Source organism: Siniperca chuatsi, linkage group LG20 (assembly GCF_020085105.1).
Source record: "Siniperca chuatsi isolate FFG_IHB_CAS linkage group LG20, ASM2008510v1, whole genome shotgun sequence".
In the NCBI taxonomy this organism is placed as follows: domain Eukaryota; kingdom Metazoa; phylum Chordata; class Actinopteri; order Centrarchiformes; family Sinipercidae; genus Siniperca; species Siniperca chuatsi.
Window position 1 is genome coordinate 22646808 of NC_058061.1, and position 72089 is coordinate 22718896.

Consider the following 72089-nt stretch of genomic DNA (forward strand, 5'->3'; position numbering starts at 1 on the left):
ATTTTAGTTCATACAGTGTTGTTTGAGTGAATGTATTCAGAATTTAACTATTTGTCATGCTTTTCTTCCTTCAATAATTTTAACTAGGTTCTTTAGAGGAGAGACATTCTGATTTTCATCTGTTGTGAGCAGTTTCATGTAGGAACTATTAGTAGAAAGAAAATAGTTCCTACATGAAACTACTGGATTATCATGATTTCTGGAAAGAGACATTGTCAGAATTGCTCAGGTGACTAAAATGGTGCAGTCCTGCTTTGCTCAACTGAGACACTTAACCAAGATCAGGTTATTCCATTCCTCTGCAGACTTAGAAAAAGTAAACAAATTAAATTCATTCAATTTGAGAGGGAGGCACAATGCAAATACCACCTAGAATTTTTATAGGAATAATAATGACAGTATTAGTAACAGAGCCGATAACAACTGTAGTAGCAGTTGTTGAGCAGGAATTTGGGGGCAGCAATATATATCAGGTTTTACAGTTGTTTCTAAGTGTAACGCCACGCCAGGAGAGGGAGCCCTCTCCCGAGTATTGACTGTTTGCCGCTCCCTCTGCTTCATGAGTAATTTCCTGTTTGTGGGACATTTAAGCATGGCTTGGCTATCACGCCATTGTGAAGTATTGCTAGTTTACCTGCCTTACCGAGCATTTGATAATCATTGTCTTGCTTATCCTGTGTATGACCATTGCCTGTGTAGTTTTGTTTCTGTTTCCTGGATTACCCCTTTGATCTGTCGCCTGTATTGGACTGACTTACTGTGTATCTACCTCTGCCTGTCTCATGTTTATGCTATCAGCCTGCCAACTTGGACTTGTTTGCTGTGGACTTTATTAAACAACTGCATATGGATTCTAACGCCACCTCTGCCTCATTACACTAAGGTTCCTGTGTTTGAAGATAAATCGGTACCAGTGGAAGGCAGGACTTGATGAATTTTTTCTAATAGTTAAAATTTTATTATTAAAGAAACTCATGAACACGTTACTACTGAGGGCTATAGGAATACATGGTTCAATAGAACTATGACACTCTGTCAGCCTGACTACAGTGCTGAAAAGTTTTAGTAAGTTGCTCTAGCATTACGGGGGGCCTTTCTGTATGTTTTAAGACTATCTTGGTGGGTATTTGGTGGTGATTTTACACTATGTTTATGTGAAGACATTAAAAGCAGACACCTTTTTAATGCCATTTTAGCTTTGCGGTAGAAGTTGCTTAATTGGATTTCTTATATTGAAACAACAGTCTAATGTATGTTCCTATTTTGTGTTACAGGTGTCCTGCTGTCCATATACTCTCCTGTATCAAAGTGACTCTCTGTCTTTGGAATTTTGAAAACTTTGCTGAGTGTAAACAAGTGTAAAAGTAATACCACTGCACACATTGTATTAATTCTCTCTGATTCACACATAATTGTACCTAATCTATAAGCATTCACATTGTTTGAATCAATAAGTGTAAGTGCTTTGTTGTTTTAAACTTTTATATACTGTAATAAATCAACCATCAGCTGTAAGGAGAAACTATTCTTTGATTTTTATTTTTATATATAAACCAGAATATATTAAGATGGTTTAAGAAATTTTATTCAGGTTGTTGTCACTAACATTAAATTAATTTGTATTACAAACACAAAAAATTTACAAATACCATAGTGTTCAGTTATTGTCAGTTAAGTGCAACATTTGAGCATCAGTATAATGCTTTAAAATATGGAACAGCCTTCCTGTCCATCCAATATCTGAGATTGGACTGTCTTTCAATATTGTCAGCAAATAGAAATTTGTTAGTTGTTGACTCTTGTGCATTTAAATCTGTAAGTAATATTAGCATTGAAATAGTATGAACATATATGTTCATCCTTTCTGATGTACCTTAAACTTTTGTTATACCTTAGATATCTATAATATCTAAACAGGCATGACAAAAATAAATTAGTAGTTAGTTCAATAGTTTTGAAACGTATAAATATGAATTATTTTCTTAATTTACCATTCCTAAATGCTTTTCATCACTAAAAGCATGTATCTTCTGATCCTGCTACGTTAACAGTAATCTTTTATCATTAATATTGTGTTCAATATATTGGTTGTGTACAATAAAACATTACATTTGTTGTTTTGGAGCACAACAACAATGCCAAGGAAGGTCGTCAACATGATGCATCATGTGTACCACAGGTATCATATACTGACATTGTAAAGAGAGGACTTCACATTGATCTTTAAGATTACAATAATTGTGAAGTTTTGAAAATGAAAAATTATTTTTATATAACTTATCTTTTGCACAGAAAACCTAGGATACATGTGGGTTAATTAGCACGGAACATGCCAGTAAAGTTTTACATTGTAATTAACTAGATACATCAAGACAGCTGTGCATGCATCTCTGAGTTACTTAATTTGCATATTTAGTTTGTGTGGTCGTTGCTAATGTCTTGGTTAACGTTTGTTGTTGTGCCATTTGAACAAGTGACATAAATATTAAGGAAAGTAAGGCTATTCTTTAACAGGTTCTTCAAGACATAAAGCTGTGGGCATTTAACATGAGAAGGAAGGTAGCTAAAGGTCAAAGGTTCAGTTTGCAATCCAACTTGTACAAGTCAACAGGAAAGTAACAGTAGTAGGCTAATAATACGATCTTCAAATCTAAAAGGGGATAGTAGTGAACTGTCAATACAGCAAAATATGCTTTCATTTTTATGATGGGAGAACATTTGTTTCCCATTTGTTTTTTAGCACTCTTTCATGAGCTGCTAAATTTCTTTGATGTCAAACACACAGGAGCAGAACTCCTTAATAGAGAGAGCTGTTCGCAGCTTTGTGGACATATTTTCAAATGTAAAGCCAAAATTCTAATTTCAAGTGTGCCACAAGCTCACCAGCAGTCAGCCATAACAGCAACCCGAGGAGACGTGCAAAGGTATGATATGAGAGGTATAATTATTATAGTATAATAATATAAATTTGTTGCTCATTATTGTTACTCAATATAACTTTGAACAGGTACAAGGCAGGGACACACACCAAGATTAGTGAGGTACCGACTCTAGAGGATCGAGTACAAACTTTTAGTCACACATTCAGATATGTGCATGCTAATTTTTTTCACATGCACACAAAAGGTGATATACAACTGCAGGCTGTGAAATTATTTGTGAACATCATTTCACAAGCTCAAAATATTAATGACCATAATTTGCTTCCATAAGTATGTAGCATTCACGGTTGTCTTGTACCCTGTTATTTTTGTTCTCTAGTGTTTCTGACACATGGAGAGATGGAAGAAATGGGAGATGGAGCTAGCCCAACAGAAACCAAAACCAATAAGTAAGCAACTGAAGTGAATGCATGAATGTCTAAATATAGTAATAAGGTCATGAATATTATTAACAAAGAATATTGCAAATATGTTTTATGTTTACTTACCTCTCCATGTACAGTAATGAAGTACAATCATGTAAGCTGTGTGGGTGAAGAAGTAACATGAAATGATGCACTTTATTAGAGCTGTTCTGTTCTCCAGACACTGTCTCTAGATGGAAAATGAACTACATCATCAAGCTGATTGAATTCTACAAGTTCAAGTAAGAGTTCAATGTGTTTATGTAAGACTATATGGTAATTACACCCATCTTTAAGTGCCCTACTGATGTTCCTCAACATGGAAGCCTTGGTGTGATTACATATGAGCTATGAGCCAGATAATAACATAGCATATTGTTGTAGGAAACTGTCACAGTGATGTTGTTAGAAATTAATATGGTATGATTAACAATCAATTACCACCAAGGCCTCCCTTATAACTTATGCAGTGTTTGGTCAGGTGTATCACAGTAATGCTTTCAGGTTTGTAACTACTGAATTCTTGTGCTGTACTTTTTGTAATATATAGATGTGGGACTTGTGAGTCGTATATGGTGGATGAAACAGTAAGTAAGCAGTATGTCTGCTCACCTGCCAACCACTTTCTAACCACCTGGCAACTAGCTGCCAATCATCTTAGAAACCACCTGGTAACAGGACATAGCATTCCAATTTCTTTTGTCGACTTCCAGATGAAGTTTCGAGGAGTCTGAGAGAGTGAGGGATTGACACCTGATATATGAAGACTCGGGCAGCTGAGGAAAAGCTCACACTTTACCAGAAAATGAGAACTGTAACTGATCACCTCCATCAGCAGCATGCCTTTCTGTGCTCTGCATCAATGACACAGAGCAGCCTGCTGCTCTCCTCCAACATCTCAAACAGCTGGGAAGAAAGCTACATTGCCCTAGCCTCCAGCACCACTGTAAGGAACCTCGGAGTTGTCTTTGATCAGGATATGTCCTTTAACTCCCACATAAAACAAACTTCAAGGACTGCCTTCTCTTCACCTACGTCACATTGCAAAAATCAGGCACATCCTGTCTCAAAATGACGCAGAAAAACTAGCCCATGCATTTGTTACTTCTAGGCTGGATTATTGCAATTCCTTATTATCAGGCTGCCCAAATAAGTCCCTTAAGACTCTTCAGTTGATCCAGAATGCTGTGGCACGTGTACTGACAAGAACTAGGAAAAGAGATCATATTCTCTTTTCAGTTCAGTTAAAATGATGAAAGAATCTAAATATAAACACCCCAGTTGTCTGTCACAATGTTCTGCTCACATCACTATTAAATAATGTCTCTCACCTTTGTTTCTGAGAATGTCCCTACAAAAAAGATTGTATGGCGACAGCTCTCGTGTGTAAAGTTTTGGCTTTGAGGGCCAAGGGCTCAGAAGAAGCATTAAAAAACCTTTTGTAGTTTCCAATCCAGTTTTGAAAGAGAGAAAACAAAAATAATGAAATGGTATTACACCAAAAAAACAACTGAATTTTAACAAAAAAAACTTCCAATCTGTTCCAGTTTGTAATTTGTACCAGGAGTACAACAAAATTATGTATTTATTTGACATGTTGATTGTTAGATTTAAGGTTTACTTTAATTCTGTCCCTGTGACACAGGTTTCCAATCCAGTAGTTGATGCAGCTCTTGATATTAAGGGTGAACCAACAACTGTCATTCCCTCCTTAAAATAAAATAATAAAATATGTAATTCCTGGCCACATACTCCAAACAAATAGGGGGCAGAAATTGCAAGAATTGCATGATTTACTAATTGCAGCGATGACACGGTTCAAGATTGTGCACAGTTAGAGGTATAATAAACCTTGCAATATCCTCAAAAGTGAATGCCAATTTTTCCAAACTTCCAATCTTGCATCATCTCATAACAGTAATGCCAACTGGTTACAATATGGTGAACCAATCGACATTTTTTCAGTTGGTCTACTACTGGGTCCATACAATAATAATATAATATAATCTTCATGTGTGGCGTTGGCCTATAGTTCACGTTATAGCTTGCTTAACTCAGTTTTAGCAATGCCAGTAGGCGATTTGAGGGGGGATGCCAATCCCCTTGTTAGCAAAATGACCAAAATCCATCCCAGTAGTAACCATTTCATAGCTTCTTTAATGATAAAATTTTAATTATTAGAGACAAAATTCATCACGCCCTGCCCTCAACCGGCAACAATTTATCCTTAAATTATTATGTGCCACAGTCATTTAAAAGTAGCTCTAATTAAACTTCTTAAATAGCCCACTCTTGGTCCAGGGATTTAGCCGCCTATAGACCTTGTAGCATGATCAACCCTGATCCCGATGAACATTTTGGATCTTTATTAATGAAAAGAATTAAACTTTTCTGAAAGCTGGCTTCTAAGTCATAAACCAGGCCTGTCCAGAGAACTGATAAGCCTTCCCCAGCAACCTCCTCTTATCCCATGACCTTTACCGGACTCAGGTCACTAATGGAAGGTTGAATGACAATTTCTCGATTAACAACGGCCTGCAAAAATTCACGAAGCATGAACAGCCTAAGCCAGTCTAGTAAATTACAACACTCCCTGACACCACCTTCTTTTAAGGAACATCACATTATCTGTGGTTTTCGTCAAGTGAAAACTAGAACTTGTCAAACTTCAAGACTAAATGAATAAAGAAAATTACTTTGCCATGGAAAATATATAATATACTAAATAATATAAATATACTAATCACTGTGTTACATTAAGTAACAATATAAGAGTGTAGAACTTGATGTCATGTTGATGCCACAAGAGCAATACCATTTCAACAAGAACTGTTCTTTACGTAAAAAAATAAATGTGATGTCTTACAAAGTATAGATCACGATTTTCTGTATTAAAACTATTCTTTCAGGACATCCATAATAATTTGGGACAGTATGTGGGATACAGTTTCAGTAGTGTAAGGCGTTGCTTGCCACTCCAATGACATATTGCCAAGAATATTTTTAACATCTCTTGTTGTCTTGCCCTTAATATTAATCAATTGAACATGCCTAAGGTTACATATTCGCCTATTATGATGTTCTGAATAGCTAACGAAGCAGGAAATGTGAATATGTATCTACACAACAATTAATTTATCTGGTAATAAGAGAAAATGTAAGTGAAAGGCTGAATTCCACAGCCACAGAGTGTGTGTGTGTGTGTCTGCTGACCCCCTCCTCCTCTCTGTGGGACCCCGTGGGAGGAGAGATAGACAAAACACATTCCTGAGATACAAAGATTGCTGAAAAATGTGGACATCTAACTTGTGTTATGGGGGCAATGCTGAACCGAATCCTGAGGCCCAAGTGGCGTCAACTGACCCACGGAGGAACCAAAGGCACACAGAAAATTGGGAAAATGCTGATATCCAACAATTCTGAAAGATAGCAGACTGCTAAAAGGAGGCTGTGACATTTGAGATATAATACGACAAGGTTAGAAAAGAAGAAACTTGGACGTTACGTGGTGCAGAGAAGGAGAAATAGAGATAGACGGAGCGAAAGACTTAAGTCTTAAAGAAAGAAACTTTTAGTTAACTTAAATTGCTGATACCAGATTAAAGTTGCTACATCCAGTTGCAGCACCGGAGTCCTAACAACGTTAGGAGTTCCGCAAGGTTCTGTGCTTGGACCAATTCTATTCCCCTTATATATGCTTCCTTTAGGCAATATTATTAGGAAACACTCCATAAACCTTCATTGTTATGCAGATGATATCCAATTATATCTATCGATCAAGCCAGATGGATCGATAGATATAAACTTCAAGCATGCCTTAAGGACATATAAACCTGGTGTTAAACTGATGTTAAACTCTGACAAAGCTGATGTTGTACTTGGCCCCAAACACATATGAGACACATTATCTAAAAGATATAGTATAGTTACTCTAGATGGCATTGCCATGGCCTCTAGCACCACCATAAGGAACCTCGGAGATCTCTTTGATCAGGATTTATCCTTTAACTCCCATATGAAACAAACTTCAAGGACTGTGGTTTTTTTCCACCTAGGAAACAATGCAAAAAAACCATTCAAAAAATCATACGCATCATGTCTCAAAATGATGCAGAAAAACTAGTCCATGTGTTTGTTACTTCTAGTCTGTATTATTGTAATTTCAGGTTGTCCCACTATGTCCCTTAAGACTCTCCAGTCAATCCAGAATGCTGTGGCACGTGTACTGACAAGATCTAGGAAAAAAAAAAAAAGAGTCCTTAAGTAGGTGGCTAAGTCCAATGTGAGTGATGTTGGAGCAAACTGGGTGAGTTCAAGGATCTCCATATGTTCATCCTAGGTGGTGGTGTAGCCTATACCAATCTTTGAAAGGGGGCCAGGGCATTGCAAATGCCAGAAGCCATAACTGTACTGCAAGAAATGGTCTGGAGTTACGAATGCAGAACTTTTGGAGGAGTTTTCAGTTAACAGTACTTGACAATAGCGTTTGAGCATATCTAACTTGCTTACATATAAGTTATCAGTGCAAGTCAGGAAGAGTAACAACATTTACTTTTTGAAATTTAGTTATGTACCGAGGTGAATCACCTGATTTAGCCTCCAAGAGACAAGGAGAACTCCTGGAGCTGGTGTGGCTAGGCCATACATTTTTCCTCTTACTTGTAGTGCTATTTATCTATCTAGATTGTTTTGGAGATATCAGCCATAAAGATCTCTGCATTTCTTTTATACAATGGGAGTGTATGGCACTCAGCTTGTGGTGCTCAAAGTGCCAAAAAATATATTTGAAAAACTTAACAGCAATGTCTCTTTCCAGAGATCATGACCCATTTACTCAAAATAATCCACAGACCTTGTTGTTGGGATTCAGGTAGAGTAGGTATTCTAAGATATTTAGAAATGTGAATAAGATTTTAATCAAAATTATTAATATAGATTTATAATTACAGGGCACTACCCTGGGATCAGGGACCATTAACCAAACATGAAAAACAATCTTGAGGTAGCTGTCCACCTAAAAAGGTGGATATTTAAGGCACTATCTTACATTAAAAGGTAGAGCAGTGAAGGGTGAGATCCGAGCACTGACCATCGCAACCAGTTATTATCACAACATGTACACACAATAACCACAGGCAACTGCTCTATAAAAGATAAAATAGTGTTCATATAACCTTAGCACTGTTTCACAATCAATAACTTCGACCAACAACCACTGTCATTTAGTCTAAACACATTAAGTGTCATGTGGTAGTCCTGCAAGGGAGCAGGGAACAGAACCCAAGTGTAGGCAATGGAGGCAGACTGGTAAAATGCAATGCTTTAATAAAGAATAAAGGCTTACACAGGTTTCTGGCAGGCAGTGGTCAAAACCAGGGAATCAGGCAAACTAGGCAAACAAATCCTAGGCAAGGTCCAAGGCAACAAAGAATCAATCCAACAGAATTTGCAGGTAAAAAATGCCAGGATGCTTGACATGGGAACAAAGTACAACCAAAATGCACATGACAAGAAACAATGACCTGACAATGAACGAAAGAAAAACTCCGGACTAAATACACTGAGGTAGGGGAGACAACGAGACACAGGTGCAATCAATCAAGGCGGGGCCAACAATCTAAACTGGAGGGAAAGCAAACAAAGACAGGAAGTAAAACCATAAGACACACGAGGAGAGGAACACACTACAAAATAAAACAGGACAAAACCCCAAACCATGACAATAAGCACACAACAACAACACATGGATGATCATCACACACAAAACCAAATGGCGGGCAGACCCGCGAATCTTCAACAAAGCAATAGAGCTAAAATGGGAGGATGAGCTCTATTTGCCCTCACAATAACGTGCAACTTAGATGGCTAAGCTACCACGTTATCTAGGCCGATTGAGATGTGTGTAAGCGTGTAAATATATGTGTAAAGGTGTGTGGGTTAGTGGAGAGAGAGAAGAGAGAGGAAAGCACACAAAGTAAGGCACAAGGAATCTCAAATGCTGTGGCAAAGCATAATAGCTGTCCCTTTATCACACAGTAATCCGCCAGTAGCTCCCACATGCTTAACACAAAGAAAAATACAGCAATTCGAACTCAACAGTCCATCAGTTTTCCAAAAAGCAAAGTACAATTCACAACAATGAAACTTAGGTAAAATAACACAGTTATAAAATCTACTGTATCTCTGCCCAGACATAAGCCTCTTACTTGAGCAATAGATGCCACAGTTTGCTGTTGTTGTTGTTGAGTTTCTCTCAGGCTTGGATGCTGCTCGGAAAACAGCGGTCAACGTCGGTAGGGAGAGGGGCTTAGCGGTGATCTTGCTCTCCGTGAAGGGAACGGTCAGTCCGTGTCTCATCCTTCTGCAGGTACGGGATCGTTATGGGGAGTAAACGATCAGGAGAGAAGCAGAACAAAGCTTTTCATTAGCGACTGATGGAAAGACAGTCTTATGGATTAACACATACACACATTGGCTAACACGGCAGCAGAGGAGAGTGAATTCACTGTCTGTCCATTTAAGTATACTACAATGGAGGCAAAAGTTTCTTAAATTTCTCCAACAGAATTAACTCTTGCAGAAAATTAAAGTAATTTGCTTTGCAAGTTGTGCTCCACTTGTCAAACAGGCTTCCCTTTTCCCTTTCTCAAACTCAACGTAAGTTTGATTTGGGGCTTTTTTTAATCATCTCTGAATTTTTGTCTGTAAGCATCAGGGGTCAATTTGTAAGTAAACCGAATCATATTTTAGGCTGTCCTCCAAGGAGAGCACAGCTACAACCTCTTGGAATTTCCCATGAATTTTGCACTGCAGTAAAAAAGGGCCAGACTGGCGGGCACCCACTGCAGAGCTCAAGCAATGCATCCCACCCCTGGGACTGCCTGAGCACTGTGAGGATCACCAAGCATTTGGTTACCCACAACTTCAGTCAGGGTGCCATCCTCTAGTACAGCAGACTCTGTACTGATTATGCTGGCAACACAATTATCTTAAATTGCACCAACTTACCCATAATCAGGGCTTTAAGCTCATTTTAACTAATTGTTTAGAGTATGTGATACTAAAGTTTGCTATCTGTGCTAAATCTTGTTTGCATCAGCTGTCAATTTGATTAAGGGAGCAGTTGGCCAAAAAATGCTTGAAATCAAACAGCAGCATGTCCAATTGTGTGTGTAATTAGTTCAGCTGGCTACAAATTTTCAAAAACGACCCAATCTCCAAGCGATCAATAACTAGCTTCGGGAATCATTTAAGAGATATTCCGGGACCCCATTTATGTTATGACCCAGCTCTCTAGTGAAAAGGGAAGCAACATAAAACCAGATGGATTTGATAAATAAAAATGATTTATTGCAAGACACTTAGATTTACCAGTGACACAAAACTAAAGAGGCAAACTACAAAGGAAGAGGGCCTGCAGGTGCTGCTCAAATAAAAAAATATATATAACCAAAAGAGGACTTCTAAATGAGAGCTTTTGCAAAAACAAATGAACTCTAACCAAAAGAAACAGAATAGAAATAAAACCTCAACTAATTGACCATTTCTGTCCAAAAACCAAAACACAATCTCCTAGTGTCTCTAGACAATGTGTTTATGTGAGTGTATGTATGTATGCTGTCACTAATTAAAACTATACCTGGCCCAGTCCCCAGGTAATTAAACAAGTGCCTCAGTTTTACACATACAAAAGCCTGCACAGTAGTTGTTAGCAGCAGAATACATGCTAACCTTTCTAAGTGAAAAATTCTCATTGATCCTAGCTTGAAAGATAAGCATTTTGAAACCAATTACACAATAAAAAAAGAAAAGAGAAGACAAGTTAAAGAAAAAAGGAAAGAATGATATGCAACACACAGTAGCGTCGTTTACCATTTATCGCATGTTTATTGTCATCCTTACCACACACTGGATGTGGCATTTGTAGCGTTGCTCTTTAAGAAAAATTCAGGTATATTTCAACTTGAGTGTCAGTTCTCACAACTAGGGCCATTCTGACAAATGGGTCATGCTAATTTTGCACTCGCCACCTTCAAGCAGCAAGCAGCACAAGCCTCTGCACTTTCGGGAGACTTTCTTGTTGTCCATAAGGATTGGTAAACCAAATTATAAATCAGTATTTTTTATGCTATTGTAAAATAACTGAATAACTGATCCCCCCACAAAATTAACTCCTGGCTACATGCAGCCATGTTCAGACCAAGCATCCACGTGGGATTTGTTGGGTCTCTGTAATTAATATTATAAAGAGTACAGTCTAGATCTGCTCTATAGGAAAAGTGCAATGAGATAACTTCTGTTATGAATTGGTGCTATATAGGTGTCTTATCGACACTGATCCTCCCTGCTACTTTCCTCAAGTGCTCACATTAAGCTTAACAACCATGATAGATAAATGGGAGAAGAATTAGAGTCAGAGTTTCTGGTGTGCACTGACTTATATTCTTATGTTTAAGGGGGGGAAATCACTTTAAAAGGATTATCTGAGTAGACATTTACACACTGGCTTTAAGGTGCTCTGTGTGTCATTTTGTCATTCTCACAAAACTATCTGCTCTTACGCTGCCAAGCTATTTAGGAGCTATCATACAGGAGGACTGATCTGAGCCACCTTTAATGAAAGGAAAGAGGAAAAACACTTTGAGAGGCTGGCTGGTTTAAAGGCTTTAAGGTTAGAGTTTGAATTCTGACATTTAAGGAGAATTGATGCAAATGAAGTTCAAATGCCTTTTTTTTCTTTCTAGTATGAAATTATTTGGCTACAATGTTATAAAGAAAGCATGAAGACAAATATTCAAGTTGATATTTGGATTATTTATTTGTATATATTCATATCAAATGTTGTTCAAATTTCTACCATAGTTAAGGAATATTAAGAATTCCCAGTGGGCCTATAGGTGCTACATAACACAGGTGTGACAGATGTCCACCAAATGGTACACTATTTTATGTCAGTAAATCATGCCCAAACAGCAAGAGCTTCTTTGTAGAGCTGCCATGTTGCACTGACTTGCACAGAGATGAGCAGAAAATGGACCAACAAAATGCAGCAAAAACAAGGCTGGATTACCAACCGGGAAAAGGGGACAACTGCCCCAGTGCCCTAGACCCCCAGGGGCCCCAAAAGTCCCATGTTCACAGCATGTAAATTGATTTTTGGTCATTTGATTAATTGTAAATGTGCACTACTCATATACAATATCAGCTAAAGTGGTCTGCATTAAAGTTGTGTTTAATATAGAAAACAAGCTGATGTACAGAAAACCTGCAGGAGGTAGTGTTATTTTAGCATAGAATTACTGGTTTGTTTCTGGTATCTAATAATTAAGAATAATAATGCCATGTATGTACTGTATAGTCTGCTGTGTGCACTCTACTTAATGGGAACTTGGAAGCGACATGGTACATAAATACACAGAGGGTTATGCCGTGTTCACATCACATGGGATGGGTGGTAGAGATGGGAAAGATTCCCATATTAATGGCTTGCAAGCGTTCACGTCATCAATATGGTTGTATGATTATAGAGTTGGTGGTGTGATGATCATTGTTTGCAATCCAGGCTAAGTCATAGGCATGTGCAGTTCTTCTTATGTCCCACAATGCAATGCATAAAGAAAATGGAGGAGGTGCTCACGGCTGGAAAAAAGTAAACAAAATACAGATGGTAGTGAAACTGCAGTGGAAAACAACAAAATATAGTGTTGAATCTTTAAAGATTAAAGATTTTTTTATTTATACTCATATGCAGACTCATGGATCTATTACTCAAACTGGACTTCCTGGATTGTATTTCGTCTCATCTACCAGTAGCAAGAGCCCCACCCCAAGACAGCCTATTCATTTTTGAAGGCAGTGCTATTTTCAAACTTGTCTCCTAGAAATTCTGTTTATATGGTACTTTGGATTATGTTCACAGGGATTTTTTTTTATTTTAGTGAAGGAAACATTACATTTTGCTGCAGCGGATACAAGTTCTAAACACAACATTGACACCTTTTAAGTTGATATGGTAGCCTGGGAACCAGACCAGACCTTTTAAGTTGATATGGTAGCCTGCGAACCAGACCAATCTGCTGAGCCCCCCCCCATTCAGACAGATTTCCAACCACCTGGATCTGGTCAGGCCAATCACAATCGTTTATCTAATACGTGTCATGGTTTTGGGTTTCTGTTCGGTTATTTCCTGTTTAATTTTTAAATAGCTTCCTTCTCTCATGTCTTGTTGTTTTCACTTCCTGCCTTTTTTGTTAATAAATATCTGCACCTGCATCAGTTATCTACACCAGCTCTGCCTGCTAGTCTGCGTTTGGGTCCCATTCCATTTAATACTCCTGCCACATAGCTCTGTCCAATTAACACAAAACTTGAAACAGTTCTTTCTCATGCCTCAATGAGGCACTGTGCAAAATTTGGTGCCAATCAGCCACTATTCAATTCAATTTTATTTATATAGTGCCAATTTATAACATAAGTTATCTCATTGCACTTTTCCTATAGAGCAGATCTAGACTGTACTCGTTAGAATATTATTTACAGAGACCCAACAAATCCCACCATGAGCAAGCACCTGGAAAAACTTCCTTTTAAGAGGCAGAAACCTTGAGCAGAACCAGACTCAATGGTGGGTGGCCATCCGTCACTGCACTAGGTGGTGGTGTAGTTGCAAAATCATGAAATATGTGAACCTACTTTTCACAAGTTATAAAGGAACAACTTCCTTTAGGTTGCAGTAAAACAGGAAGTTATGTCATATCTCCACATAGGTTTGTCTGATTAACACGAAACGTGGCCCAGTACTTTCACATGCCCGACTGAGGCTATGTGCAAAATTTGGTGCCAATCAGCGATTAGGTGGTGCTTTTGTTACAAAATCATGATTTATGTGAAACCTACTTTTTTAATCTTCAGCAGTGAATGTTTCAGGCCCTAGTTAGCAAGTATGAAAGCCATAGAAATACATACATTCATGGTAGCTGTAGTATGTGGAAATTATTTGCACATTTACAATTTTTCGGATCAATTTTGATGTGAATGTGATCAATTACTGTCCCATTTTCTGTTGTTGGTGTGATTACAATTTGACTGTAACCTTGCTGTTGCATGAGGTTTTCTATGGATTTCGAAACAAGTGCATTGTCATTAAAATCACCCATTATTATTTTGCCTCCTGAAACCTGATTAAAATGGCAACTACAATAGTCAGGTTTTTTTTTACTAGGCTAATTTTGTCTGATGGCGGTCTATACAGCACTATGTAATTGTGGTTCAGAGACTGAAAATTAAACGTTATGGCTTTCAAGTCACTAAAAGGCACATGTAGAATGTTTGTTACAAATGATGTGGATTTTGTGATAGAAGCCAACACCACCAAGTTGTTCTATCTGTAAACCAGAGAAAATTGTTACTGTACAACATGTTGCTGTATGATTGAGACCTTACCTTATGGTGAAATTTCCATCCTGGCATTGCAATATTATTATGTGGTACAATATGTTGCAACTATGTTTCTGTAATACAAAGTATGTCAGCATCCAATATCCTGTGATCATGTTTTAGATCTGTTACGTACATCTAGACCTTGAATGTTGTCTAAACAGACCTTCAGAGAAAATTCAGTTTGTGTTAATGGAGCCTCAATATATGTTTCCATTTTCTGTAGATAAATGTCTATAATTTTTTTAATATATGGCAGTGGCTTTAAAATCTTCAATGACAAGATTTCCCAAGATGTCACTCGACTTAAGGCTACATATGCTTGTCAGCCGAGATAAAGGGTTTTAAATGACACCACTGCTTTGTCTAAAGTTAAGCCTTGCACTTATACTATGTATTGTGCAAGCCCAGGCTAGATTTAATGGAAATTGATGTTTAACTCCACCACTGCTTATCACTTTGTCCTTGTCAGCACCTATTGGGATTGCATTTTCAAGTCTGGAAATTTAACCTCAAGTTTTCTGCCAATCTTTTTATCATCAAATTTGACATAAATCATTTTTGGGAATTTGTCGTTTCCATCAAATTTCACAGTACAAACAGTGCCAAACACATTAACAAGACCATCTGTAATATCTATATTTTCGATAAGCATAACGCAAGCCTTGTATTTCCACAAACATGTCCAGACTTTTAAAAAAGCCTCTTGGAGCCATACCCTAAACCCAACAGGAAGGCAGCCATTTTGAATTTACTGTACAATATTAGGGCTTTTTTTTAAATTTACCATTTACAGGCTTCGTGCTAACAAACTCCTCCTAGAGAATTCATCGGCTCAACTTCAAATTTGGGCAGTCCAAATGCCTTTGGGATCAAAAGTTTTTCAAAGTTTGTGTATAAGTTAAACAGCGTGTCCGTGGCGTGGCGTTGAATTTCCATGTTGTGCCAAGAAACAGGAAGTTACTGTAACTTTAGTGTACATCGTCAAATCTGCTCCAAACTTCAAATGTTTGATAAGAGTCCCGCCCTGAAGATATCTACATGCCAAAATTCAGTCATAGTCATAGTGCCACTGTTATGACTCCACAGACGAATTCATTCATTTGGGTGTTGTTAACTGCATTCTCTTTTGTCCCACAAAAGCGAGCCATTGAAAGCAGCATTGGCCAGTCTGACTTGTGACCCGGATGTCACCAGGTCAATAAAAAAGTTAGCGATCATTTGTTCTGTCTCACTTTTTCTCCTGGAAGCCACGGTCGGCTCCTTGTCAATGTGGTCTGCTCACCAGCAGACACCCACCTGAATTCTCTCCTCCTGGCTTTGCCACGTAATCTGCTTGGAGCAGAAACACGCAGCAGAACCCCTCCTGATCCACTGCAGCGCTGTGAAGGCCTCTTAGATCTCTGCAACAAAGTTTAGCGCAAACGGAGCATGCTAACAGGAGCACGAAGCAAGTTAACTCTGTAAGGACAACCACAGGCAGAGCGACCGGCTTCCTCCGACCTCTACAAGCGGACACTGCACAGCAAAAGACGCTTCCACAGCGGAACCACAATTTTTCCCAGCTTGGCTCGTCTACAACAGACTGTTTGCCAGCTAACACCAGCACCAAAGCCACCTCTCTTTCCCTCCCAACAGGTGGTAACGTAACAACTGGGCATAGCATAGTGTAACAGTGTACTTGGCTAAGCACAGGACCGTTTAGCTAATGATGTACATGTACTGATGTGTTTTTCTGAGGTTTTGGTAGTCACACGCTAAGTTGATGTTAGTTTATGTTATGCTCTTCACAGACCGTCTTTGCATGCTAACTAACTCCTTTTAACTTGGCACTGTTATCCTAAACAGATAGTACACATACACCTGTTAATTTGACTCAAACACAACCACACACATGTCAGAGAGAAACTTTAAAGCTCCCACTTCAGATGTTCCTTTGTTTCTGACCACATGGGTTCGAGACATACGGAAGCAGAACAAAGAAACACACACACATTCCATTGGTGCAGTTATTGTTAATTATTAATCTGAGTTCCAAATTAAGTTCCAAATTGATAGTGTATTTTATGAGACTCATTCAATTAATTTGCTGCCAAGGATGATGGAGGAGGAGGATGCCAAGAAAATGGGATGTGCTGAGACCTTCCATTTTCTCCAAGTTCGAGAAATGCGAAAGTGTTGAGACTGTATGATGGGGGAGAAGATAGTGGCGTGACAGTAAGAAAGTCATCTAGGAGATGGATGACATACGGTAGTTTGTAGTTGTTTGTCAAGATCCAGCAGAGTGCTTCAGATAGAGTTGAATATTTTCTGGCTGCTCTTGCACCTGAAGGTCAGACACACTGCAAAGTGGTATGTTCCCTATGAGAGGATGCCGAAAAGATGCCTGTAGTCAGGGTGGATGGGAAGGACTTTGAAGGTGCTGGTGATGTCTGCCTTGGACCAGCAAGGATAAGGTGTGCAAAATGGATATAATTTTGCACACCTTACTGCAATTTACATACATGTATGCATGCACATGCTTAAAAGTACTTTTAATTTTTTTTACCTTTATGTTAGTACTTGTGTTTGACATTTGTTTTATGCACTATTATTTGTCCCTGTGGTTTGTTCGTGTACTGCTGCTGTGACATGTGAATTTCCCCCATTTAACACGTGATTACAAAACCAAAAACGAAAACTATATGTGCTACTTGTTTTGTTCAGAGGGAAGTAAAGAGATGGGTGGCCTGGGGACTGAAGAGCAGTGGAGAGGGAAACATTAGGCGAATTGAACAGAGGCAGAATAGGGGACCTCAAGCTGGTGGTCTGGGGGCTGGACAGGGGCGGAGCAGGGGATCTCAGGCAGGCGGTATGGGGGTGGGCAGTGGCAGAGCAGCAGAGCTCAGGAGGACGACCAGAAGGCAGGGCAGATGGGCAGAGTTGCTCTGGAGAACAACCAGAAGTTCTGTGACTTGCCTGGACAGCGGCCTGTGGAGCCCAGCTTTCTTCCCCTCTGCTCTTTCCTGCATGTGTCTCCTCCTCTGCAGTCCATGCTACTCTTCAGACCCTGGGCGGGCCAGGAGAATCAACTGAATCCCAAAACACAGAACGTGTTGAAGGACGACATCCAGCATTCTAACACAAAGTTAGATCTTAACGAACTGTGAGTTTATCAAACTCTGAAAACCATTGCAGCTACAGAACACCCACCCATGTGGGTGCGCAAGATATGATCCGCCTTCTGAGAAAAACCGACTAAAGCTGAGTCGCACTGCGGGACCGACAATGCCCGAAGAAGCCCAAGCTCTTGGGAGCTCCACAAGAGGAATTGTTGGTCGAACTGCGCATGGGACTCAGCGCATCCAAACATGCAGAGCTGCCCACACAGAAGAATCAGCTGTGCCATTTATTGCTTTTGTTTTATATTTGGGTTGATGCTAATAGGTTACTAAAAGGTAATTAAGCGTGAGGTCGGGAATAGAATCTCCTTACAATATAATCATGATATGGAATTGTAAACTATTTCACTATTTCAAGTGCTTCCCAAAACTTCTCTCATTTGCTATACGGGTGATTTTCACTGGTCAATGCCAAAATTATCCCCTATCATTTATCAATTATTCATCACTGTATTTATAACATTCATGGCTGCAATTATCCATTCCTTTGTGTGTTTAGTAGTTAGTAGTTGTGTGTGTAATAAATGTTTCATGTACAAAGATTGTTGCCTTTGTTTTCTGTAACTTACATTCAGTCACTTTACATATCTTTTCCTTGTTTCACCTCTTGCTACCTGATTTCAGATTAATTCCATCATAAAGCTAATTTGTGCATTATCTCTTGTCTTATCAAGAGAAACTGCTTAGTGTAAAACTGAGCTAAATTTTAACTACATGTTAAATGGTGGATAATGTTAATTAAATTGCTGTTGCTTTGTTTTCACTACATATTGATACAGAATGCAAGCAGAAACACATAGATTTCCTACACCATGAAACCAAAATTACACAATACAATGTGGGCAGAGGTGTCCACATACTTGTGGCCATCAATGCATTTACATGAATACCAATAACCTGGATAAGGTCAACTTTCTGCAGTATTCGGACTTCTTCAACGTCATTTAAAGGACAAACCTGGTTTCTGTAATCAGGTTAGTGTGGGGGTCTCCAACACATCGCTAGCATGATTGACAACACAAATGTACTCAGTAAACCTATTTCAATTTCAGTCCAATCAAATACACAGATGTCCCACAACCCCTCCAACACAAAACAATTATTTGCCAATCTGCTGTCAATCAAATAAGTTATGCTGCTACCAAGTTTGGTTGTGTCAGTTATGCGATAGGTGAAGTACAATGATGTTAGCAGCTAATTTAGCAAACTAACAATACAGCCAGGTTTGTTATGATTGCAGAAAACACCCATAACAAAGTTTCTACTGGGCCTACATGTGCACATGTGCTGCCAAATACTTCAGACAGGAATAGTATCACTGTAACAGCAAGGAGGCAGGAATTCAGTTTCCACAGCTGAATAGTTGACTATGTACAGTAAGTAAGTTACTACATTGCATATAATTGTGTTATCTGATTTCCTGTGTAACCTGATTTCTGGAAGTAACGTGGTTTCTTGAATGCATGTAAACACACTGCAAATACTGTATCTTGCTAAGAGTAGTCAAAACTGATTCACCACTTTAAAGGTTCTTTATCTCATTTATGCATCAATCCATCCAACTGGACTACTCATTAAAACATAATAAATGTAGTGTGTACAAAGTGTTTAACATGAGAGAGTCCATCATCCAGACTACTAAAAAATATATTAAAAATGAAAGAGGCTGATAAACAGTGTGGAGGACGGAGGCTAAACCAGTAATATGATATTCTGTTTTAACTCTGACGGAGTGTGATATCTCCATTCAGCCAGCAGACGCCCTCTAACCTTATGCTCTGAATCAGTAATAAGATACAGCCAGGGAGTGGATTTAATGCAGCCAAATCTGACGCAACAGTGACACAGACCACAGCTTAGAGCTGCTGATCAGTCTTGATTAAGAGAGGACGAGAGGATTTCATGACACTGCAGGCTACACAATACATGCTGCTCTCTGTCCGGAGATATACATTACAAGATTACATATACATGTAACTGAAAAGGGCTTTTAAGTGGGTGCAGCTGGGGTGAGTGATACGGGTTTGTACTCAGTGAGATAAGAGTGTTATATCATAGAATCTTATGAAGGCTGTGGAGGAATGAGCTGAACACTGTCGGTAGAAAAAAGCAGTGGGTGCATTCAGGATCAAGTATTGTCAGGTGTCGACAGTGAAACCTCAGGCAATGTGATGACGGAATTGATAACGATGAATGTACATACAGGTTTACACCACTGTTTAAAGGCAAGGTAGTCCACCTGAAATGGATAAAACCTGACCACAACTACAGAAGAAAATGTGCAGCAAAACCTTCCACCCATCAACTTTTTAAAGTCACTTATCCCTTTTGAGGGTTGCAGAGTCTGGGGTACATTCTCTGACAGGTTTGCAGTCTATCACAAGGCTAGGACACATAGATAGCCATTCATACTTACACTTATATTCTGTATATTCTCCTAGCCTCACCTTGCCTGCATGTCTTTGGATTGTGGGAAGAAACCTACACAGGCACAAGCAGAACAACCACACAGAAAGACCTCAGCTGGCTGGTGAATTTTATCCCAGGGCCTTCTAGCTCTGAGCGAACAGTGATTTAATTGCTGTTATCTTTGCACATGGTTGGTCTCTCGATTATTCTTCATGAAAAGTCTAGGATGGAAATATCTCAGACTACTCTATTAACTGGACTAAATCTTCCCCTTCCACTACATAGCCACAACTGGGATGCGGCAGCCCATACACCACCTATCCCACTAGCACAGTTCACATCACATATCTAGCCATTAATGTTTCCCACAGGCTGTCAGAGCTGTTCGGGCTCAATTTCACTCCACTACTCAAAACAATAAATGACAATGACAATACTTCCTAAAATAAATGATCTATTTTCAGTTATTCCAACTCAACCCACCCTCAAAAAAGCATCACACATCTTAAACATATTTTCCATAATAACACCATGGTTTCATTCCCCCACTTGGTCTAGAAGTACGGCACGAGGGGTAAACAATTTTTTGGAATATCTGCAACTTACATCATCCATCCAAACAAAATTTAACATATTGGCCACCAACCTAAAATCCCTTCCTTGAGAAAAGTCCTTTCCAAAGTATATAAAACTGTAGTGGTTTTGGTGTATCACTTCCTGGTTTATTTTGTAGTAGTCTCCTTCCCTTGTGTGTCTTGTGTTTTTACTTCCTGTCTGTGTTTTCCCTCCAGTTTTGATTGTTGGTCCTCCCTTGATTGTTTGCACCTGTGTCTCGTTGTCTCACCTCCCCTTGGGTATATAGTCTTGGTCTTTTCTTTGTTCTGTGTCGGATCATTGTTGTACACATGGTGTGTTGTACACATGCCAACCTACAACTCATACAGTATATGATACAACAACTACGACTCCTGCATACTTTAAGCTACAGAAACCATTCAACTATCAAAATGTTTAGCTCTTTAAGGACACGTGTGCTTGTATTTTTCTTTTTTCGACTTTTTAAAATGAGCTTTTTCAACAGATTTTTACAATGTAAGTCAATGGCCCAATCCTCAAATCCTCTTCAAACCTACTCCACTTTGAAATGCTACTAGTTCTGTATACTTTCAGCTACAGACATCATTTCAACTTTAAACTGTTCACAAGACTTTTAACTATTACATTTTATTCAGCTTTTTGATATCTTTTACAATTTTTTCAATATGAATGTTCAAAGCTAGAGTGGGTGATATCATTGCTAGAGTGCAGAGGATTTGTAAAATTTTCTTGAAAATCTCCTCTTAAACTTGCTCTCATTCCCACAATTTTCACTATTCATACATCATTTTACACCAAAACATAGGGAAATTTGTGCTGGATCTACTCATAACTATGGAATCAAACAGACATATGTTTGGTGTCATGGTTTTAGGTTTGTGTTCTGTTATTTCCTGTTTTATTTTGAAGTCTCCTTCCCTCAAGTGTTTTTTAGTTTTGCTTCCTGTCTTTGATTGTTTTCGCCTGTGTCTTGATCAATTTCACCTGTGTCTCATTGTCTCCCTCACCTAAGTGTAAGTCTGTGTCCTTCCTTCGTCAGTTCGTTCCTGTTGCTATGTTGGCTCTGTCTTGTCTGCCTTTGGAATTACTATATGTCTACTTGCCTGCTTGCTACCTGTTTGTCACCTGCCTGCCTGCCAGCCAATCTGTGTATGCCTGTCTACCAGTCTGCCTCCCTGTATCTGCCAGTAAGCTCTCAATATACCATTCAAGTCATCGTTCTGCTTCCTCTGTCTGCGTTTGGGTCCTTTCCCTGTTCCCTGCTTGCCAACACCGTGACATTTGGCTTGGTGAATTCCCAAGTGACAAGAGTGCCAAGCAACTGCCATAGAAGCTTTCATGTTAACTGAGAGTCAAAATTTCTGGAGGAAAGCAGAAAGTGCCAGTTTTTAAAATCGCTGTAATGCTCACATCTTAACTTTATCCACAGAAATTACATATCTACACGTTCGACAGAGCCTTAGGATGCTGTTGGTATGGTTATTTCAATGATCCGATTTACAGTTTTTCAATGAGGGTGTCTTGGTCGAGTGGTAATTTGACAGGATTATCTCTGTCTAAGTGACTCTGCATTTTCAGACCTCAAACACCATAGCAAATACAACTACAGAAGCCATTCAAATGTCAAAATGTTCATCTCTTTAAGGACATTCATGCTTCTATTCCACTTTTTTCCTACTTTTTTTAATGCTTTTTAAAAATGTTAAGCCTTTTTCAATAACTTATTACAATAGAAGTGAATGCAGCATTCACAGTATTACAGATAAGCTTTAAGCGCAAGGTATTTCAGCTTTAAGCATTATTTGGTAATGCAGGTCATCTTCCAACTCTGCCAGTTTTACATTTCGAAGTTTTTCAGCAGTGCAGTGCAACTTATCTCAACTTCCAGCGTTGACACAATTACAATTTAGCTTTAGTTAATGCAGTTCAGCTTCCAGGTTGTTAGCAGCGCAATGTAATGCATTTGATCTTTGATTTTTCAACAGTGTTTTGCAACATAATTTCTGCTTTCAGCATTCCCACGCATTTTCTGCAGGAAATGCAATTTTTTTTCTTGTTGATTCTGTTCTTATTTATATAATTTTATTTTTGTTTGTTTTGTGTCTTTTTATTGTTCATGGTGGTGTTAGTGATGGTGTAGATTGTATTTATTAACATTATCGTTGTTGTTATACTACTATTGTTATATCTTTATTATATAATTATTATTGCTGTTGTTGCTGATAATGGCAATCACACAATGTTCTTCGAATCTTTTTTTTATAGTTACTGTTATCTATCTTCTTCTTTTGAGCAATTGACTTCAACATTTTCACATAGTATATCTAGACCATTCCGCAGAAAAGTACTTTTGCGGATTTTTGATATTTCATACGATTTTGAAACTATACATTTTTAAACCTGTGTTCAAGTAAAATTTTATATAAACGCTCATAAATCGAAATTGGCTTAAGCTATTTTAGCCAAAGTTGCACGTGTTGCATGCTAGGTCCAAGCTTCGTTGAACAGTCTTGATATCCTGCCACTAGGGGGCGCCACAAATGCGAAAAATTTATATCTCGTAATTGGCTGCTTGGATTCGTACCAAATTTGGTTTGCACAATCTAGGGCCAAGACTCAGTTGATGCATAAAATTTGGTAATGACTGATTAAAGTAGGCGTGGCTTATTACAACAGATACATTTCAGTACATTTCTAGACATTTCAGATTCCAAACTTTAAAAAAAAACATCCTACAAAGCTGATTTTTGTTTTTGTTTTTTCAGCATAGCCACTGATGTGAGACAAAAGTTTGCCTCACTGCAACCTATGGTCAATTCAGTCGTCACTCTATTTTTTCTAAATATGCAAAATCAATTAACATCTGTATCTCCACAAGTCTTCATTCAAATGCAACCAAAATTGACAGACATTCTCTATATGATAATCATTTTCACACAAATCAAAAGAATGCACAAATGCCTTAACTGTTTCGAAATTAGTAACTGTTACCTCGAGTCCACATCGTAAGATCAGACCACATATGCAAGAAATTCATTCAACCATGGGGATTGATTGGGATCGTGCTATGACTTTTCTCAGAGATTTGCGCGAATCATAAAAGAATGCGCAAAACTTCCATGTTTTGAAATTAGCAACTGTGTTCCCTCGACTCCACTTTGTCAGATCTGACCCAAATTTCACAGGTTTTATAAGAGTCCCGGCCTAATACGACTTGTAGTTTTTGAGCTGAGAGTATTTTGAATGACTGAGTGCCACAAATACTGTCACACCTGTACTGTCTATTATGGTGTTCTCTGCCAAAATTCGCCAGGTCTTTTTTTAACTGTTCATAAAGCAAACAAAGCATAAATTACAACCAGATGATGTGTGACATCTTTTGACCGACTTCATTCCTATTCGTTACGTAAGTTACACTCATTTAACATCTATACCTCCACATGTCTTCAATTCAAATGATACCAAAATTGACAGACATTCTGTAGATGGTAGACATCAAGTCTTCAAAATAGTGTTTAGATCCGTCAAACGGTGAGTCCGTAGTGATTGTCAGTATCTTGGTGTAATTTGTATTGTATGCACAACATCTTTTTTGCTGTGTTGCATCAACCACCACCAAAATATTCATCAATAGACCTGAAACCAGCAGAATTATGTGAATTATGTGTGCAAATTCCAACCGCTACTCAGGTACATATGTAATTACACTTGTCCTCGAGGTGAATCACCAACACTTGGGACTCTATCAGAAGCTGGGCTGGCGAGCAGATGCAGCAATCACCTGCATTTTCCCCAGAAAATGCAAATATTTCTAGTTATTGATATTATTAATGATATAAAAATAGTAGTGATTATTATGACAACAATAATGGCAATACACCTAACACCCACAACCAACCAACCTATTATTGTAGTGATGACGATGACAATATTGTTAGATTTTTATTGATATTATTTTTGTTGATGCTATTATTGTTGTTATTATTATTATTATTATTATTGAAGAGGGGAGGCAGAGTCTGTGTTTACATCATTGATGCTTGGTGCTCAAACGTAGTCAAAGTTTATGGACAATGTTCCCCAGATGACGAGTTTTTAATGTTATAATGTCGACCATACTATCTGCCGAGAGAGTTCACCAATGTTTTTGTTGCTGCTGTTTACATTGCCCCAGACACAAATTCAAAAAATGCACTACAGGAACTGTAGGGTCATCAGCAGTCACGTGACAAAACAACCTGATGGTATTTTTGCTGTAGCTGGTGATTTTAATCAAACAGACCTTGGAACTGTTTTACCACAATATCACCAGCATGTCCACACCCCCACCAGGGGAAGTAATCACGAATATTTCTGGCAGCTGCAAAGCCCTTTCCCACCCCCATTTTGATCAATCAGACCATATTTCTCTGCTTCTCCTGCCCAGTTACTCCCAGCTAATTGAAAAGGTCAAACCATCACAAAAACGTTCGGACAGATTAAACTACAGCAGTTCTACAGAACTGTTTTGAGTGCACAGACTGGCATATGTTCAGATATGCCGCCACCCAGGAGAACAACATCAGCCTTGAGACGCAGCAGAGACCCTGCTGAGGTCAGCCGTGGATCTGCCTGGGCCCTAACATGCCTCAGCTGGCAATTCTAGGTGGCTGGATCTGTATATAAGTAACTGTATATATTGTTTTTTGTTTTTATTCTATTCTCATTCTAATTTTAAATATTTTTATGTTCTGTGTGTGTGTAGGGTGAAGGGGTCTACAACTTTAATTTCATTGTGCAGCCTTGTTGTAAAATAATTAATAAATATACCTAGAACCTTTATATTCTTATTATATTACTATAATTCAACTTATAAACACATATCCACACCACTGACAACTTCCTATCCACTCATCTTCCAATGTATTTATTTGTAATTTGCCATTAATATTATACTTTTTATACAGTTTTTCACAACTGTCACTGCATCATTAGCACATCATAGACCCACGTGGGGAAATCAAATGCTTGCGACTGACAGCAGGTCAGTCTGGACTTTTGTGCTTATAATTTGTATATTTGTTTTCTGGTGTCACAAAGAGCTCATTATGAAATAAGTGATTGTCAGCATTATTGGCGTTATGCAAATTGATCACATGGACTTAATGAGCTGCTGAAGTACAAGGAGTAGGATACAAGCACAGCAGACTGCAATTTTAACTGCTGTTGACTGTCTGATTGATCTGGGAAAATCCTGCACTTGCGTGCTGACACACGTGGTTACCAAAACATGAAAGCATACATCACTTGTACAGATCGCTTATTATAAGATCGCTTTCAGAACAGTTAATCAGCAGATGGATTTAATAATAGTCTAGCTTTTGAATTCATGCTAAAATTACATATCTACTATCAAAAACTCCTGTGGTTGATCGCACCATCTTCTGCTTAGAAGCAGACTGAGACCCGTTGAAGGAAATTGTGTTTAGTGCATAATCAATTCATAACCTAGATGTGTCTATTTTTATCAAAGCAACCATATTATTTGCATTTCCTAAATGTGTTTCATTTTAATCAATGAAAGCATTGAAATTATAATCAGAAAGCAACACACGAACATTGGTGGGAACCAAGGTTGTTTTGTTGGGTACAGTCTGGGATGTTAATTAGCACTGTTATCACAGGGGAGAGACAATGAAAGTCCTTTTGCCAGGAATCATATCTATGTGGCCGGATCCTTCTGTTCCGCAGGAGGCTAGGATAAATTTCAGGCAGACAGGTGTGTCACTTAAAAACGATACATGACCTATGCCTCTAAAATCCTACCCATCAGAAAGTTTTCTTGTGTAATAGCGCCTCCCAGTGGGTAAAAGTGTAATGGCATATGATCCAGCCTTTAATTCATAGCCAATCAGAGACTTTCAGTGACTTACGTGTTTTGATCATTGCGTGTGTTGCGTGTTAAAGTGTTTGCTTTAATCTAACCAACCAAACAGGTTAGGTGTGAAAGCACCCTTAATCTATGCCCGAGATTATTTACTGACATGGTGTGTCACCTCGCTGATCTTCCTAAAACAATTATCTAGTCTGGCATTAGTGCCCCCCTAGGACTGGACTGTACTGATGAAATAATCAGCAGTTATAGAAATCCAAGATTACATCACTTACGATTTTAGTTGTTAGTTTTTGTGTGTAAAATTGCTGCAGTGAACATGACTGTGCTGTCAGGCGCACTGAGCACACTGGAGACTGAAAATAAAACCAGTGACAGCTCTTGCACAATCTCTGCACTCCATATCCTCATTATCAGTCCTAATCATAACTGTGTTCACCTGTCAAACTTCAATCTTCAAATGATATCCCAGGGTGGGGGATACCACTGATTGACGCAATCATTTTGGCAAGGTGTGATGTATCAGTCTGATTTCTTTAAACATAAATACAGCATTGACACTTGTGCGTAATGCTGCATGATGGATGCACTGGCATTGCTAGAGGACTACGCAAATGGAAGAATTAGGAGGGAACATGTGTTAGGGACCACAAAGATTTCCTGGCCCATGATGATGATGACTGGCAAATAAACCGATTTAGATTACTTAGTGCCATGCGCTTGGATCTATGTGCTGAACTGTATCCAGCATTAGACCACACGCAACCGGTGGGAATTAGCTGACAGGTATGTGTTTGATGCTGGCGTCTTCAGCACAGGAACGAAGACATCTTGCCTCGTTCCTGTGCCGAAGACGCCACGTCCCAGTGGCTCCCAGGTCTACAGACCGGTGGCACTGACATCCCACATAATGAAGACCCTTGAGAGACTAGTGCTGGAACAGCTGCGGCCCATGGTAAGACCCCTCCTAGACCCCTTCAGTTCGCCTACCAGCCCCGGCTGGGAGTTGAGGACGCCATCATCTTCCTGCTGAACCGCATCCACACCCACCTGGACAAGCCGGCAAGCACGGTGAGGATCATGTTTTTTTGACTTCTCCAGTGCTTTCAACACCATCCGGCCTGCCCTGCTGGGTGAGAAGCTGGCAGCGATGCAGGTGGAAGCCCCACTGTGTCCTGGATTGTGGACTACCTGACTGGCAGACCACAGCACAGTCCTCTCTCCCTTCCTCTTCACCATCTACACCACGGACTTCAGCCATCACACAGAGTCCTGCCACCTTCAGAAGTTTTCTGATGACTCTGCTGTGGTGGGATGTATCAGCGGTGGTGATGAGACTGAGTACAGGGCTGTGGTGGGGAACTTTGTCTCATGGTGCGAGCAGAACCATCTGCAGCTCAATGCAACAAAGTCTAAGGAGCTGGTTGTGGATCTACGGAGGGCCAAGGCACCAGTGACCCCGGTTTCCATCCAGGGGGTCAATGTGGACACTGTAGAGGACTACAAGTACCTGGGAGTACACATGGACAATAAACTGGACTGGGCTAAGAACACTCAGGCTGTTTACAGGAAGGGCCAGAGCCGCCTCTATTTTCTGAGGAGGCTGAGGTCCTTCAACATCTGCCGGACAATGCTGAGGATGTTTTATGAGTCTGTGGTGGCCAGTGCTATCCTGTATGCTGTTGCATGCTGGGGCAGCAGGCTGAGGGCAGCGGACACCAACAGACTCAACAAACTGATCCGTAAGACCAGTGACATTGTGGGGGTGGAGCTGGACCCTCTGGCGGTGGTGTCAGAGAGGAGGATGCTGGCCAAACTTCATGCCATCTTCGACAGTGTCTCCCACCCGCTCCATGACATGCTGGTCAAGCAAAGGAGCACCTTCAGCGGAAGACTCATCCCCCCAAAAAGCACCACACAGCGCCACAGGAAGTCAGGTTAGTCTGTATGACCCTAGGTCACTAAACTCGACATTGCTCATTACATCTCTGCTATACTTGAATAATTGTGCAATATCTGTGTAATACTCATGTGCAATATTTAGCTTTTTCCTATTTATTATTTATATCTCCATTACTGCTGTTGCAATACTACTTATTACTTATATTATTACATTGCATTATTATACCGGTAAACCCACTTGGTACTTCACACTTATTTTATTTTATACTTATACCCACCTGGTACTTAATTTATTTTCGGACCTGTTTTTATAGTTTTTATAGTGTATTGTATTTTTTTTTTTTGCTAGTACTTTCTCCTGTGTACACTGACGTAAAGGTGAGCTGCTTTAACAAAGAGTTTCCCTTCGGGGATCAATAAAGTATTTCTGATTCTGATCAACAACAATATATAATGTTTACCTTTCTGTCTAAAGCCTCTTTTGGGAATAACAATTCTGTTAAATTCTATTCTTAGATCTGGGATATTGCAGCCGTCCCTGAGTGCAATCATGCCTGCCGTCTTGAATGGCATTATTAAAATATAGTGGCACGATGGCCTGGCTCAACACATGACTCTTTTATCCTGATGTATAGCAGTGTGGGGAACAAACTACAGGTAGGCGCTGTGTGTGACAGCTGGCTTTTTGGTAAGTTAATAATCAACATATGTAGAAAATCTCACCGGGAACCTCCTCGTCTCCTACCACTCCCAACTCTGGAAGACCGCATTACCGCACTGTGCTTTTTCACATGTCTAAATTGTTTACACAGCTATGCAATAAAAGATAAAACGGTGCTTTACCTGGTTCGTCTATGGTCTCAGCCATGTCGGTGTCTCCCCCTTCACCGACACTATGCCACAGACACTCCAACACTATGCCACAGACACTTGCTTCCCCAAGTAATAATAATATAATAAAACTTTGTTTTGATAAGTGCTCTATAAATAAAGTGCTACACACAGAGAGAAATAAAATACCACAGTGAATGATAAAATACATTAAAAAAACAACAACAATAAAATGCACAGAGAGCTCAGGTAAAATCAGGATAAGCTTTCCAATAAAAGAAAAGGTTTCAGTCGTAGTCATCTGGACACTTTTTTCAGAATCAAGATGTTTCGGCTCCCATCCGGAAGTCATTCTCAATTGTGAAAATGGTCTGAGAACTCAGAAATATAAGCTACTCGGTGTTACTTAAGCCCTGCCCTCAGGGAGGAGTCTTCCCGAGTGTCTGCTGTTTACCCTGCCTAGTTTCAGCTGAAACTGACCTTCTTTTGTTTCTATGATGGCCCAGTAATCAGGCCTATTGTTTTCTGGCTGCACCTCCCTCATCACTGGTAAGTATCTGATTAGCGTATGATTGGCTTGACCATGGTGTTAATACACTGTGGTAAACGGTTGGCAAGTTGAATCTCAGACCACCATTTCTGTTTAAAGAGGGGTTTTGTTTTTTCACAAAAATGGCTTCTTTGACTCCTCCTTCAAACACTCCTGGACGAATAAGGGACTACACCGTCTTTCCAATAAAAATGCTTCGAGAAGAGACTAAAAAGAAGACACTGACTCAGACAACCTAATTTCTTTGGGCAAGTTGTTCCAGAGCCTCAGGGCCCTGATGGCAAAAGCTTTTAGGATTAGGGATTAAAAGGTCTGAAATATGATCTGGAGCCAGGCCATGGAGAGCCTTAAAAGTAATCAACAAGATCTTAAAATCAATCCTGAAACAAACAGGGAGCCAATGTAAAGAAGCTACAACAGGTGTGATGTGATCATTCCTCTTGGTTCTAGTTAAAAGCCTAGCAGCTGAGTTCTGTACAGTCTGCAGTCGTTTCAAAGTTTTTTAATTAAGACAAGTGAACAGATAGTAATGATGAGGCTATTTTTGCTTCCAGCTGTGTGAGCTCAGATGTGCCCTTGACCCCACCAGTAGCAGACATGCTCTAATGGTGGGATGCAATTCTTTTTTTGCCTCCACCTTCAGATCTGACAACTTTTTTTGTTGTCTGTGGCACTCGTTGCATTAACTGCAGTGGCAACATGTTGCCACTCAATGCATTTACTCTTGTTTGTGACCCCGCTGTGGCCACCAAACAATATGTCCTTTCTGACCTCCACAAACACCTCGATTTTTGTGTCATAAAAAAACATTTTCTTTGTTTTGTTTTACTAAGTGCCACTGCCATTGTTCCCCAGGAATGATAGCCCATCCTAGGGCATGGAGATCCATCTGTAGGGGGTCCTTGTGGTCCTGGGTCCTGGAGGTCTCCACAGGACCAAGTGCCACTAGAGGGGGGCCTTCTAAAGCTGGCTTTGGAAGACCCAGGGGCTTATGGAGAGATTTCTTCCCCAAGAATGAGTGCCCCTCCTGGGGCATGGAGATCCAGCTGGAGGGGGTACAGTTTCCTAGCCCTTGTAAAGGTAGCTTTGTAACTTCATGTGTATTTGGGGGGATAAGGATATAATAAGGAGAGATTGTTATAATAAGGAATGTGCATATGAAGAATCCGTAATTGCCAGGGCTCGCATTTAAAGTACTTTATAATCCTGTCTGTGGATCTTGGCTGCCCCCTTAGTGGCCAAACCGTGAAGTGCAGTTTTTCAGTGACGCCGTAAGGAAAACTTGTATGAGTACCAGCCCCTAATTTTCCCTAAAAGGGTTAGCATCCCTGTAGGGTTAAGTGGCCCGGCACAGAGCGTTCCACTGCCAGCTCCCTGGTAACTGATAAGAGCTTTATTTGTATAGCACTTTTCAATACAGGTAACAAGGTGCTTTACAACAATCAATATAAAACATACAAACAAGTCAAAATAAAATAAAAGATAAAATAAAAAGAGGCATCACACAATAAAAGCTTTTTTATAAAGATGTGTCTTAAGAAGTAAGATAAAACAAGGGGCTGACTCTGCAAGCCTGATCTCCTCTGGCAGATTGTTCCAGAGTAGGGGCCCTGACAGTAAAGGCCCTGTCTCTTTTGGTTTTCAGCCTAGACCTTGGAATGGCCTTAGCAACGCCCTACCAGAGGATCTCAGTCTGCGTCCTGGCTCATAGGGCTATAAAAGGTCAGAAATATAGGGAGGGGCCAGCACATGCCTGGCCTTAAAAGTAATAAAAATAATTTTAAAATCAATCCTAAAATACAAGCAGCCAGTGCAAGGATGCTAAAACGGGGGTGATATGGTCACATTTTTTGGATTGAGTTAAAAGCCAATCTGCAGCATTTTGGAATAACTGTAGGTGGTGGATTGATTTCTGACTGAGACAGGTATATAGGGAGTTACAGTAGTCGAGGTGAGAGGAGATAAAAGCATGGATGAGTTTCTCCATATCTGTGGGTGAAATAAAAGACTTCGGCTATATTTCTCAAATGATCAAAACATGACTAAACTACTTTCTTTACATTGGGTTTGAAACACAAGCCTGATCAAAAACTATACTAGTTCTGGCTGAAAGCTTAGAATAAGTTGCTAGTTCACCTAGGTTTGCCATAATTTGAATTATGTTGTACAATGACAGATTTTGTAAAGTTTAGTTGGAGAAAGTTGTGTGGCATCCAGTATTTTATTTCAGCAAGGCACTTGTGGAGGGTGACTTGTTAGACTGGTCGCCATGTCTGGTTGGAATATAGAGCTGTGTGTCATCTGCGTAACAGTGAAACTGGACATTACATTTGTAGATGATATTACCAAGAGGGAGTAAATAGATGGAGAATAAAATGGGACCCAGAATTGAACCCTGGGGGACACCATAGAGCATGATCGTGGGGGATGAAACTGAGCTGACCATAGTCACAGAGAACCATCTGAGCTGGCCATAGTCAGAGAGAAACATCTATTAGATAGGTAGGACCTGAACCAGTTTAAGGCCACATCAGTGATTCCTGCCCACCTTTCCAGTCTGTCGATTAGCATTTTATGATAAATAATTGAAAAAAGTCTGTAGTGTATTCAAATACTGTATTCAAAGCGGAGGGATATAAATTGGGTTTTTTAAGGAGATGTTCGACCAGAACAGTTTTAAAACAAGCAGGGACCGTGTCTGAGGTCAGGGAACTACTTACAATGGATAAGATGAAGCATGGAGACACGCTCTAATGAAGGCTGTCTATGCCTTCACTGTGAAATGGGAAAATGGCCAGCAGACAACTGGGAGAGATAGTTCTAATAGAAAACAACATCCATAAATCTGATAAGAATTAACTGTGGGCAGAAATACTTTGACTTTGGAATTTGGTCTTGGACTCAGACAGTCTTGACACTCATGTGTCATGGGTTTGTGTTCTGTTATTTCCTGTTTTATTTTGTGTAGTTTTGCTAACTGTCTTTGTTTGCTTTTCCCTCCAGTTTTGATTGTTTGCCCTGCCCTAATTAGTTTCACCTGTGTCTAGTTATGCTGCCCTCACCTGTGTATTTAAGGCTGCTCCTTGTTCTGGGTTAGATCATCAGTGTCACTACATCAAACGTACCTGCATTTGTTTACTGTATGTTCTGTGGCTTTGTACTTTGTTTATGTTGGACTTTGCCTGCTACCTGTCGATCCTGCCTGTGTTGGACAACTTCCCTTATTTGAACTCCTGTCTGTAACCCGTGTAAACCTTTTTCTTATCTTTAAACTATTGAACTCCACCTGCCCTGCCCTGCCTACGTGTCTGCGTTTCCGTGTGTAACCTGCTTGACTGACTACAACACAGGGATGTAGTGGAAGGTGTAAATCGATCTAAACTCAAGTCTCCCAGCCTTTTAATTTACTGAGTCTACTTTTTTAATCGGCATAAATATGTATGATAAAAATTCATAATATGCATCATAGTGTCAAACTAATATAAAGGGGATGATCACACTGAATACCTTAAAAGTGGGAAATGCTTTTTAGCCATGCTAGCAGTATGGCTCTACATATGCTGTCAGTCTGTCTGATGGTCAGTCAGTCCACCAACTACTGGATGAACTTTTGTTTAACCTCCTCACAGTAAAAACTGTGTGAGACAGGAGTCGATATGTGAATTGCCCCATTAGCGATGGGGTTAGCTCATATACTTTATTTTCCCTCTAGTGAATGAAATGGCGTACAATGGTGAACAAAATGCCAGGGGAGAGTAAACAGAACAGTGGAGAGAAAGTAGAGAGAAGTTCCTGGAGCTATTGTGAGTCCCAGTACATTTTAACTGTCTTTTTGCTCCAGACTCTTGTTCCACAACAAACTGCAGAACCTTCAATTTCAGCTGCCTCCTCTCTCCCTGAGGTCATAGTTTTGACATGACTGAGGTAAGCTGTGTGTTTGAGCCTGTCAGACCGTTACTAAAGTTTACTGTGGTGGCATAATGACACGAGCACTCCTCCTCCATCACTTACTGGGACACCCAGTAGTTGCAGCTGGGACTTGCAATGGGAGACGGAGGCAGAGTGGGATGACAGAGGAGTGATAATGATGTGAAAAACCACCCTGACCTTGGGATGACTGGGATCATCGTTGCAAGGGCCTTGTCTCCCAGGGCTACAACTGGGGTATATCTCACATCACATCTTACTCAGTAAACTCACATCCTGTCAGAGGAGGAACATGCTTCAGTGGGCTCAGGGGCCGCCATTATTTTTCTTAGAGTGACCAGGCATATGAACTCTGCTGGGTGTTTTTATTACTACAGCAGGGAGCCTTTTTACCACATCTCTGTACTCTTCTTTCCTTTATAAAAATGTATTTATAAAGCCAGAAGGTACAGGTATAAATAAAACTATACACAAGGTCATGTAAAATAAAAGAATAACAAGAATGTACATTATCCCAAGTTACTGAAGTTCTAGCCCTAGAAAGGAAAATCAGATCTCTCTCAGACCATGTAGACAAGCTCGAGAACAGACGATGAAAGAACATATGCATTTTTAATATGCCAGAGAATATTAAGAGGATGAATGCTTCTGACTTTGTTGAGCATTGACTTCGGAATTTTCTCAACATGGATACCAAGGGAGGCCATATCAAGCTAGAAAGGGCTGTCCAGCGCCCAAGCCTGGCTCTGACCAGTGCCCGTACCCAATCATCATTCAATTCCACACATTTCCAGAACGTGATGGCAGCAATAAGGCGCAAAGCGGGGAACGGCGACATCACCCTAGAGGGAAGGAAAATTTCCTTTTATCACAACCTTTCTGCTGCAGTGCTTCGGAAACAGAAGTTTAATGAAGCTAGTTGTTGCAAGCCAGGGCTGATAAATACACAGAGCTAAGTCTGCACAGTGGGTCATTTATATTGGTGCCTATTTTTTGTCCGAATATATATATGGTTTAAACGAAGGGTAGTTTGCTAATTGATACTTGTGCCAAAGCTTAGCCCACATCAGTCCAGTTGTCTGAATATAAGATGCCGTATCACATTTATTGTTTAACATGAATTTAAATATTTTGTTTATCGTATAATGATCTTTTACAGGTGTTTCGGTGGGTCCCTGTCAAATGGGTTGTTCAACTTCTTTGGTGGTTTGTGGACTGGTTGAGTTGAGCTGGTTTGACTTTACTTTTCTTTCTTTCTATATATGAGAAATGTGATGGCCCCCTTACAGGTGCCTCACAGGTTAGCCCCCCCCTCCCCTACTGTTTCCTATTATTCCTTAATACTATGGTTCTGTGTTTTTGTTTGTTTGTATTTCACACTCACTACTGGCCTGCCACATGAAGTATATCTTTATGTTAACGCAGTTGGTTATATTTACAAGTTAACAAAAACTCAGCAGTGCAAAATAGGGTGCATAGAATGCATAGATCATGATTCCATCTGATAAGATAAAACTGTACATGGAATATAAGGGTTTGCGAGGGAATGTGAAGCGCAGAAATGCTTTAGTGAAAGGGGAAGGAGTAGATATGGCCTTACTACAAGAGTCACATCTAGATGACAATGAGCACCTCAAACTTAAACACAGCTCGGTTGGCCAAGTTTATTTTTCCTCTTTTACTACTAGTAGCAGAGGGGTGGTCATAATAATACATAGGAATTTTCCATTTCAATTGGAGACGTGTGTCAAGGATAAATACAGAATTTGTGATTATTAGGGGTGTCTTACATGGTGAAGAAAAAACCATTATAAATTTGTATTGCCCACCATATTACTCCCCAGATTTCTTAACTAAAACCTTCTTGGAATTTGCAGAGCTATCTTCAACAGTGGCCTTAGTGGGAGGAAACTTTAACTGTCTACTTAATCCCTTAGTTGACAGACATGCCTCTCGAAATTCACCTCTGTCAAGTAAGGCTAACACCCTCTCTGCCATTTGCAAAGAAATTAATCTGGTTGATACATACCGAACCCTCCATCCATCTAATAAAGAGTTCACATTTTACTCTCTCCTCGACAAATGCCACATCCGGATTGATTATTTTTCATACACATAAAGTGCAATATGTTTTATCCTGTGTTAGGCAATATTATTGTTAGTGAAAATGCAATAGTGCTTCTGGACTTATCTATTGGTAGAGATTCTGTGAAAGGTAGATGCTGACGATTCAATATGCGTCTTTTGAAGGATGAGAAATTTACTTATCTGAAAAGTGATTAAGTTACTTCTTGCCATTAATTCTCAATCTACCCATTAGCCCTCTCTATTGTTGGAAACATCCAAAGCCTATATCAGGGGTTAAATAATTGCCTATTCGGCCTTTAAAAAAGCGAAAGCAATTGGAACAACAACTAAAACTTGAAAAAGAATTGGTGGACAATAAGAGAGCAGCACTCGGCTCATCATCAGACCCCTTATTATTACAGAGGAAGTGTGCCATGCAGGCAGCCTTAGTTGCCTTGTTAACCCAACAAGCCAGGAGTGCTATTCTTTTTTCAAAGCAAAGGCTATATGAATAAGATAAGCCTAGTAAGTATTTATCGCCCCTAACTAAAGTTAAGACGGATCCCCAAGTGATACCTTCAATTTTAGATGGAAATGGCATCCGTCACTTTGACAACAACAATATTAACACTTTCAGCCAGTTTTACATTCAATTATATGACGCAGATCAGTCACTAGGTGCCTCAGAGAAGATCAAATCTTTTTTGGGGGTCTCCATACTATCTCTGATACACAAAAATGTGAATTAAATGTTCCCATCTCCAGGGAGGAGGTCCTCTTGGCATTCAAAAACCGACAGTCAGATAAAGCCACACAGCCAGATGGCCTGAGTTGTGAATTTTATTAAGACTTTCATTGCTCTTCTATACCAAGATATTATCTATTAACTATTATCTAAGATGTAGGCACTACAATTGGAGAGGGTTTTGCCTTTATCATTAGGGAAGACCAGACAGGCTTTATCAAAGGCAGAAATTCTAGTCACAATGTCAGAAGGCTCTTGAATATTATTCATCTCTGCTATACACAAGAAATGGATGGTATGGTCACCTCCGCCCTTTTTGCTCTTGCAGTGGAACCTCTGGCCAAGGCCATCAGCCTAATTTCCATTCTGCTGGTCCATGTCAGGTTTTGTGTACCTGGGTATTCAGAATACTGTATTACCTTTAAGGCCAATTTTAACCCTCTCCTAGATACTATAAAGAAGGACCTACACAGATGAGCTCCACTTCCCCTATTATTGCTTGGCAGAGTCTCTATGATTAAAATTAATGTCCTGCCCAGATTACTGTACCCCCTACAGATCCCTTTGCTTATGAATCAAGCAAGGTACAGAAATTACTTAATGGTTGAGTGACTTTATTTAGAACAAAAGAAAGCCTAAGCTAAAAGTTATAGCTGTCTAGGTCAAAAGGAGGTTTAGATGTCCCCAACATCAGATGGATATCACCCAGCATCTCAACTGAGATTTATGGCAGAATGGGTTAAGGAGGAGCCCACTTCTGTTTGGTTGGAACTGGAAATGTCACAGACCCCTAACTCCCTGTTGGGCCTTTTGTCCGGTAAGAATTTAAGAATTTAAAGTCAGCTTGGAATTTCCAATACTTAAGGGTGTAGTTTATTACACGTAAACTTGAGGGGAGGTCTAATTTAACCTCCCTACTGATTCAAATTCAAGGTAACCCTGGTTTCCTGACAGGTATGATAGACAGTGGGTATAGCACTTGGGCATCCCAGGAGATCAAGAAAATTTGTGATTTATTTGAGGGTGCATCCCTATTTTTGTTTAAACAACTACAAGAAAAATCTCCCCAGATACCTCCAGATTCGAAATTTCATAACTAGAAAAACTACTTTCAATATTAATGCTATGACATCAGCAGTAGAACAGTTACTTCTTCTAGGTCCAACAAAAAAATCCATAACTTGTTTCTATAATGTCTTAAGCAAGACTGAGGTGTTGAACGTGCAGGATGTTGCACAGAAGTAAACATTGATGAGGATAAATGGGATGTGATAGACTGTTGCAGTTTAAAATCCTGCACCGTTTGAAAATCTCTCCCAACAAAAGATATAACATGAACCCCTAGCTTTCACCTTTGTGCCTAAAATGTAGGGCACTAGGGACCTACACTCATTGTGTCTGGTCCTGTCCTAAAATTCAAACATGTTGGATGGATATTTTGCAAGATATCCTTGCATATGCCACAAGGATCACGGATAAATAACACACCTCCCACTAAAGCTGACTGGCATAAGATAATCATGGAGTGTTTACTCTGGAATACTTGACCTGCCTTCTTCACTCTTCAAATGGACAGTTTGTGAAGATATAGACTCCATTTTTCCAATTCACATTCCACAGTGGCTTCAATACTTGCAAGCATTCTCATTGACTAATTATGGACCCCCCTTCTGTACCTTGCTTATAACACTGTCATTGTAATGCTCCTTTGTCGTCAGAGTTTTTATTATATCCTGACTTTTACTTTTATTTAACATTTCTGTCACTATTATTCATGTTGATTGTGTAGACCAATGTTGTGGTGAACTTTTTGTTACTGCTGCGTTTACAAAAAAGGAAAAACACTCAATAAACATACTTGAGAAAAAATATTTACTTAGATAAAAGTAAAAAGTTGGTAATCTAAAATGTAGTCTGAGTAAATGTTACAGTGGAAAGGAGGATCTTGTCTGATGATATATGATATTACTGTTACGTACACGCTACAAAATAAATTGGAGCTCTCTGGAGCTCTGCGCTCATGTGGCCGCAGACACACCAGCAGCTTCTTCTCTGCTGCAGCTGCTGATTCGGGTCCTTTCTTTTGTTTCATTCTCACACAGTTTATCGGGACTTTTTCCCTGTGACTTTTGTTTTTACTCTGTAACAGATGCGACTTGAAAGCTGGCAAAGTACAATACTTGTGATAAAGCGTACTTAAGTAAAAGTACAAGTACAGCAAAAATGACTTACAGTAATGAGAGTATATGTAATTCATTACTGATTTGCCCCTGTATGCAAGGTAAGGTCAAAAGTAGAGTATGTACCAGTAAAATTTACAAATGCATATTTTTCTCTCTGTGTCAGGCCCTGTCCAGATCTCTCTGTGATCGTTCATTTTAAATGTCAATATAGCTGAATACCTGGACATCAGATGACGTTGCGATAATAAAAAAATATTTTATCAATGCAGTGCAGAATGACTAGTACATGTAGTATTTATGAGACATGATTAAATAACTATGTCATGCTCATTTCATTGTTTGACAACAGCAACAGAAAAATAAGTAAATGAGAACAACTATAACCTGAATTTGGCTGTATTAAAACACAGTATAGATAATTACAGAGACCTTCTTCACTGCTTCCACACTTCCACTTTCAACATGTCCATAAAATAAGACAGCACTTGCTTTGTGCTCCTTAAAGTTAACTAGCAGGCTTTGTGCAATAGCCATTGGCGCTAAACTTTTATTGCAGAGCTCTAACATGCCTTCACAGCACTTTGGTAGATCAGGAGACTTCGGTTCTGCTGCATGTTCCTGCTCCAAGCAGATTACACGGCGAAGCCAGGAGGAGAGAGTTCAGGTGGGTGTCTGCTGGTGAGTAGACGACACTGAGAGGGAGGCAGCCAAGGCTGTCCACCACAGTGAAGGATTCCAGAAGAAAGAGACAACAAATAATCGCTGACTTTTTTATTGACCTGGTGACATCTGGGTCACAGGTCAGACTGGCCAATGCTGCATTCAATGGCTCTCAGGATTGTGGGACAAAACAAAAGTTCAGTTAATAATAATAATGAATTCAACTGTGGAGTCCCAACATTTCCCCTTTTGGTTTCAGTATTGCACTCAGTGTGTGATCCTGAGAGCACAACTGTCAATTAGTAGTCCATAGTTGAAAAGAGTTGATTGTCAGTTCTGGGCATTGGTCTGCACTGTCTGTGTTGGCTAAGCAAAATAGTCAATAAGTTACAAAACAAAATCCTGATAAACATGACAAATAGCATCGTAAAATACATAACCCATGTTTCTCACTTACTCTTGGGGTTAGCGAGAACAGGAAGGTTAGTTATGTAAATTAGTTAAGGTGAAATGTAGAGACAGTGGCACGTAAAATGAATAGGACAAGTGTATGACATAATTGGGTGTGTCCTAAGCTAGTGTTTTAACTAGTGGTCTTACTGTCAAAATACTACCAAGGAGCCTGTCCATGTGTACATGCAAAATGGACAGTGATGTCTGAGTCCAACTAGAATTTATGCTTTTCTCAGGTAATAGCATGTCTGGCTATTACGGAGTTCAGAAATATGGAGTTTGCTGCTGGTGCTAACAAAACCAAGTTTGCCTATGTAACTGCAAGAAATGTAAGGTATGCTGAGCTAGCATCTATCTCACAGTCATTACAGGGGTGGACTGTGTTGTTAGCTAATACTGTGAGAGCTAACTCTGGAGCTGTAGTGCCTTAAGTTTTTCTTAACTCGTGGCTCAGGGCTGTAACCAGAGAAGCATTCAGACGCGCTGTAACCAGAGAATGTTTAATTTGGAGGGCTGCAACCATTGAGGCGATCTCATCAGCAGTAGAAGAGAATTCTTCTGATTTTGCTTGAAGGAGCTCTCTGTAGTCATTTCTGACACTGGGAGGTTGAGACTGAATAAACTTGACAGCTTTAGAGCTGGTCTTCCCTCTTTCTCCCTTTGGGTGGCATGGGGCAAATCAATTAGATGGTGATCTAATTCACTAAAATAGTCATCAATGTGGCGAGTTGTCTGGATCAAAATGTTCATTATCCTTAGCTATAAACTCAAGCACTTCAAGGCGGGGACACTGTGAGGTAATTTCCGATGAAGACGAGACTAAGCTAGCACTTCTGTAGACGTGTACATCATGTACTACATTTCTCTCTGGTTGAGAGGCAAGAGCTGAATAGCTCTGAAATGTTCTAGTCCCACTTTTGGAGGGATGAGTACTGATGAATGTGTCTTGCATCAGTGGCTGATAAGAACATGATGGGGTACATTATTTCATGGAGGATAAGATACATATTTCCTCACTGTCACAAGGATAATGAGGCAAATTAACTGACCTCATTCCCAAGGACTCCGGGCCGGTTGGAGACTGTTGCCATCTTCTGAGTGGAGGGGGAGTTAATCTGTCACTAAGGGAGGACTGTGAATCGGAGTAACCTGAATCATATTGGCTGAACATCTGTGGTGGGGAAGGATGTTCTGATCTAATCCCTAACAATTTCTCCTTGTGTGAAAAGAAATCGGATTCTGCTGAGTGCAGGTCTTCTAAGTAGCGTATGGCTTTCTTATTAGCCATCTTAACTTTGTGGAGGAGACAAGCATTTTGCGCTCTAAGGGACTCTATCTCCATTTCTAGGGCTGCTTTGCTCTGAAAGGCAAGGCTTGTTTGCCTGTGGAAGTTCAGAAGCAAACATGTCAACAAGGGGCCTGTGGATGTGGTTTGCACATCACACTTTTCACTGAGGAGCACGTCTATTTCTTTGCTGCACTCAATTCAACCTGCTGATGAATTCAGGGTAGCCAGGCTTTAGGCTCTGTGCTAGGGAAGAAAGAAATACCTCTACATGGAAGAGGGGTAGCTACGGCACCACCTAGTGGGTCTAGTGGGCATCAGAATGTGGCCACTAAAGGCAAAGCAGGTTTACAAGAGTAGGTTTGCTTTCCAAAATTTCAACATGCACGAACTGAGATGCAGGACAGTAACAGTTAGAGGAGGTTTTTTAAAGTTTACACAGACTGACACACATGGAAGTTACAGCTGGGTACAAAACTACACAGGGCCGGTAGCATGCTCTATCTCATGCTCTATTCTTAATCAGGCTGAAATGCACGGCAGTGACAGCCTGGTATTCAAATGCAGAACCTTCTTACAATTCCTACAGAGTAGGTTCAACTTGTATGGCTAGCAGCAATATCAACTCTTATTGTAACACAATGGGGGCTTAAAGTTGTAGTTACAACAACCAAAATCAAATTCCTTTAGCTAATATTGACAAATACATTTTTTCAGCTGGATGTCTACTGGCAGACTAAGGGCGATGAATGTAAAGACTTTTGCTAGTCTAAAAATTTTAGAGTGTAATCTAAAATTTTGATATTGGCCAAAATTATGCTCAACATAAATGAGTCCCAACACTGTGATGAACCCATCGATCCAAGGAACACGGAGGATCCTAAGCTTGGTGGAGAAGATGGCTACATATTCAGATGCAATTCAAACCAGAAAAATCTAGGAGCCTAAGTATACTGAAAGGAAAGCTGACAAAACTTTTTCAGCATTTAAGGGTCTGAGATTGCAACAATTCAAGAACAAGGAATCCGATGTCTTGGAAAGAATTATGACAGCACCCTGAAGGACAGACACAGCCTCAAAGACACAATGGCTCAACTAAACATCTGGCTCAAGGCAATTGGCCAGCTGCTTGGGAGGTTTAAGGTGTGGTACTTCCAGCATGGCATCATTCTCAGACTGCAATGGCTATTCCTGCTGTATGACTTTCCCATGACTTAAGTGGAAGCAATGGAGAGACTGTGCAGGAAATTTGTGTGAAGATGGCTGGGTTTACACCCAACTTTTCAGCTCAGTCAGCCTATACAGCAAGACCTCCAAGCTTCACTTACCAGTCTCATTGGTGGTGGAAGAATTCAAAGCCCCCAAGGCAAGAGCAGTCAGCTCATTGATTCTGTTTGAGGATGAGAAAGTCTGACACGCTAACAAGACGAGGAAGTGCAAGTGCGACGGGAAGTGGAAACCTAAGAAAGCAGTGATGGAAGCAGAAACGTTCTGGAAACATCAGTGGATTGTCGGAGTGGTCTGTCAAGGATGGCTAGGACTTGGAAACTACAACGGCAAGAGATGGAGCAAGGCCAATGCCAAAGGCAAGAGAGGACTCATGGTACAGAGGGTCCAAGAGGCAGCAGAAGAAGACCGCCACATAAAAGCGTTAGGGCTCACCTGCCAGGGGCAGGGAAGTTAAATGCTTTGAGTAGTCAGAAAGACTAGAAAGGCGCTATATAAGTACAGTCCATTTACCATTTACAGTGTTGGGACCAGGCACTTGAGCGATCGCTGTCCTAGAAGGAACTCTGGCGTAGCGACCAGAGCAAGTTGACCTTCCTCCTGCGTGCTGTGCCTGACCTCTTGCCAACTCCAAACAACTGAAAGATCTGGGGCAAAGAAGAAGAAGAAGAATAAAGTATTTCTCATTCTGAAAGAAGAAGACCCATCCTGTAAGCAGTGTGGAGCAACCCTTTGCACCCTGAATCACATCTTGACTGGATGTTCCAAAGCACTGTGAGAAAGCCGATACAGCTGGAGGAAATTGCCAGATGGATGGACCTGCAGAGGGTCAAAGTCAAAAAACACCAGGCATCATCACCGGGAGTTGTCAATTTCCAAAGGGAAGGAGATAAGGCTCCTAGGGCAAGAACAACTGCCAAGAACCCACCCTCCATTTTGCATGAAGCTTCTGACTGGGAGATGCAAGTGGACCTGAAGAACAAACTTGTCTTTCCAGAAGAGGTGGCAGTAACCTCACTCAGACCAGACATTGTTCTTCTATCCAGGAGCACAAAAAACACAGTAGTCAAAATCAGTGCCCTGGGAGGACAGGCTATCTCTCACCAACTGAGGAAAGCCAAGTACCATGATGAAGGATGGCATGCAACCCTATTCCCCATTGAAGTCGGCTGCCATGGTTTCCCAGCAACATCAGTGTGATATTTCTTACAGAAGGTTGGTTTGGAACACAAACAACTGAAGAAAGCAACCAGACCACTGAGACCAGCTCAAGATGGTTGTGGTTGACAAGAGCCCGCAGTTAGAATCCTTCTGCAGGTGAAGGCTAATTTAGTCTTCACTGCCCCTCTCCAGGAAGGTGTACATGTTAAGGGGCAAAAAGCTTGTGACCCAGAGATACCTGCTGAAGATGCAGAAGGGTTCCCAACAATGCGAATGCTCTGACCACCCTTCCACCAAGGAATACCACCAAGAGGAGGAACTTGCAACATATCTTAAGTAGCTCCTGCAGTTTCTGCTTGGAGCAAAGCACCTCTAGTGTTTACTTTACCTATAGGCAACATGTATAAGAAACTGTGTTTATTTACTACTGTAGTAATAATTAATAAAATATCGATGTAACATTTGCATGGGACACATACATATGTTTAACTAATGATCTAATCAGGAGATGATGATGTGACATTTAATCATAAACTGACTACTTTTACCCAAGGAAGACTATCTGTGGTTGATGTCATTTAGGGACTGTACAAAAATTATTAGGAGGCAGAAGGGGGGAGAAAAGAGGGAAGGTTATGTATTTTTTCTAGTCTGACATTTTTGGGAGAGCAGGGGAGGTCCTTTTATTATCCTTATTATTTTACCCCAAATGTATTTTCAATTTGAGCCTTTCTTTGCAAAATGTATTGTTAAACAAATTGTCACTCTGAAAATATGGCTTTCGAGTGCACCATGGCATGGCTCATTAAGTTGTGATTTGCCATACATAGAGGATGATAATCCTGTCTCTATTACAGCGCTTTATTGTCCCCATCATAATTATTTTGTAACTTGGACAAATATGTTTCTGTTTGGAGAAACAGAATACATATATAATTTGCTATGAATTAGGCAATTGCTCATTTCACTCCTTCTAATGTGTGGCTTTTTTAAATGATTGTTCCATTAAGCAAATATTAATGTTAAATTGAACTACACCTTTTTAAATTCTTTATGCTTTGCATATTTTATTTATTAATGCTGAAACAAGCTGTACCAATACTGTTATATTATTTTGACATATTTGGGTTCTTCTAATTGAAGGTGATGGTCCAAAGTCAGGGGGCCTTTTCCCCTTTGTTTTAAGATAAACATTATTTATTTGATTACTATAGTTACTTCCACTTGATACATTTTTAGAGTTAGAGTTAGAATTAGAGTAGTTCTGCTTGTGTACAGTTTTGGCTATTCTGCTATGGGATAAATATTATGCCACATCTCGAAACTGAAAAAAAAGCTTTGGAAGGTTGAAACTCAATGTTTGAAAGCTAGAAATCTACTAAAAAAAGTTTTGCAAGATTTAAACAAAGTTTTGAATGTTTTGATAGGCGGAAGGAAAATTTCAAATCTCTGCAAACATTATTTTGTATTTGAGTTTTCCTTCTTCACAACTGCAGCACTCTTTGCACAGTGTGTGTCCAACACATTTTCAGAGTTTCAAATTTGTCACTGTTCTCCCTGTATATTAGTTTGTTTTTCAGGTTTGAAACCTTGTAAATGGTGATCTAAATGTTTAAACTTGAGTTTCAAAAGGGCAAGTCTTCATTTTGAAATTTTTGCAGATGTACATTTGTACTTGTATTGCAGACTGTTCTTTTAGAGCTGAGTTTACAACACCTACTTTTTCAGAGATCTGCCCTCACAGTTGCAAGCTTGTGAATCACGCAATTTCTGGCAGCGTTGTCTGACAGCTCTGGTCTGAAACAGACAGTCTGAAAAAAAAAAAGAAGCTGGGATCCTAGAGGCGTCTATTGTTTTTCCAACCTACTTTAGATGAAACCATACCCACTTTCGTATTACAAAAGCCTCAAAAGCCAGCATATGACAGCTACAGTAGCTTGGAAAATAGCGATATGGGGCACTGAATTTCACCCAACATATGTGCACCAGTTTTCAGATCACCATTTGGAGAAACACTCTAAAAAGAGTGCTGCAGTTGTGAAGTAGGAAAATTCAAATACAAAATGTTGAAGAGATTTGACTTTTTTTTCAGCCTATCAAAACATCATGCAAGCCTATGAAACTTAATTTCAATCTTTATGAAATACTGTGTGTAATCAGGTAAATTAATTATATCCATCAGATTTGAGCTGGGCCACATTTATAGACAAGAGCTGGTGTGGTATATGTGTATAACCATAGAAATATCGCTCTAACTACACCTTGAATAGTGAATGGGTTAGGTAGAAAATTAGGATTTAAGGCTTTAGCATGTTGTAACACTGATCTGCTCTTGTATTGGCTGTTGCAGGCTGAATCATCTCACTGATGAATGAGGACACCTATAGACACCCAATTCACCTCCTCTATTACTTTCCCCTCACATATACCTGCTTCCTCGCCATCACTTAAAACCCCCATCTCCATTTTCATGATGCATCTCTCCCGCACTGGTATTGTCTCCTTTGAAAGCTTTATGTCACAGGAGATCACAATCAGTGGTAGAGAGGATTTAGCATCAGCGCCTCAAGTGGCTTTCTGTCCCTCTGCTTCTCCACTTGAGTCCATGAAAACAAGCAGATTAGATAATGCATCCCAGATCTTTTAAGACCCTCTTCAGGCACATCCAGATCCATGGGTAATGAGACAATGAGCCCATGGGCACAGACATGTAATAGCCTCCACCAACAGACATTATGCATCTCTTTGTAGTACCTTTGTGTTTCTTTGGAGTCCTTTGTTTGTGTTTGTAGTCGTTTTGTGGCACTTCATAGTCAATCTGCTTTCTCTACAGTTGTTTAGCATCTCTTTGTAATCGTTTTGTATATCTGTAGTTGTTTTGCAGTACTTTGAAGTTGGCTTGTTTCTGTTTGTTGTCATTTTGCATCTAATTAGATTCCTGGCACTGAAACTGGTTTCATTGCTCTCATCATAAAGAACATAATTCAGTTTCTTTTGAGAGAGTTTTCCCAACAGGAAGTCAGCCATTTTGGATTTCCTACGTCAATTTAAATTTTTAAATACATTTTAGGCCTTTAGGATGCTTAAAAAGTGACGAAACTTTGCGCCCAGACTTTTAACTAACTTCCCCCAGACTTTTAATACTACAATTTGAGTTCACTTTTGGGTTTGGGGGTGGCATGTTGGCTCTATAGCACCCCCTAATGACTTTAGCCTTCAAAACAGCTAGGGATACCTGAAAACTCAGGAAACTTGGTACACACGTCAGAAGGTGTGTATTTTGTTTTCTGGTATAGTCTGGGAATGGGCGTGGCAAAATGGCTTCATTGCGCCCACTTCAAAATTTCAACGAAGCAGCCCCTGTCCTATGTTTCACCTACATGTACGAAATTTGAAAGGTACATGTATCACCCTAAGACATACAAAATAGCCTCTGGGTGCCATACCCTAAACCCAACAGGAAGTCAGCCATTTTGAATTTTAGACATTTGCGATGCTAAATTGCGTAGCTTTTCAGGTTTCCTCAAAAGGTGTTGCTGTGGTGATACTACAAATTCTGAGTTCCAAAGTAAGTATCAGCGCTACCTTATTCCAGAATTAGTAACAGTACTACCTTGTTCCATAATTTGTAACAGTGCTTCCTTGTTTTAAAATCAGCTCCACATCATCAGAACATTTCCACATTTCACTTGCTTGATAAGAGTCCTGGGCTGAGGACATTTAAAGGCTATTTTGGAGTTTTGTGAGCAACACTGTGTATGATTAGTGCATGTTCTTTAGCGCCACATAGTGGACGCAGGAAGTGATAGTTAACTCCTTCACGCAGTGCCCGATGGTCTTGAAGAATCCTGCATGATGGTCACACCAGTATTTTGCATGTATAAAATCAACACAGTTGAAGCAATGGTCTTTTATTTCTTCTAGTCAAAACCTTCAATTCTCTGCTTCTTTCTGATTTTTACATGGGCAAATAGTACAATTTCTTTCAGCCAAACTGTCTCAGCATGCCATGGTTTGTGTATTTTTCATCATGTCTTTGATGAACTTTCCAGTCTTTCGAGGCTGTTGTAAAGGGATGTTCAAGATGCCACAACAACTATGACAAACAATGCATTCCATAGGAAAGTTGATCAACATATCAAACACTCAAAGCTCCTTTACATAAAGAGAAAAAAACTGTGGTGTGACTAACAGCCTAAGCGCTGAGACAACTTGACGCCCAGGTGTGTGCTTTGCTCACAGAGGGATCTGCCAACTTCCATATTGGGACAACAGCAGCAAAAAATGGGCAATGCTTCAAACGAGGTGTGACTGCACCCCCGTTCTTGCCTTTCAATAAAAAATCTTCCCAAGTCTCTGAATATTTCCTAGATGGAGGAAAATGCTGAGCACCATGCTGCACCAAGCTAATTTCAGATATCATAGCAGGTGCTCTGGATGCAGCAATAGTTTCACCTGGCATTACTGGGATGTGGATTGATGGAAGACTCAGGGAGTTCAGGTTGTTCAGATTGATAGATGGATAGATACTTTATTCATCCCCCTTGGGAAAATTCAGGTGTCCAGTAGCTCACACAATCTGTATTAGCATACAAATGTAGATTAAAGCCATATCCCTCAGTTTTACCCTTATTAGTATTGTCTCTAAAATGTTTTAACTGGCCAGCCAAATGGGTTATAGCTATATAAGTGATATTGCACTAACTGTACATGTATTCATGAGGTAATTTTTATGCCCAAAAACCATGACAGCTGATTCTACCTTTTACCCCAAAAATGCAGTTACTGCACTCTGCCTTTGCATTGCCTTAAATGGTTCTAATAGCAATGCAAAATCAAAGTGCAGTAACTACAATGTTGTTTTCTTGGAGCTTTTATACTGTTTTCAGTGAACAAAACTATTTTGACATTGATTTCTGATTCCAATTTCTGACCACTAGATGGTGTTTAAAGACTCTGTTAACACACAAACTGCACATACACAGCCAAGCTTCATAAGTTACTCTACCCCACTGTTACACTCATTTGACGTGGAGCAGATTGTTACATTATCTGCAATTAATAGTCAGTAAACGCGTTGGGATACTACTGAAATGGGCAACATATGGACAATATCTTCCTGACAAACAACGATGTGATGCTGTTCCTGTTATTAGACGTAGAGAGAGATCACTCTCATGGCTGCTTGATTGTTGTGGGATAACTTGATATATGATGCCTTTCGAATTTTTATTATATATTTTTTTCTTTAACTTTGTGATGTGAACAACAAAATGTAGGTGACATGGCATCAGTGATGATGTGAAGTTACAGAGGATAATGTTACAGCTTTCAGTGAGCAGGTAAGCTAATGCTAGCTAACTAAACCTGTCAGTCAGCATATACAGCAAGGCTGACAGGTATTTTATAATGTGAATGCTTAATGTCATCATTACGATACTTTGGTAAAATCCCAAAGCAGTCGTGTGAGGTAACTTAGATGGCAAGAGCGCGAAATCAGCCATGATCCCAAAGCAGACCGCAGTATCTTCACTTACTGGTTTTGAGTCAGATTTTGTAGTTACTGCAATTTTTATACAGGTTTTTCTCTTAAACAAGCACAATTGAACTCTGAGGGGCAAATTCACAAAGAATGAATAGCGGCCGCTGATAGCACCATGAATTGCACATCATTTGCAACTGCAATCTGCACCATCTCAAAGTCTGATTCAAGATATTGCACTAATGATATTACAGCACAAACACACCCTGGGGATCAATAAAGTATTTCTGATTAAAGTTTTGCAGCTGAGTGCAATTTGCCATTGTTTTGCATCTGTTAAAAGTTTATTTGCAATTCTCTGTAGTGGTCCCAGTAATTTGTTCTTAAGGGGTACTGAAGTAACATATCACATGGGATGTTTAAGCAACGTTTAATAATTATTTTTTATAAATGCAGTTTCAAGAACAATACTTTCCACTTATGTGGAAAGAGATGTTTGATTTGAAAGAGAACTTATTCTAATTATAATATTTCTAATTAACAACCTTCTCTTTCAATTGTTTCTCTCTGCAGGATGTCTCTTATTTTCTATGACTCACTCTGTATGGAGTGATTATTATTTGGGGTACTTTAACGGTGCACTCTCTCTCATGCCTCTGGACGCATGGAGGGCTGAGGTGTTGTAAAACCTGATGGCGGTGGGGACAAAGATGTTGGTTTAAAGTTAATGACTGATGTATAGGGAGATGGAAACAGCATGGTCATCCTGTCGGTCCAGGGCATTCCAGTTCACTGGGACAATTTCCTTTAAAACTTACATATAATACCTGAATAAGCAGAAGCAGTAGGAGGTGGTGCTATGCTGCACAGCTGTATTATATTTGTTGGACATTATTTTTAGTCTTAAAACATATAGTAAAGCCCTTCGTAATGCCAGAGCAGCCTACTACTCAGCATTAATAGAGGAACATTAGAACAATCCCAGGTTTCTTTTCAGCACTGTAGCCAGGAGTCATAGCTCCATTGAGCCATGCATTCCTGTAGCCCTCAGTAGTAACGACTTTATGAACTTCTTTAATGATAAAATTTCAATTATTAGAGACAAAATTCATCACGTCCTGCCCTCAACCAGCAATGGCTGTGAAACCTGATTTCGACTGCTTTTCTCTCATCCACCTTCTCCAACTAACTTCAACGATTAATTAATCTAAGCCATCAACCTGTCTCTTGGACCCCATCCCAACTAGGCTGCTTAAAGAAGTTTTACCCTTAGTTAGCACTTCTTCACTTGATATGATCAATCTGTCTTTATTAACAGGCTATGTACGACAGTCCTTTAAAGTAGCTGTAATTAAACCTCTTCTTAAAAAGCCCACTCTTGATCCAGTGGTTTCAGCCAACTATAGACCTATATCTAACATTCCCTTTCTCTCTAAGATCCTTGAGGAAGCAGTTGCCAATCAGTTATGTGACTTTCTTCAAAATGGTTTATTTGAGGATTTAGTCAGGATTTAGAGTGCATCATAGCACAGAGAAAGTACTGGGGACACCTATTACTGAGACAGGAACATTCAATTAGCATTAAGGAAACCGCACTAAACTGGTTAAATCCTATTTATTAGATCAAGGTTCTGTGCTCGGACCGATTCTGTTCACCTTATATATGTTTCCTTTAGGCAATATTATTAGGAAACAATAAACTTTCATTGTTATGCGGATGATATCCAGTTATATCTATCGATCAAGGCAGATGAAACTAACCAGTTAGCTAAACGTCAAGCATGCCTTAAGGACATAAAAACCTGGAGGACCTGCAATTTTCTGATGTTAAACTCTGACAAAACAAGTTATTGTACTTGGTCCAAACACCTCCGAGACACATTATCTAAAGATATAGCTACTCTAGATGGCATTGCCCTGGCCTCCAGCATCGCCATAAGGAACCTCTGAGTTATCTTTGATGAGGATTTATCCTTTAACTCCCACATGAAACAAACTTCAAGGACTGCCTTCTTTCACCTACGTAACATTGAAAAAATAAGGCACATCCTGTTTCAAAATGATGCCCAAAAACTAGTCCATGTAGAGAGCCAGTACAATCACTTTTTTGGAGCCGGGAGCACCCAGCTCCCCCTCTCAGATTTGCCTCCCACCTCTCAGCCTAACCTCCCTGCTCATAGCTCTCCGCTCCCAGCTCCTACCACTCAGTTCCCACCTCCCAGCTCCCCTTTCAGTTTTTCCGTTCACCCCTCTGCCTTCATCCCACCTCCCTGCTCATAGCTCCCACCTCCCACCTCTCAGCTCCCCTTTCAGTTTTTCCTCCCACCTCTCTGCCTGCGGCTATGGCTTAGTAGTAGAGTGGGTCATCCACTAATCGGAAGGTACCGAACACCAAATTGCTCCCTAGGGGTGTGCCTTCGGTGTTTGAGTGTGTGAATGTGTCGTATGATGTGCTGTGTAGTGGTATGTGGACCCAAAGGCAGATGACCAGGAAGCGGTATGAGGTGAAGTAGCTGGATGGCTATTGTGTTTAATGGGGGTGATGTGGTTTACAGGCAGGTACAGGCAGACCGGTAGGCAGACAGGTAATGAACAGACAAAAGGCAGATAGGTTATCAGCTGGCAGTGGTGGAAGCAGGGGAGTGAGTCCAAGATGGCAAACAGTTCACCAGAATCCAACCAAGGTCCACGGGAGACAAAGAATCCAAAACAAAACTCACTGTAAAAATGCAGGGGAACTGGGCACTGGAACCAGGTACAACAAAAGGTGCACCAAACAGCGACACACACAAAGGTCAGGAACACTCACTAGACAGGAACAAAACTCAAGACAGGCATCACTGAAGGCAGGAACAACACCATGTGTAACAACGATGACCCAACACTGAACAAAGACAGAGACACGGACTAAATACCCTAGGGGAGGTGAAACAACAAGACACATGTGCAAACAATTAAGGAAGAGCCAATAATCAAAACTGGAGGGAAAACAAAGACAGGAAGTAAAACCACAAGACACACAAGGGAAGGAACACACTACAAAATAAAACAGGAAATGAAAAACTACCACAGAATGATTAGTTTCTTTGGACTGATGAGCAGTAGGCACCTGTCATCAGTGTATGAATGGGAATATGATATGTAGTGTGAAGCGCTTTGAGTGGTCCGAAGACTAGAAAGGCGCTATAAAATTGCCTGACCCCCACCTGTCACTTCTCAGCTCCCACCTCCCCTTTCAGTTTTTCCTCCTAGCTCTCTGCCTGACCTCCCTGCTCATAGCTACCACCTCTCACTTCTCAGCTCCCACCTTTCACCTCCCAGCTCCCCCAGTGTTTTGCCTCCCACCTCTCAGCTCCTACCTCTCAGCTCACAACTTCAACTTCTTTCCTCCCTCCAGTGATTATACTTTCCTCCAACTTTTCTGCCATGCTTTCCCTATTCTTTTGCTGCCTGTTTCCTTGGTGCCATATGAAAATTGTTAAAATTCTCTTTCAAACTATACCTCCCTCCCCCACCAGGATGGGCATGGATGTGTCATATGCACAAACACATGCGTGTGTGTACCTGTGTGCGTGTAACACAATGACTAATTCTGGCTGAATGTTTGTTGTGATGCAAATAAAGAGGTCTGCAAACCTGTTAACTCGCTCATTTTGCCTATGTCTCTGTCTGTCACAGACTCGGTTGTAGTGAGCTAGCTACAGTTACATTACCATTAGCTAAAGATAATGCTGTGGATAGGTAGAGCCAATGGTGTAGGGAGTAATAAATCATTTCCCAAGCAGAAAGATCCCCCATGAAACTGATTGGAAAACTTAGCTTGAGTACCACACTCTGTAATTGGATATTGGACTTCCTTACAAACAGACCCCAGACAGTTTGGATTGGCGGTAAATGGTAAATAAACTGTTCTTGTATAGCGCCTTTCTACTCTTCCGACCACTCAAAGCGCTTCATATTACGTATCACATTCACCCCATTTACACACATTCATACACTGATGGCAGGTGCTAACTGCTCATTAGTGTATGAATAATGACCGGAGGGCTATACAGTGAGTGATTAAAACCGTTCAGAAGATCATTGGTACCAACCTACTGAGCATCAGTGATATCAGTGAGGTGAGGTGCCTGCAGAGAGCCCAAAGGATACAAAAAGACAGTACCCACCCCAGCCACAGCCTGTTCACCCTGCTGCCATCTGGCAAAAGGCACAGAAGTATTTGCTGTTGTACCACCAGACTACAGAGCAGCTTTTTCTGTCAGGCTGGGAGACTCCTTAATTCATCCTCAGCACTCCACCATGTAAAATAGTTTTCATTTCTATGACTTATTATTTATTCACTGATCTACAATATATTTTTAGCATAAAGAGAAATACAAAAAAAAATCTCATTATACCACCCTGTGTTGTAAAATGTATCTTGTATCTTGTAATATAATAGTAATAATGACAAATCACACATTTTAATTCAAACACATCTTTGAACATTAATACAATTGAATAACACTAACATTTGATTTGACATTATTTCCTTACCTCTTTCAAATCACTTGTAATCATTTGAATAAACTACACTAGTAGCATTTTATAATCAGTCTTTGTTGTGATAGCCAAAGGACCCATTGTAACTAGGCCACCCACAACTCTCTATGACAAACTGAGAGGTGGGAGGTGGGAGGTGGGAGCTGAGAGCAGTAAAGTGGGAGGTGGGAACTAGGAGGTGGGAGATGGGGGCTGGGAAATAGGAGCTCGGAGATGGGCACAATGAGATGGGAGGTGGGAGATGAGAGGTGGGAGCTGGAAGCTATAAGGTGGGAGATGGGAGCTATTAGATAGGAGGTGGGAGCTGAGAGCAGCAAGGTGGGAGATGAGAGGTGGGAGATGGGACATGGGAGCTATTAGATAGGAGGTGGGAGCTGAGAGCTGAGAGGTGGGAGATAGGAGCTATGAGATGGGAGGTGGGAACTGGGAGGTGGGAAATGGGAGCTGGGAGATAGGAGCTATGAGATGGGAGGAAGGAGCTGAGATCAGCAAGGTTGGAGATGAGAGCTGAGAGGTGGGAGATGGGAGCTATGAGATGGGAGTTGGGAGGTGGGAACTGGGAGCTGTAAGATAAGAGCTGGGAGCTGAGAGCAGCAAGATGGGAAATGAGAGGTGGGAGTGGGGAGCTATGAGATGTGAGGTGGGAACTCGGAGGTGGGAGATGGGAGCTATCTGATGGGAGGTGGGAGCTAGGAGTGGGAGATGGGAGCTATTAGATAGGAGGTGGAAGATGGGAGCTATTAGATAGGAGGTGGGAGCTGAGAGCAGCAAGGTGGGAGATGAGAGGTGGGAGCTATAAGATGTGAGGTGGGATCTGGGAGCTGGGAGATGGGAGCTATTAGATAGGAGGGGGAGGTGAAAGCTGAGAGCAGCAAGGTAGGAGATGAGAGCTGTGAGGTATCAAATGGGTGTTGAGAGGTGGGAGATAGGAGCTATGAGATGGAAGGTGGGAGATGTGAGCTATGAGATGTGAAGTGGGAGATGGGAGCTATTAGATAGGAGGTGGGAGCTGAGAGATGGGAGCTGGGAGATAGGAGTTATGAGATGGGAGGTGGGACATGGGAGCTTGGAGATAGGAGCTATGAGATGGGAGGTAGGAGCTGAGATCAGCAAGGTTGGAGATGAGAGCTGAGAGGTGGGACCTGGGAGATGAGAGCTATTAGATAGGAGGTGGGAGATGGGAGCTATGAGATGGGAGGTGGGAACTGGGAGCTATGAGATAAGAGCTGGGAGCTGAGAGCAGCAAGGTGGGAGATGAGACAAGAGAGGTGGGAGGTGGAAGCTATGAGATGGGAGTTGGGAGGTGGGAGCTGAAAGCAGCAAGATGGGAGATGAGAGGTGGGAGTGGGGAGCTATGAGATGGGAGGTGGGAGATAGGAGCTATGAGATAGCAGGTGGGAGCTGAGAACAACAAGGTGGGAGATGAGAGATGGGAGCTATGAGATGTGAGGTGGGAATTGGGAGATGGGAGCTATTAGATAGGAGGTGGAAGCTGAGAGCAGCGAGCTGGGAGATGTGAGCTATGAGATGGGAGGTGGGAGATGGGAGCTATTAGATAGGAGGTGGGAGATGAGAGCTGGGAGCTATGAGATGTGAGGTGGGAACTGGGAGGTGGGAGCTATTAGATAGGAGGGGGGAGGTGGAAGCAGCAAGGTGGTAAATGAGAGCTGGGAGGTATGAAATGGGAGTTGGGAGGTGGGGACTGGGTGGTGGGAGCTGCGAGATAAGAGCTGGGAGATGGGAGTTATGAGATGGGAGGTGGGAGATGAGACAAGAGAGGTGGGAGGTGGAAGCTATGAGATTGGAGTTGGGAGGTGGGAAATATGAGATGGGAGCTGGGAGCTGAGAGCAGCAAGGTGGGAGATCAGAGGTTAGTGGTGGGAGCTGGGAGTTGGGAGCTATGAGGTGGGAGGTGGGTGATGGGTGATTGTACCCCTTCTGTCCATGCAGTTGTTACTTCTAGGCTGGATTATTGCAATTCCTTATTTGGCTGCCCCAATAAGTCCTGTAAGACTCTCCAGTTGATCCAGAATGCTGCGGCACATGTACTGACAATAACTAAGAAAAGAGATAATTTTACTTCAATATTAGAGCTTATCTGCACTGGCTTCCTGTAAAATCCAGAAAAGAATTTAAAATCCTTCTCCTCACCTACAAAGCTCTTAATAGCCAGGCACCATTGTATTTTAAAGAGCTCATAGTACCTTATTACCTCACTGGAACACTGTGCTGTCCCAGAACGCAGGGCTACTTGTGGTTCCTAGAGTCTCCCAAATTAGAATGGGAGCCAGAGCCTTCAGTTATCAAGCTCCTATCCTGTGGAATCAGATCCCAGTTTGGGATTGGGAGGCAGGTACCATCTCCACATTTAAGAGTAGTCTTAAGACTTTCCTCTTTGACAAAGCATATAGTTAGGGCTGGCTCAGGTGAGTGCTGAACCATCCCTCAGTTATGCTGCTATAGGCCTAGACTGTTAGGAGACTTCCCATGATACACCTCTCTTCTCCTCTCCCTCTCCATCTGTCTGCATTTGTATCCCATTAATGCATGTTACTACCATTACCACAACTATTACTTTAATTCTCAATGTGGAATTTTCATTGTTCAACTGTATGTTCTCTTTCATCCTATACCCCCCCATCTCTAACCCAGATGGCCGCCACGGTCTCAGCAGATGGCTGCCCACCTTAAGCCTAAAGGATTCTGCCTGTTACAGGGAAGTTTTTCCTTGCCTCTGTTGTCGAGTGCTTGCTCATGGTGGGAATTGTTGGGTCTCTGTAAATGATATTATAAAGACTACGGTGTAGACCATGTCCATGGAGAAATTAGATGAAAAGTGCAATGAGAAAAGTGCAATGAGATAACGTCTGTTATGAACTGACGCTATATAAATACAATTTAATTGAATAGAATTGGTCCAAGCACAGAACCTTGTGGAACTCTGACTAACTTTGGCATGCATGGAGGATTATTCGTTAACATGTACAAACGATCTGATAGATAGGATACAAACCAGTTTAGTGCAGGTCCTTTAAAACAAATTAAATGTTCCAGTCTCAGTAATAGGATGTGATAGTCAATGGTATTGAATGCAGCACTAAGATCTAAGGTGGTTAGAAGGTCGTTTGTAATTTTCACCAGTGCTGTCTCTGTGCAATGATACATTCTAAATCCTGACTAAGAATCTCCAAAGAAAGTATTGTTGTGTAGAAAGTCACACAACTGATTGGTGACTGCTTTTTCAAGGATCTTAGAGAGAAAGTGAATGTTAGATATAGGTCTATAGTTGGCTTAAACCCCTAGATCAAGAGTGGGCTTTTTAAGAAGAGGTTTAATTACAGCTACTTTGAAGGACTGTCGTACATAGCCTGTTAATAAAGACAGATTGATCATATCAAGTGAAGAAGTGCTAAGGGTAAAACTTCTTTAAGCAGCCTAGTTGGGATGGGGTCCAAGAGACAGGTTGATGGCTTAGATGAAGAAATCGTTGAAGTTAGTTGGTGAGGACTGATGGCAGAGAAGCAGTCGAAATCAGTTTTCACAGCCGTTGCCAGTTGACGGTAGGACGTGATGAATTTTGTCTCTAATCATTTAAATTTTATCATTAAAGACGCTCATAAAGTCATTACTACTGAGGGCTACAGGAATATATGGCTCAGTGGAGCTGTGACTCCTGGCTACAGTGCTGAAAAGAAACCTGGGATTGTTCTGATGTCTCTCTCAAAATATTCATCTCTTTAATGACATTTATGCTATGATTCAGCTATTTTCTACCTTTCATACTTTTTGAAATATTAAGCTTACGTCAATGCACACAGGAATAGAAGTACTAAGCAAATCAAAATATAATACACTATAATAAAGGTAAGATAAATTAAGTACAAGTGGATATAAAGTATAAAAGCTAAAATAAGTTTAAGTACCAAAGTGGATTTAGAGGTTAAGTATGTACGGTATAATACAATGTAATAATATAATAGTGCAATAATGAGTACTGTCAAGTTAAGTGTAGCTTATTAAGATGATTATGAGACGGTGGATATTGCACAGTAGTAATAGAAGTATGAATAAATATCAGTAAATTAAACTGAAAACACAGTATATTGCATAATTATTTCAAGTATTACAGTGATGTTAATGATCCAATGTCCAGTATAGTGACGCTAGGTCACTATACTGACAATTAGAGAGAGGAGTTAAAGAGTCTGCTGAAGATACTCCTTTGTTTGACCAGCACGTCATGGAGTGGGTGGGAGACACTGTCCAAGATGGCATGAAGTTTGGCCAGCATCCTCCTCTCTGACACCACCGCCAGAGAGTCCAGCTCCACCCCCACAATGTCATTGGCCTTACGGATCAGTTTGTTGAGTCTGTTAGCGTCTGCTACCCTCAACCTGTTGCCCCAGCATGCAACAGCATGCACGATAGCACTGGCCACCACAGACTCATGTTGTAGGAACTCAGCCTCCTCAGAAAATAGAGGCGGCTCTGGGCCTTCCTGTACAGAGCTTGAGTGTTCTTAGCCCAGTCCAGTTTATTAATTAGGTCAGTTTGAAAAAAACAGACACACTCAAACAGTTTTTTCTATCTCTCTAAGGATTTTTAATGATACACAAAACACACAAACATAAAGACAGACAGAAATAAACACACACAGGTCTTAGAAATTTTCAAACTTTTGCAAGTGTTTTAATAAGGTGTATCTACTTGTTCATACTTTCCACTACAAACTCCATTCCAGTTTAGCTCCCAGCCAACATTCATACTCTTTCAGCTGCTTCTTCATATAGTTAAGCCTGAAATCTAGTTTAGCTCCCAGCCATTAGTCAAGTAATGCAGTTCAGCTACTATCTTACTCTATATTTTGCATCCTTCAGATCATTCCCACTTTCCCAGCTATTCAAATTCCCTCCTGCACTTTTTCATGCATTTTTCAACTCTTATGTTTTAATTCATACTTTCTGAAAAAAAAATCTCCGTTCAAACCTTATGGTGTTCCACATCTTTCATATGTTATTGGTACTATTCAACTTTTAAAGCCAGCTATTCAGTTTAGCGTCATCTTAGCAACAGACCTTAAAATATTTCACATCTTTCATACATTATTGGTATTATTCAAATGTTAAAGCCAGCAGTTCAGTTTTAGCGTCAGCTTTTTCAGCAAACCTTAAAATATTCCACATTTTTCATACATTATTGGTAACATTCAACAGCCACCATTCACACCCGCAATTTCTTCAGAAATTGCTTCTCAAGTTATTATCATTATTCTGCCTACTTTTTTTGCAACTTAACTTCTACATTTTTCAATGTAGAAACTTAATTCAAACATTATAATACTCAGCTCAATTGGTGTGCTATTAATTTTCTCAATCATACCTTTCATGCTTTCCAAAATATTCAAGGTTTTCCAGGAAATTTTTCCTATTCAAATAAATGGTCTGTTAAAAATTTCCACATTTACCCATGATTTCAACTCTTAACTACTCATTCATCTTTAAGCTAGAAAAATGTTCCACATCTTCTGTACATTCTAGGTATTATTATATAACGTTCAAAACTTTTCAAAATATTTAACTTTGTTTGAAGTAAAGTTTTGATGAGTCCAAAAAAATATTCTCAAAAATGTTTAACTTGCTTCTCCTCCCACAAATTTCATTCCACATACATAATTTATACATCAAAATGTCTATGGGTGACTATGGGTTCTGGTCACAGACATGTAACTATAGAATCAAATAGACTTATACATTTGGCTTGGTGAGCTCCCAAGTGACAAAAAGTCAAGCAACTGCCACATTAAATGCAATGTTAAATGAGTCAAATCGCTGTAATTGTTTTTTTAACTTTTTAACGCAATTACATATGTAGACGTTCAGAAAAGCCATAGGATGCTGTTGGTGTGGTCATTTCAACAACACGACCTACAGTTTTTTAATAAGGGTGTCTTGTTTGAGTGGTCTTTTGAAATGGATTTCTCTGTCTGTCTCAATAATTTAGCACAGTCAGTTACACACACACCTGAGGTTGATTGGCTGATTACACATCAAAGCAGTTTGTTCATCAGTTCTGATTGGTGGATAGGTGTTAAGCTATTTTTGTCATTTGATACCTCTGTCCTTACATTGAGTTGTTTGAGTCTTCTGTGAAGGGAACCTTTACAGGGCTCGTTCTGTCTCTGGCACTTTCAGGCTACACAGATACATATCTTCACTGTTGATGCTGATTAACTGATTAAAAGTCTAACAGTTTGTCCCTCTGTTCTGATTTTCACAATTTTCATTCTTCAAACTCACACAGTTTGCACAGTCAGCTTCAAAGTGACTGCAGTGGCAGCTAACTGCCATATAGACTTGCATATTAACTGAGACCAGAATTTTCAGGAGGGAGGCAGAAAAAGGGACATTTCTAACCTGCTGTCTTTCCCACATTTCTCATACTACACACACAAATCTCATGGTGATTTTAAATCTCTGACCCAGGCGTCACACACCTGCTGTGTATACCATCAACATGGCAACCTTTGATCTCAGTGGGGATTTTGTGGTGGTTTTCGTGTATCACTTCCTGGTTTATTTTGTAGTAGTCTCCTTCCCTTGTGTGTCTTGTGTTTTTACTTCCTGTCTGTGTTTTCCCTCCAGTTTTGATTGTTGGTCCTCCCTTGATTGTTTGCACCTGTGTCTCGTTGTCTCACCTCCCCTTGGGTATTTAGTCTTGGTCTTTTCTTTGTTCTGTGTCGGATCATCGTTGTACACATGGTGTTGTTCCTGCCAAGCCTTGACTGTAAGTTTGTATTGGATTCTTTGTTCTCCCATGGACCTTGTTTGGATTTTGGATGTGTGATTTTGGATTTGTGGTTTTGGATTTTGGCTGCTCCTTTGTGAACTGTGTTTTCCACCTTGGACTCACTCCCCTGCTTTCACCTCTGCCTGTACATGCCTGCATTCCACCCCACAATAAACTCGGTAGTCATCCGGCTACTTCACCCTGAGACTGCTTCCTTGTCATCTGCGTTTGGGTCCACATACTTCTCCATACAGCACCCTCGCCATACGATAGAATGATCCGACCAAACATGGACCCAGCAGGTAAAGACCCGGAGGTAGCACCCTACCACTTAGCACTGGCTAACAGAGAGGTTCTGCTAGGCCAGCACGAACAATTACTCCAGACTCTGACAGACAGCAGAAAGGCCATGGTTTCCCAAATCGCACAGCTAACCCAGCAGGTCTCCCGACTCACCACCCAGCTCTCAACAGCCGGCACCACCTCGCCTACAGATTCCGGTCACTCTCCTCCACTCCCGGTCTCTGCTGGATGGCAGGAGCCATCGCTCCCGGTCTCTGCTGGATGGCTCCAGCCATTCCTCCCTGTCTCTGCTGGATGGCTCCAGCCATTCCTCCCTGTCTCTGCTGGATGGCAGCAGCCATCACTCCCTGTCACCGCCGCTGGATCGCAGCCGCACCCTGTCCTCGCCTCCGCCGCTGGATCGCAGCCGCACCCTGGACTCTCCGCCGGACCTCAGCAGCCCCCTGGACCCCCTGCTGGATCGCAGCCGACTTGTTTCCCGGCTGGATCGCAGCAGTTCCCTGAACTCTCTGCTGGATCGCAGCCGACTCGTTTCCCGGCTGGATCACAGCAGCTCCTTACTCCCAGGCCTGAGGTTCCGAAGACAGCGCCATGTCCGGAGATCCAGTCGCCAGTGCCATGTCCTGCTGCCACGCCGGCTCCAGTCCCTGCTGGGTCGCAGCAGCCCCTTGCTCCAGTCCCTGCTGGGTCGCAGCAGCCCCTTGCTCCAGTTCCTGCTGGATCGCAGCAGCTTCTTGCTCCAGAGCCGGCTCCATGTCCAGCCGCCTTGCTACCGGCTCCAGGCCCAACCGCCTCGCCGCCCTGCCTTGGTGTCCCGCCGGCTCCACGCCCTGGTATCCAGTCGCCGGCTCCCTGTCCTGACGTCTCGTTGCCGCCGTTGGTCCCTGGGTGGATGGGCAGGCCTCCCGGAAGGTTCAGCGTCCGCCGCCGGCCTCCAGTGACTCTCCGTCTTCGTCGCCGGCCTCCAGTGACTCTCCGTCTTCGTCGCCGGCCTCCAGTGACTCTCCGCCTTCGTCGCCGGCCTCCAGAAGGGTTCAGTCTTCGTCGCCGGCCTCCAGAAGGGCTCTGTGTTCGCCGCCGGCCTCCTGTGACTCTCGGTGTTCGCCGCCGGTCTTCTGTCTGGTCTTCGGATGGTGTCGGTCTCCATCGCGGACCTCGGGGGATCAGCTCCGAGGTTGCCAGCTCCGCACCTGTCCAGCCCCCGGGCCGTCCGCCCCAGGTCCCCAGCTCCGCACCTGTCCAGCCCCCGGGCCGTCCGCCCCAAGTCTCCCACCTGGCCCTTGAAATATTATGATTCAATAATTATAACAATTTATATTCTCAAAATTATGAGACCATAAAAAGTGGTCTCTTAAACCGATTAGTTTTGTAATGCTAGTATTTAAAACTGAAAACTAGTTTCATAAACCACATGTGCCTACACACACACACACACACACACACCTCTTTCTGTCTTTCTTGGTTTGTATTTCTCTCTCTGTCTGTCTCTCAAACTTCCTGTCCCTGCCGGGCCCAACGGTCCCTAGCAGTGAAATGTCAGAAACCTATTGTTTTTCTAGACATTATTATTATTGTTGTTGTTATTATTCTGCCACTTTGGAAATTTTGCACACATGTCAGTGTGCAGTGATTGGGCTCGGGTGTGGCTAGGTGGCTCTATAGCGCCCCCAAATGCACATGGTAGGGAAAAAGTTGCTTTGATCTTCATGAGATTTTCGGGGTTCATCACTCTCATCATAAAGAACATATTTCAGTTTCTTTTGAGAGAGGAAGTCAGCCATTTTGGATTTCCTGCATTAATTTCAAATTTTTAAACACGTGTTTGAGGTCTTTAGGATGCTAAAGTCACAAAACTTTGCACCCAGACCTGAATTGGTAAATACTTTAATTTGAGTCCAACTTTGGGCTTGGGGGTGGCACGTCGACTCTATAGCGCCCCCTAAAGACTTTCAGCCTTCAAAGAGGCTAGGGATAGTCGAACACTCACGAAACTTGGCACACACCAGAAGTGCCAGAAGGGGTGTGTTTTGTTTTCTGGTATAGTCTAGGGATTGGGTGTGGCAAAATGGCTCACTAGCGCCCCTTACAAAATTTCAACAAAGCAGCCCCCGTGGTACGCTTCACCAAATAGAAATTTGGGAGACAGATGTATCATCCCTAGACTTTAAAAAAGCCTCTTGGAGCCATACCCTAAACCCAACAGGAAGTAATTTTTATTTTAATGTGCCATTTTTCGCCATTGACAGGCTCTGTAGTAGAAAAGGTTTCAGTCGTAGTCAGTCGTAGCAGTCGTAGTCATCTGGACACTCTGTACTTTACCGAACTCCTCCTAGAGAATTTATCTGATCGACTTCAAATTTGGGCAGTGCAATCTAAAGACCTTTGTGATGCAAAATTGTGAAGCTTTTTAGGTTACCTCAAATGGCATTGCCATGGTGATGTGGCAAAATTTGGCGAATTTTAGCGCTTTTTTTAATTTATTTATTTTTTATGTTGAACTGCTCCTAGAGAAATTAATCTGATTGACTTCAAATTTGGGCAGTGTAATCTAAAGACCATTCTGATGTAGCAATGTTTCAACTGATCAGCCTCAAACTGCATGTGGTTATTGATAGACCACTTCCAGTTACACTTATGTAACATTCATGAGGGCTAGTCATAGCGCAACTTACTGGCAACAGGAAGCAAGCCACATTTGACAAACATCAAACGAACTACATGAAATTTACATTGTGTGGTCAGCACTTGTTATACAGCATCATCTGTTGATGTGTCGAACGGGGTCACCATGACAGATGCGTGATGCCATGCCTAACTGGAAGTGTGAATAACTCAGCAATGTTTCAACTGATCAGCCTCAAACTTCATATGGTTATTGATGGACCACTCTCAGTAACACTTATGTGATATTCATGAGTCATAATCATAGCGCTAAATGCTGGCAACAGGAAGCAAGCCATGTGTAACAAACATCATCTGATCTACATGAAATTTAAGTTGTGTGGTCTACACTTGATATATGGAAGGCCATTTGTGCAAGTAATGTCTTAGATATTTCTTGTTTAGGCTATATTAAAATGCATGTAATCAATTTGGTCGTGTTAACACTATATTTTTACACATTAACACAACAAAAATTGACACGTTAACACGTCGGGTAGATTTTGTACGCTTTAAGACGTCATGGTTTGGCATTGTAACACACAAATACCTGTCACAGCCAACAGGTTATTCCATTCCATTGAGGTTGTAATTCAACCTCACAATCTATCATTAGGTATTTATCAGTAATTAAAGATTACATTTAGTAAACATTCTTCTGTTAAGTGTGATTAGTGATGGGGTAGAGCATCTCTCCAGTTGTTGCCATGGGTGATGCAGCCTTGCAGATGATGCAGAATTACTGGTGCAGCTGCTATGCTGGCCTCCAGGACCTGGAACTTCCTGACTGTCTGGGTGTAGCTTACTGTATGAGCAAAAACACTGGACTGCTTGCAGCCAACCTCAGTCTGTCCCAATCTCCAAAAACAGAAAACACAAGCATTTCCCTGAGACTTGAGCTGGTTCCATATGATGTAGTGCATCAGATGCTAGTGTGGTCTGACATTGCTGTCTCTAAGTGTTTGCCCACCCGTATCTTTCGATCTATTTCAGATGTGTAAAGCCAGCTTTCTGTAGCTCAGTGGCCTGCTGGATTACTATGCCTCTTCAGTGAAGGAGAAACACATGTAGTGGTTACATTAGCATGGCTAAACTTCACACACCAGCAGAGACCTGAGCCTGAACCCTGCAGAATGAATGTGAACAGTAACTGAAACATACAAGCATGCAATTGAGATGTTTTTATCACTTCACCTGCATTAGGGCCGGCTGGCAAAGGAACAGGGAAAAGCTTTGTGCTTCTCTGCAAGTCTATTATCCTTTCTGGGGCCAAAGTAGATGGGATGTTGCAGCTGGGGCTCCAAAATGAGATTTATCTCTTTGCAATAGAAAAAGACAGTCATTTTTCTACCACTTGCTCCCATTTGTGGGGAAAGGCGGTGTGGAGTTGTGGGATAGACTGGAAAAGAAGTGGAAAGTGATGCACACCAGGGAAATTACTTTCTCCTAATTGTAGGTTGGACAATTTAATCCTGTCATAAAAAGAACCCTGGAGAAGCGGTGATGAGAGAGAACATTTTTATTGACTAAAGCTGTCTGATATCTGAGAAAATTAAACTGGACAAATACACACAAACTGCTTTTGGAGAGCTTATTGGTGATTGCTTTATACAGACGGATTGAACTGAAATAATTGGGGACTAAAGCCTACGGGTGCTTCTGTCTAGATTCTGAGAGAGATTCATTTTGAGGGAAACCTCTAAGTCAAGTCATTACCAGAACATCGGCAGAACAAATTCTGAGATGTTTAATAATAATCTGTCAGCATTGCTGCTCCATGTTAATGTTGACTGCTCATTTTGTGTGCTTACCTCACGTACAAATCTACTATGCTTTCAATGAGATCTTAATGCATGTGATCACTTAGTCACTTTTTATCTAATGGTGAAGCTGAGCCACAAGGCACTTGCAATATCTGCAAGGTGATGCGGTCATCAGAGAGTGTTCTCTGTGATAATGTGCTTACTGAAGTGACCATCGCCTTCCAAAGTCTGGTTACTGGAGGGGCTGTTAAGGTAGCAATGCCAGAGCTGTGGAAAGCCAGAGGAGGGGCTCATAGGCAATGGGCAGATGGTTTCTCTATGAGCTGAATATTTCTGTACTGTATACAGTATCTATTCTCAGGCCTGTGATTTCATTACAGAGGGAGCAAAAACAATAGGCCTTACAAAGGCAGGCGTTTTGGATTAAGCTTGCATTACCAGACAATGATTAATTGAGTTCATAATTCCTGGAATGACAGATGCATTATCAACTTCTGTGGTGCACTACTGAATGGAGAATGTATTCTCTTAAATGGTGAAAAGCGTTAGCTATCTACCATTAGCGGTTTTATACTCATATTCACATATGCATTGCATGCATCAATTGATTTAGTAAGTAAATCACATCAGAAAAATATTGTGAATCTTGCCTAAGGATCATAATGCAAAAAAGTACAACTTCTCACAAAAAGTAAATTAACTAATTCATCAATTCATCCCTGAATTCCATACAACAATATATTTCAAATAAAATGGAAATATCAACAATATTACCATTATTCCCCAGGTTTCCCATCCAATAAGTTATAACTACAAGTGCAACAACAAGTGGCAGTGTAAATGGCAGGACACAAAAAGAGGATGTTGAGGTTCATAGTCAGTGCCTAGGGCAACCCAGTTTAGCTTTCTCTCTTTCATGGGTGAAATTATGGAGATGACAAATGACCAGACTCAAAGCAACAGGTAGTCACATATGGGTCAAAGCCATGGGTATCAACATTGGCCCTCAACTGGATAAAACCTATACAGCAGTATGCTCAAAACTGCCAGTTTGGCTGTTGGAACTGAAGTGATTTTAACAAACTATGTAAGTGCCCTCCCACACAGATATAGCACCAATCAAATTACAGTATTGACATCAGTCGGTACCAAAAATTCACATCCACTGGTGAACATGAAAACAGGGAGCGCTATCACTGCAGAAAACACATAATTTCTTCTTTTTGGTAGACAATTACGATCAAATGAGTATACAAGTCAAAACACACTGGACTTCAATACATTTTTTTCATACAAAATCTCATGACAACAAACTCAAATGATTACAGACAAGAATAAGTTGAGAGTCTGGCTCACATTCAGTCAGACTCACCCACTTTCACTGTGTGCAGTTTTAACTTTGCCATCAACCCAACATTCGGATGCCGTGGTTTCCCAGCATTATTTATTAAATGTTTTTTTCTTTCATCTTTCAAATAAAAGTTTGAGATATCTGAGAAAGTTCAGATGAATGTAATTGACATACAGTTAAAGGGGAACTATTATGCTCATTCCCATCTCTACATTTGTATTCTGGGACTCCACTAGTGTAACTTTGCATGATTCACAGTTATCCTTATTTATCTTATACTGGCTATTTATGCAGACCCTCAGTTCATCCTCTGTCTGAAACAAGCCATTTTAGCTACTGTCTCTTTAAGGCACCCCTCCCTTCAAGCCCACTTTCTTCTCATTGGCCAACTTCCCGGAAGCCTGCAGAGGGGCAGCACCCAGTGCTTGTGAGCAACTGTATCCAGTTCTCTTCATACATCGTAGAAAAGGTTTCAGTCGTAGTCATCTGGACACTGTTGTCAGAATCAAGACGTTTCGGCCCCCCTCCGGAAGTCATTCTCAATTGTGAAAAAATGGGACGGGAACTAGAAATTTAAGCTACTCTGTGTTACATAAGCCGTGCCCTCAGGAAGGAATCTACCTGAGTATGTTAATAGCTAGTTTCACCTGAAACTGACCTAATTGTTTCCAAGATGGCCCAGTAATCAGTAATCAGGCCTATTGTTTTCTGGCTGCAACTACCTCATCACTGTTAAGTACCTGATTAGCATGTGATTGGCGTGACCAAGGTGTTAATACACTGTGATAGACTTTGGGCAGATTGAATCTCAGACCACCATTTCTGTTCAAAGAGGGGTTCTCTTTTTTCACAAAAATGGCTTCCTTGACACCCCGTTCAAACCAACTCTTCTCTCTACTTAGAATCTTCACCTCGCTGTCTTCAAATGTGTGGTTTGTAGCTTTTAAATGCAAATGCACGGCGCTCTGTAATCCTGAGTTAGCGTGTCGTCTGTGCTGATAAAGTCTTTTGTGAATTGGCTGTTTGGTCTCACCTATGTACCGTTCTTTGCAGTTTTCCTCACTGCACTGAATGGAGTAGACTACATTGCTCTGTTTTTGTGTGGGCAACTTGTCCTTAGGATGAACGAGTTTCTGTCTTAAAGTGTTGCCTGGTTTAAAGAAAACAGGAACATCGTGCTGTCTAAAGATCCTTTGTAGTTTTTCAGACAGTCCAGATACATAAGGAATGGAGACACCGTTCCTTCTTGGTTCTGTTACACTTTTGTCCTGTTTTTTGGCTCTTTTAACTTTGTTGATAGCCCAAGTAGGATAACCACAGGCTGAGAGTGCATTCTGGACATGCCTTTCCTCTTTCTTCTTACCCTCTGAGCCGGTGGGCACTTCTTGGGCTTTATGTTGTAATGTCCGGATTACACCCAGCTTGTGCTGTAATGGATGGTGTGAGTCAAAGAGCAAGTATTGATCCGTATGTGTTGGTTTCCTGTACACTTCTATCTGGAGCTTTCCGTCCTCTCCTCTGAGTGTAGAACAATCAAGAAAGGCCAGGCGGTTCTCTTTGGCATCCTCTCGCGTGAACTTGATGTTGGGGTGCACAGTATTGATATGCTCTGAGAATGCTTCCAAGTCTTGTTTCTTGATTTTCACAAAGGTGTCATCCACGTAGCGGTACCAATGACTTGGTGGTGTGCCCGAGAACGAGGATAATGCCTTCTTCTCAAACTGTTCCATGTACAGGTTGGCCACGATGGGAGAGGCCGGAGAGCCCATGGCACAGCCGTGAATCTGTCTGTAGAAGTGTCCCCGGAATTGGAAATAGGTTGTGTTGAGACAGATGTCTAATAGTTTGCATATGTGTTCAGGTGTAAGCTTGGTCCTTTCCTGCAAGGTGGAGTCCTCCTGCAGTCTTCTCCTCACCGCTGTCACTGCTTCTGAGATCGGGATGCAGGTGAACAAAGACACAACATCATAAGAAACCATTACGTCATCTGCGTCCAACTGGAGATGTTTTACTTTGTCCACAAATTTCTGTGTGTTTTCCACATGATGTACTGTGTTCCCCACCAGCGGAGCCAAGATTATAGTCAAATGTTTGGCTACGTTGTATGTGATGGAATCTGTGCTGCACACGATGGGTCTGAGTGGAACATTCTCTTTATGAATTTTGGGAAGGCCATAGATGCAAGGAATGGCTTTCCCAGGGTATAGTCTGTAGTACAGAGGCCTGTCTATCACCTCCTCCTTCTCAAGCTTCTGTAGACAGTCTATAACCTTCTTCTTGTAGCCATTGGTTGGATCTCTTTTAAGTTTTTGATATGTGGTTGTGTCTTCAAGAAGGTTGTTGACCTTGGTTTCATAATCGGCTGTGTTCATACACTCAGTGCTGTGAGCCCACACACTGCTTCAGTGTCTTGCCAGTGTGCTTGATGGCATATGACAGTTACAGTAACTTAGCTTGGAAAATAGCAATATGGGGCACTGAATTGGATGAATTTACTGTTAATCAGACCACAAATGAGACAAGAATTAGGTTGGAAAAATGATAGATGCCAGAGCAGATTGTTTCTGAGGGCTCTGCCTCACTGATTACTGTACAATAACACACAACTTTTAGCACTTTATTCACTGATTTTAGTTAAAGTGGATCATATTTTACGGAGATTATTTTATTTTCTGGTTTTCCCTTTGGCTGCTCTGCTTCAACTCTCTGTGATTTATGAGTTTCCTGATGGACAGATAGCTTTAAAGTTACTGCTTACTGCTGCTAACTGTGCCGTTAGCTTGTTAGCCATGCAGTTAGTGGCCCTTTTAGCTTAGCTGACTGCTTGGACTGGGAGCTCGGAGCCCCGAGTGAGTGTTAGTGTGCAAAGGAGCAAAGGAGCTTTGGACTGTCGGGAGGAGGAGGTTTTCAGGCCAAGGCTCCAAGCTCCCAACCCAGCCAAAATCAGCTTGCTAATGGGACCGCTAGCTGCACGGTTAACTGAGCTAACGGCAGCTACATACATCACTAGTTAACGATTACTTTAGCATCAAATACAGCTAATTTTCCATAACGAATCTAACTAACTTTCCTTTACAACTGAAAAAGCACTTTCTGCATACTGAACAACCTCCAAAAACTTGAAGAGTAGTTTAGAGCAGAGTAGTCTCGCATAGCCAGACCTGGGCGCATTTTGTGAGTGTGCTGTGCCTGGAGCAGATGACCATATAAGGACGTCCGTACCACACAAAGTAGAAAACATTTTTGGAAACCTCAGTGGCTTCCGCTGGTGTGAGGAATCTCTGGATCTTCACCTCCTACTTTGTTTGTATTTACCGATAGCCGTAGCCTCATGAGGGTGCTTGCAAGAGAAGAGTTTGTGTTGTTTTCTGCCAGCCTCAGCAGTCATTCCTCTCTCGGCTAATTAAAAATCATCCTCGGGTTCCCCTTCACCCGCTCACAGGTAGCTGAGCTGGAGCTCCTCACAAATGCAGACACCTGAGTGTGCAGAGGACTGTTTTACCTAGATTTAGAACACTTTGCAGGAAAAGCAGCTATTAGCACAACTCAAGCTTCCATAGATTGATAGTAATTTGCTGTAAATATGTTGAGACAAATCACATCTCATATTACTACTACAAATACTTATGAATTTTCTGACATCAACAAACCAGTAATTTTATTTTATCATCATTATCAGCTGCCATTTAGTCAGCTATTTCTCATTTATGACTTAAAGTATATTATAAGTATAGCATTATATATTAATTTAGTTGGCGTGTAAACCAAACTTATTATTTCCATGTGATATGTATGGAACTCAAAAAAGCAAATATAAACAAATAAGATATCATGACACACTTATTACATTACTTCAGTTATTTATTTAGCTAATGCTTTTATCCAAAGCGACAATAAGTGCACTCAACCATGGGATACAACTGAAAAATTGCAAGAATCATGCAAGTACATCAACTTCAAATATGCTGAATTGCTTGAATTGCTACATTTAGAAAGAATAAAAGATAGAGAAAGGGTTTTATTTTATAGGTCAAGATGCCATCTGAACAGATGAGTTTTCAGTCTGTGACAGATGTGTAGAGTGTCTGCTGTTCTGATGTCAATGGGGAGCTCGTTCAGCCATTGTGGAGCCAGGACAGCAAACGTATGTCGTGATTTTGTTGAGGAAAAAAAAAAGAAAAAGAAAAAAAACATGACAAATAAAAATAAGGAAAAGCATAATAGGTCCCCTTTAATTTGCAGACAGAACTGTCAAAATGCAAACACATTGGTAGAGAATATTCTGTTACTATTTTCATAGTAACAATATGATAAAGTCTTTTTGTTTATTTCACTACAGCTATTTTCATTTCAAAATGACTTCAAGTATTTTTCTTTCATAGTGACATCATGACAGAGTTGTTGTCACCAATCCCCGCCCACTCACCTTTCAGCCAGTCACATACAGTATCCACCCAAATCTGTTACCATGAAAATAAGATGAAATGAGAAATACAGGAGGGTACATCAGCAGAACTGTCCGGACCAAAATTATTATTATCAATCAATTATCTTGAAGTCATGTGTATCTAATTCAGACAGCATAATACCTGTGTAGGTATAAGATGTTTATTCTGCATCACCCGGGTCTTTAATCTTTAATGTTGAGATACCCGGAGAAATGGGAAAATCAGAGGTGGCTTCACAGTAACACTTATAACAGCGATAACAGCTGTCCATGCATGTAAAGCATACAAATACACTCCAATTATGTTATGTTGCACATACTGAATAGTGTGATGTACATATTTTATGTATATAGAATACGCCAACAGTGTCTATGCATAAGCAAGGCCCATGTAAACCATTTCCCCCCTAAATTATCAGAGATTTGACTTTTGAATTGAAGTCAACATGGATGATTTATTACAGAAATTAATGTAAATTTGACTAAAATGATAATGCATAGGGAGTCAGCTCTGTAGTCCAAACTCATCACGAGCCCGACTTCATGGTTGATGGGTCGAGATCTGTAAATCACATGAAATATTGTAATTATTGAGTATTCCCACATATACATCTATGGATTAGACAGGAAAGTGGCCAGTGTGGGTCAGGTTCTTAGATGAGCTTCTTTTAACTCGTACTTTAGAATTCACTTCCCATTGAATGTTATTACTGCATAATGAAACAACATGGATACATTTACACTTTTGCTTTGTCCTTCCACTGATGGAGATTTTCACTAGTATGCAACTGTTGGCAGAGGGCTGGAATCCACCTAAAGAAAGGCAAACCTAAAAGGAAAAAAGTGCGTTACCCTAATGAGTAATTTTATGCTAAATATTCTTCATCTAGAATATAACTCAAAAGCAGAAGATGCTTGTCATGAATTTAAGATAGACAA